Raw genomic sequence first — 72089 nt, 5'->3', positions numbered from 1 at the left:
TATATGGTTTAAGGAACATCAGCTTTATCCAGGAGGACAACAACGTTTTGCGATGGAGGGAATACCTTTTGGGACAACCCCCTTTCAATTTCTATGGATAAGGGTGCCTATACTGTGCTACAGCATTAACATGCCATGAAGCATTCACAGTGCAGGCCCTCAAAGCTCATTAAAATCACTGCCAGGAGGATTAGTGATCCTTAAAAATGGCAAGGAAACGTCACTGAATCAGAACAATTTCTGTTTTCACATAGAGACTGCATCACAGCATAGAAGCACCACAGCTGCAATCCCAAGTCGACATCATGTTCTCTTAATTAAGCTTTTCTGCTCATTAATCTGCTCTAGGGAGAATAAGAACCAAGATTGCCTTCTAACAATGTTAAAAGGGTCAGAAATGACATCCCTGTAGAGCAATGAGTGATGAGGACAGAAAGGCAAAGACAATGCATCAAACTGAGATGGAGCAGAATGCAAAATTAGCAGATAAATTAGGAAAATATTATGAATGAGACAAATGTTTTAATAACTCTCAAAACAGGTAGCCCTCTTCCTTCAAATAATATAAAGAACTGTACCTTCTCCACAATATTTTAAGGCTTGATTTTCAAAAGCATAAATGATCTTTTGAAAATCTATCAGGGAACCAGGACTGAATTGCACAGTCTGGGTAAACAAATAAGCGTGGGAGTAGCTTGCTTGTTGCGGCGGTTTCTACCCTGAACCAGTTAAGCCTGTTACTTCACTTGGAAAGCATATCCAGCACAGCTCATTGCTTCAACGGCAGGGGAAATGAAGAAAAGAGGATTTATATTCAGACAACTACCAACAAGGACTGAATTGCATAGTCAGGGTAAACAAATAAGCATGGGAGTAGCTTTCCTATTGCGGTGGTTACTACCCCTAACAAATTAAGCTTGATACTTCACTTTAATGCATATCCAGCACAGCTCACTGCTTCAATGGCAGGGGGGAATGAAGAAATAGGATTTACATCCAGACAACATCTAACAAGGCATTGATCTGAGCAGTATGAGTATAAAAACATTGGGGTAACTTTCTTGATACGACGGTCACTACCCTCAAACATTAAGCCTTATACTTCACTTTGATGCAGCTCCAAACACTGCTCTCTGCATCAATGGTGGGGGTGAAAGGAAATTTGAATAAAAAATGTTACCAATAAGGGCCCTGAACTCAATGGCGGGTATAGAAGGAAATTAGAATAAAAATGTTACCAATAAGGGCCCTGAATTCAGGGGTCGGAGTAACAGATAAGTATGAGAAAATAAGTGTAAAAGCTTGCTGGGCAGACTGGCTGGGCCTATTGGTCTCATTCTGCCATCATTTCTATTTTTCTATGAATTGTATGGATGCAAGTTCATGAGAAACCTGATTTAGCACGTAATGTTACCTGCACTCGCAAAGGACATAAAGGGAAAAGATTTACCAGTGTCAGTATATCATTTTCAGAAATACACACATACATCTACATGCACAAAGTTACACATGCTCTTGGTGACCCCAAGAAGTACACATAGCAAACAGTAGGTACTCATTCTGTTTCAATTGTACTTTGTGGAGCCATTTTCAGTCATTTCCACAGAGTTATCATGTCTGATAACTGCCTTCCCCCAGTCTGGCTAAAAGTGTACATATATATTTTTAGCCGCATTTGAAGGAGGCATTCCCAGGGGAACATTTTCGACAGGATCCGAAAATAGCGCATGTTAGTTTTGAAAGGAACCTCCGCTACATCTACTGCTGACTCCAGCTATGCGCAGTTCTCTGTGGATCTTACATGTTCAGTTACCCAGAAGGGTGGCATGCAAAGGAAGAGGATTACAAACACTATCTTGGATAAGGAGGATATCCTACAGGTGGTCAAAATATCATGGCGGTTCAGGGTAGGTGAGCTTTGCTCCTGCCCCCATGTAAAATTTCCTCACTTGTGCGTGCAAAAGTAGACATTTCCCTACAGTTCGTGTGCACGCTTACATCTAGGAGCACACATGCTCGCGCCAGGCCTATTTTATAACCTGCGCGCAGGTATAAAGTTCCAGCATATGTGGCCATGCACCCATATATATGGGTACCCATGCACTCATTTTAAAGTTACTGTCATAGCTTTAATCCTTCTTTATGATGTGCACAATGGGCTGTGCTGAGCCTGTAAGTCAGGCTCTGTCTGTAGTGTGGAAAAGTAACACAAGCATTTAACCACTGCTGACGATCAATGGAAAACTCACAGACGTGTTTGTTCACCTGTGCTGTAAATATATCAGTAGGACATTTGGTGCTCTAATATGATTCAAACATCAGATCTGCATGTGTTTTACTCTCGGCAGAGTTGTCAGGAACCAGCAGTACTGTCATGATATATTTCTTTCTCTGTTCAAAATTTTGGGAAATGTTTTGACCCATGACCTACCAAATCTTATTCATTTACGGAGCTACACTCATTAACAAATTTTCCATCCATGTGCCAATGGTGTAAAAAAAAAAAAAAGAAAAGCTTTTTGCTAATTTTTTTTTTTTTTTTTTTTTACTTTTTTTCCTATTCCATCCTGATTTGATTCAATGATGCACAAAAATACAGTGAAAAGATTAGAAGTGTAGAATTCCATCCGTAGCTCAATAAGCTGTTCAAGTTCTGATGCTCTGTCAGCGCCTGCACCTAGGTCTCCGTGGCTTGTGCTATGCTACATTAAGAAACTTACATTTAGAAAGTGACTCTTATAAAAAGCAAGTATATGATCCTTCTTAATGGTCTGATAACAGGTCTGATAACAGGTCTGATAACAGTATTAAATTTGGAAATTTTGTCCTGATTAGGAGGCAAATCAGAATTATGGGGAGACTCCAATGTACTGCCACTTTGTAGTGGGGGATACCTTATATGTCTTACAAATCAAAATTCTGTATTTTCCACATGAAACAGAACACTACTGCCTCTTCTTTGGAGAGGGGTACCTAAGTTTCCCTAGGGGAACACCACCTCTCCTCTCTCCCCTAGACCTCAGAGTGAGCATCAAAGCCTGAAACGTTCCTCTTCATCCCAAAATCAATCCTAAATAAATAGAGAGAAAATAATAGTCTATTAAATCCAACAGGTTCTTATTGAAAAGATAACAACTAATGATTGGAAGAACCATGAACAATATTTGAGACCATGCAGTGAAGACTGAGATTGTAAAGTTACCTGCCAAGTACAAACAAATCTATACAATTGATTGGCTTTGGTAATTTTTCAGTCCTAAGCAACAGCATCTTGAGCCTGAAATATAAATTAATAAGGTGAGAGAGAAAATATCAGTGAAATATTCTTTCAGAAAAGCTCATCAAAAGGGATATTAATAAACTAGTATATGTAGTTTAAATCTGGACAGTAAAAACTACTGATTCTACAGAGGGAATTAAATTTTCAAATACCCAGGAGGATAAATGCAGTTGTGAAAGGGGCTTCACCAACACGCACTCTGATGAAATATGACCTTATGCCCTCACATCATGCTATCTGACTAAATCAAAACCAGAGGAATAGTCAACGGGAATACATTGGTTCGTGTCAGGTTATTGGGACCCACCCGCAAGTAAGCCATGCCATTCCGAGATTCTGCAACTGGGCTTTATTCTAGTATGCACGTTAACAGAGAACCAGTATATCCTGACTTCCATTTGCAGGGTTAGGAATCAGATTACATGTCCCTTCTCTTCAGAGTTAACATAGTGGTTTACACAACTCAATAAGCTTTAGTTACAGTACCTACTTTCAGGTTCAAGGCAAGCAAGGGTCTCTGGTTCAAGGACAGATACAAGGCAAGCAAAGGGTTCTAGGTTCAAGGCTTCACAATATAAGGTCAACAAAGGCCTCTAGGTTCAAGGGTTCATGATGCAAGGCAAATCAAGCCTTCTCAGGTTCAAGGAAAGGCAGATCATCTTCCAAGGTTAATACAAGAAAGAACTCATGGGTCTCTACCAGATTATCATGGCTCGGCACTTGGCCCTCTGAACTGGAATTGCTGGGGACATTAGGATAGTCCCAGAGATCCCTTATAAGGTCTAATCTGAATCTTCGGTGGTGGTGGTGGTGCAAGGGTATTATAGGTCTGGGCAGGTGTAAATGCTCTCTCAGTTCACTTGACTGCAAATGAACAGGACCCATCCCTGTGGATCCAGGGCAGAGTTCACACTTTCCAAAGGGGCAGACCTGGCTTGGCTCTTTTATATTTCCCTTATAACACACAGGTTATACTAACCCCAAAATTATATTACAATGCATAATTTCAAGCAGCGCTTAACCCAGTATTGTCCCTGCTTGGGTCCTTAAGATTCCTTTAATGGTAAAGAGGCAAGATTAACTGGGACTAGGGGTAAGGATTTTCCTTGGATTGTATCCCACCTTTGGAATGCTATGCCTAAAGAAATCCAGTTATTTGACAAACATTTAATTTCTAGAAAAAACTAAATGGTATCAAGAGATTAAAAGGCTTCTTCAACAAGCCTTTTAATCTCTCATATCCTTTTTTTTTTTTTTTTACTATATTTATTGAATTTTATTCTTTGTCCTATTTGGAGCACATATTGTAATTTTTTATATTTTGATTCTTGATGTTATTTTAAGATTTTGGTTTGCAATTGTTCAAATCAATGTGGTCTTCCTCACTTTGAGCTTCCAAAGGAAAGGCAGATTATAATAAATGAAATGAAACCTTTTATCCTAAACCTATTTTGACTTAATACACATCTTTTTATTGTCTCTCGCATATATTTGTCATACCTCACACATCCACACTTTCACCTTACATGCAAACTCAGATTATCATATAAGTATTTTGCACAGATACGGGACAATCTAAGGGAAATATAAATCATTAGTATAAATTCCATTTCTGTGATGTAATAATCCTATTAAAGACTTTTGTAGGTACATTTCCCTCACAGCCACTGATAACACTAAAACACGCTAAATTGGGTATTGGCTTAAGTATGGTTTTGTAGGAATCAACGTTGGAACGGCCTACTAACAGAAGTGATGAGACCATCACTGTGGCAGATTTTAGACAAGCATGGGACAGATATAGAGAGCAGTGGTTAGAAAAGGGTGGAAAGATTGGGCAAAAGGTGGGAGAGTGGAGAGTTGGTAGTGGGCTGCATAAAGGAATTTATATGCACATCTAGCCAAATTGGACAGAATCGATGGATCATTTTGGTCTTTATCTGCCATCATTTACTGTATTACTATGTTTATCATCTATCATGAGTACTACCTACTATTACACTATAACATCACTCATGGAGTCATTTACATAGACATCATTCCGATCTCTAAAGGCCGCATTACAAAATACTTTTTTTTTAAATTCCAGTTGTTGTGCAGAGAGAGTGGAAGAAGACTCCATCATAGTGCCCCAAGTTAGAGCCAGGACTCGCACATCTGCAAGTTCTGCTGCTGTGAAAACCTTCCAACAAAGATTAGACTGGAGTTGAATTACTTCTGCTTCAGAAAAAAAAAACAAACTAAAAACAAGATTACTCCCAGCTGATTTTTCTTTGCCAGGGGCTAGTGATACTGCTTGAGAGTAGGCAAGGGGACGTGAAAAACTGATCTAGAGGGCTGCAGTGCTTCAATGGTTCCACTGTGTGTCTTATTTGACATTAACTATTGTAAGAATCCTTGCAGGTCTAAGTGGGTTTAACCACAATTATAGATGAAAAGTAACTGAAGTTATAAAAGCAGAAGATGGAATTATAATTTCAGTTGCTTTTCAATGAATTAACTCCTCATACCTGCAAGGATTCCTACATTCTTTAGTTTTCTCTTCCATTCAAGCTCAGTGAAAGGAGGGAGCTAGAGAATTCATTCGTACAAAGGCACCTTTTCTCTGCAAAATAAAGCTTGTTATATAAAAGTTCATTCATTTACTTGAAATATTAACTTTTACGATTGATTCTTTTTCTTTCAGATTCATAACTGCTGCAGCTAGTTGTAATTTTTTTCTCTTTCTGTCACAGAGATTAAAAGGAAGAAAAAAAGAATATTTTGCAAATAGCTGAAATGACTACAAATCTGTAAGAAAAATAAATTTACTGTAAAAGTTAAAATGTAAACTTTTTTATAAGAAGTTTTATTTTGCAGAGAGAAAACATGCCACCTGTGCACAGATGAATTCCCTAGCCCCTTCCTTTAACAGAATTTCAAGGAAACTGAAACTTCTTTATTCCTATGTTCTACTTTATACATGCACATGAATTAATCTGAGATGTTTTTCAGACAGTTCCTTATATATTTCATATGAAGATAGAATTTACATCAGCTATTCTGGGTTTTTTTTTGTTTTTGTGCAAAATACTTTTTATTAAAGAAGCATAATGAACTTACAATATCTGTTAACATATCTGATAAACCATCATAGGAACATATTGTTAATTTCAATAAAGCATAGCACAATAGAGAAAGCATCAAGAGAGACAAATGTTCCCAAACTTAGGGATATAGTATACTATTTTTTTTTATCATCAATATATAAATAACCCCACCCAACTCCCATTCAATCTAAATTAAAATTTATTTAGTTTTTACTGGATTTTATTATTTTTAATCTAATGGCTGATGATATTTTTAATTCTTTTTTTATTGTATGTCTATTGTCTTGTTATTTTTTAACTAGTTCAATTGTTTATTAATTAATGCTCTTAACAAAAATTTGATAAGGGAAATAAAGCACCTGAGTGTAATCCACTTTGAGGTGCCTGAAAAGCAAAATATAAATAAAATAAATGTTTCCATTTTTCAGCAAAGACAAAAGTTGTGAACAGAATAGTCATCCGAGACTTAAAAAAAACCTCAAAAACAAAAACCCTTTTGTTTTATTTTGTTATTGAGTTTGACATAACAGTAATGCATAAGAGAAATTTAATAAATATTGTAAATGCTATCTAATGGAGTTATCAACAGGAAGAAAAAAAAGATGAGTAAAGGAATGAGATAGGAGTCATGAAAGAAGATTTATGAACAGAAGTATGCAGTTCTGTTGGTAATCTGAAGTGATGTATATTTGTGAAGCCATAGAACAAAATGGAGCTGGCCTCAGGGCTGGCCAGCACCATTATACAACTGGGAGTCAGCAGAGCAGGAGAGACTGTGGATTGATTTTGCAGCTTTCTACACTGAAAACCCCATGAAAGGGGTAAATAGGAGCCAGGGAGGCACCTGGATGGGGGTTGCAGCAAAGTTCGGGGAGGCCTACTTTATTTTATTTTACTAAGAAACCAAAAATCTTTGGCTATTTTCAGCTACGTTGATTTTAGGTTTATTCCATTCGTAATGGACTGAAAATTGACTTATTCGTTATAAAATTCATTACATTTATTTGAAATGAATGCATCTCTCTAGTTTTAAGTAGGGGAATGGAACTAGAACTTGGTTTATGCAATAAGCTATCCTCCTCTCAGCTCCAAATGGACTCATAGAAACATTGAATATGACTGCAGACCATCATGTCAGCATGTTATTGGATGTTACTTTATGTCATATCATGTTTTCAATACTTGCTAATTGTATGTTGCAGGCATGGACCCTTGGACCAAGGTGGGGATGGTGCAACCTAAGAGGGAGCTATGCATGTCCCCCACTAACAGCTGGGGGACCTAGCTGTGGCAAAGATCCAACTGGAGCTTCACTTATACCAGCCATTGTTCCCTTTAGGTTGAGCCCTTGGGTGCCGGGGCCTGCAGGACTTGGGTGAGATGAAGATCCATGGAGGTAGTTGAATCACAGGCCAGTGTCCGAGGCAGGCTGAATACAGCTGGAGTCAGAGCCAGGCAGTAGTCAGGGTAGGCGGCATTCCAGACCGAGTCAGGCAGTGGTCAGTAGCAGGCAGAGTTCAATCTGAGTTGAAAAACATGTCGAAGTCAAAGCCAGAGATCTGTCCACGGGAAGACGGGACAAATAGCAGGTAAGGAACAGCACAAGTGGGCAGAAGGCACTGATGGCAGGAAGACAAAGAACTGAAGACTGACCACAGGATGAAGATGAAGACCTGACCACAGATGAAGATGAAGAACTCAGGAAAGAAGACCAGGGACTGCCAAGACAAAGACCAGGAATAAAGACCAGTAACATATTGAGGCAGTACACTCTACTGGAAGTAGTCGACCTATTGCCGAAGCAAGAAGAGGTAGCTGAAGTGGCCTTTTATAGGTCTATACCAATGGATAATACTGCAGGGGCAAGGAACAAGGCCCTTTTAAGGGCTGAAGGCAGTGAAGTCATCAAGTGGGGCCATGGGCTTTTCCCGCTTTGGTCCCTTTAAATGTCCACGTATCATAGGACTTGGCAGTGTCCTGCTGCAAGAGAACTACTGATGGCGTCTTACCACAGGTGGTGATATGGTGCATTGGGGAGGCATCATCACCCGGGGATGTGAAGCTTCAGCCTGGATCAGGTAGAGGTGAGAGCTATGGTCCATGGGACTATCCCATGGACCATAGCTCTCACATTTGGTGGTCAAATGTAACACTGTGAACACAATTTGTAACACTGTGAACACAATTTAATTTTTCAAATATTTATTTTCAGATATTTCAAGAAGATTTTCATCAATCACTTGCAGAATTCACAAGGCATCAACAATGGGTTTTCTATTCTTAAATGCTATTTTCCTTATCAGAAAATACTTTTTCAAACTGGTAAACTACTGCATATAGTAGAGAAAAATTAATGTCTCTTTTGCAGAATGGGGTTAATATTCAAAATATAGCTGGATGTTTAAGTTAGATGGATAGACTTATTTGGCTAACAAATGGGATATTCAGCTGCATAGTTATGCAGCTTAATGTCTCCGTATTTGACGCTACTTAGCCAGATAAGTCATATCCATCTAAGTTTAGACCTGCTATTGAGCATGTCTAACCTAGATGGATAACTTATGTGGCTAACTCTCAATACCACTACTTAGGCAGAAAACTTATCCAGTTAAGTAGTGCCACCTTGTTACGTCCATTGCCTGTCCACAAGTTATCTGGCTAAGTTCTCAGAACACTTTTTACAACCAAAAGTATTCTATTGCACAACTAAACTAGGCCAATTCTTCAACAGAGTTCTTTGATAGCTTTTGTTAGCTACCCCTATCTCTTGTATTTTTCAATATATACCTGCGAACTGTAATTAGGGAAATGGGAGTGAAGATATCTATCTATGCAGGTGATATCCAAATGTTTCTGACCTGGGAGCATTCATGTAAATAAAAGATCAATGTCTTTATACCTCAAAGTAGGAGGAACCTCAGGAGAAACAAAAGAGCAACACCAAAGAATCCCCTGTCTTCTGAACACTAAGGGAAGGTTCTTTCTGCTCCATCCACCTATCTACTGCCTGAAAACAAACAGTCAAAATACTCAAAGTAGTAGTAAGGCATCCTTTAGCAAGCAAAAAGAACTCATCAGCATATATATATGTCATGACACACCAAGGAAATAAAAAAGATAAAGATTAAGTAATATTGACGAAAGAGCAGATTCTTGTGGGAAACCTACAGTTATGGTCCTCCAGCTATCAGTTAATCTCTTCTGTTGGTCAGATTACTTCAAAATGACTGAAATCAACATCATACACCATCGTCTATTCCCACAGAGCAGAGATGGTTCAGCAAATGACTGTGATTTACAAAATCAAGTGCAAAGGAAAAATTGAGCACTACCCTACTTGGGTTTTGCTCCTGCAATAATGTGTCCAGTAGGAAGACTAAGAGAGTATATGTGTCATGTCCACAGTGTAAGATGCCCTGAAACGGATCTAAAACATTATCCTCATCAAGAAAACTTGTTTATTGCACCAAAACACATCTTTCAACTAATTTCCCCATAGTAGGGAGATTGGAAAGGGGATGATATTTTACAACATCTGCTAACTGTTAGATTAGATTGCTTCAGTGCAGGCAGTACAAGTGTTTGTTTTTTTAAGACAGTCTGGAATAATCCCTTCAGTCAAAGAAAAATTGACAATCTTTTTCAGACATTCCACAAAAGTATCCTTTAAACTTCATAAAACCCAGAATCAGCAAGGATCAAGTGGATAATGTAGTGATTTCAGTTGAGAGAATGCAGCTATCACCTCACTAGTTGTAACTGGCCAAATGTTAGGCCACAGCTGTGGAGTAGCATGCATGTTGGAAATGATGTTAGTAGAAAAGTCAACACTACCTACAACCTGAAGATTGGCCAGCTTACAAGGTTTCTTCAATGAATTTTTTTATCAACCTAAATAATTCAAGTGGCCAACAGAAAGAGCTTTACAAACAATAAGTAAAATTAAAAAAAAAAAACCCTTTGGCAATGGCAGAAGAACTCATAAGAACATAAGAACATAAGAAAATGCCATACTGGGTCCATCAAGCCCAGCATCCTGTTTCCAACAGTGGCCAACCCAGGCCATAAGAACCTGGCAAGTACCCAAAAACTAAGTCTATTCCATGTAACCATGTAACCATGTGAAAGCAAGATCTTCTGCCATTTCCTGTTTGCCCTCTGCGTGCTCCTTTTCAACAAAACAAGTTCATGAGAAAACCAGGGTGCTTAAGACTGGGATTTACAGATGTTTACTAATCTAAGTGAGGCCACTGTATCTAAGATCTTGGCCAATCCTAAATTGAAAGTGAAGATTTGTCAGTATTCTATAATGCATTATTGACCACTGTGCCTTAAATGAGGTTAAATCAATAGGGCTTCTACTGTATGTAGATAGCATTAATGGAGTCAAAGGAACAGTGGAAAGTGGCATTAACTCAAACTGAATAAAGAAATGAACAGACCAGAGCACAGGGTTGATAGGAAGATTCTATATGCAACCATTAATGTGCAATGATTCAGACAGAAAAACTAGGTCTAAAATATGTCCAGAGGTATGAGTGAAAATATGTACAAGTCCAAATGCTAAGAATGACGACAAATTCATCAGAGTTAGTATCAGCCAAGCCAATATGTTTTTAAGATGCTATTTAGCACAGAGATTGGACTCCATTGGTTGAAAAGCTGTTGCAGCTTATCCTGCCTGAGGATGTAGATCAACCATTGCAGAAATGAAATCTCACAGGACAGTCTTTTTAAATATTGTGTACTTCAGCCATATTGAAGATTTAGCCAAAACATCAGCCGGTACCTGGGTTTTCTTCCTATAGACTGGAAGTTCTGATTTGCATATGAAAAAAAATAGAAAAAGAAATAATACCACCAGTATCCATCTTTAAGTATTAACTATATGTTGACTGGGATAAATGATTGATATTGTTGGGTTTATAGGTGATCTCTATATCTGATATCTTTTATTCAAAAGAAGATTGAGCTTTTTTTGGACACACATGAGATGTATTTGGTCTCCTTGGTGAGACCTCACTTGGAATATTGCGTACAATTCTGGAGATCACATCTTCAAAAGAATATAAATAGGATAGAGTCGGTCAAGACAGTGGCTACTAAAATGACCAGTGGTTTTCATTCTAAAGCGTATGGGGATAGATTAAAAATCTAAAAGTATGCCCTAGAGGAAAGGGGAAATATAATAAAGACATTCAACTATCTCAAAGGTTTCCATGCACAGGTGGTGAGCCCTTTTCAATGGAAAAGAGGGTCTACAACAAGGGGTCATGAGATGAGGGTGAAAAGGGGTAGATTCAGAAGTAATCTTAGGAAATAATTCTTTATAGAGAGGGTGGTGGATGTATGAAACAGCCTCCTAGTGGAGGTGGTGGAGACAAAAACAGTATCTGAATTCAAGAAGGCATGGGATATATATATAGGAGATCTCTAAGGAAGTGATGAGAATTATGTTAAATTAATTGGATGGTTGGGCATACTGGATGGGCCATATGGTATTTTTCAGCCATTATGTTTCCATGTTTCTAGTATTGCTATATTAAAACCTACAAAAACCTATGTAACTAAGTGAAGGATCTTCATACTGTATTATCTTTATGCTGTGAAACAGTTAATATTTGTAATCATTAGTCTGATTTGCTGTAAGGAGATTATCGTGCTTTTATTACATGTGTCTTCCTATAGCTTTTTAATAAAATTTTTAACCACTTATATAATCCTTATATCACTTGCTTATTCATGGAACATCTGTGACAACTGGAAAATATATTAATGGCCTCTCCATGAAACTTCTAAAACATTTCATAAAATTAAAGAACCTCCGATGAGGAAACGGAAGGACTTAGCTTAGCAGCAGGAGCAATGTCATTCTAATAGCCACCAGATGAAAGTGGTTCAACAAATAGTCCTGGATGATAGTCACTGGATAGATATCCTGGATATAATGTTTTGATACTGTTCCATGTTTCGGTAGTTCTGCATCAGGGGGAACTTCAATTCAAATATGTCAACATGGTCCTTCAACAATGTAAAAAGATGCCATTTTAAAATTCCTTCCAATGCTATCAATCAATCAGTGTGAGATACATTTAAATTGCTCACTGGTAAAATTGAGAAATCTATCACATTAATGGCCAATACTAGCTAGCCCGTAATAATAGAAAAGAACGTGATAGGGCTTTGCCTGTCACTAGTATTATCCCTAGTAATTTTCTAGCATGAGAAGTGAGAGGTTTTTGCTTTTTGAGATCCTCCCCTGGCTTTGGCCACACATTTTTGTGGATGGCATGGTTAGGATATTAAACTCCCCCTGAGCATGCTCAGCTCTCAGAGGGAAGGAGAGACCCAAAGAGTATATAGGAGCAGGTGCAATTAAGACTGCACCAATAACCAAGTTTGAATCAACAAACTGAGAGTAAAGGCAAAGCCTAACATCCAAGAAGTTACCCATCTAGTGCTTCCAAAGTGCTTTCAAAACCCTGGTGAGAGAGACCGTTTATTTCTCTGTGCAGAGACAGAAACAAAATATCTTTGTCAATTGGAAGGGGTGATTCTACCCATCAAAAGAACACTCTCTCCAACTGGGGACCCTATATTTTCCAAGCCCTGGAAGGTAGGAATTCCCCTGGCTGGCGTTTGACCTTCCTGCACAGATTGAGAAAGAAATGGTGGCAAGAGGAATTATTATGCTGCTGTGGATTAAGATTGTGCCATTTTTCATCAAACTTCAGCAGTGAAGATTAATTTGCATGCTAACATATGACTCCAGTTGTTTCTTTGACACACCCAGCACACATTAGGACAAAAATACCATTGGTCACCCCAGGGATTAGATAAAGGACACATAGAAGCCACCCTTAGCACTCGAGGTCCTGGGAGTCACCTCCACACACCCCCCCCCCCCCTTCCAACTTGACCAAGGATCCAGACCCTGGAAGGAAGAATCAGTGCTCGCGCTAAGCCTGGGAGTGGTTCCTGTCCTGAGTACAACAAATACTTTTATGGCCTCACTGGGTAGCAACCCGCACCCGGGGATGGGGGTTACATATGGTTTGCCTGATGATTCAGTTTAATGCAGACTACATATAGTAATTACCTATGGTAAAGGTTTATTTAAAGACTCATTTTAACAAAGGAAGGTTGGAGCATTTTTCTTACCAATCAGAAGACATTCTATTTTTTGCTTTTCTTTTTCCATTTCATTAGTGATATTCTTGTCTCTCAAAAGACAGACAAAGCCATTCAATAAATGCCACTTGAGGAATATGATTAGATTGCACACAGATTTTTTTTTCGGTACAAAATAATTCAGTATCTAAGTATATTGTAATTGTGTTCTTCTCTTCCCCCCTCTCTTCTACCTAAGAGCAAATTAGGAGAGTCTGAGAAGAGCTTTTTCTTAAATCAAGAATGAGACATTAGTCCAGGGTCCAATACTCTTCTAATAGGGTATGTATTTTGGGGAACAGACACCCATTTTGTCTAATGGGTCTCCTAAAATTCAGTGATGGGGAATCCAGTCTATACACAGAAGTCGTCTGCTCAAACTGGCTGATTTGTGTGATGTACTGCAAAATAGCTGATTTTCATACCTCCACTCCTACCCCCGGTTCCCTGCTGCTGTAACTAGTTGTATTAGCTGCCATTAAAAATCTTTCACCTTTTCTTTGTATGGTAAATTTTTATCTCTAAAGTGGTTCTATTCATTTCTTTCCTGCTACCTCCGGACTATCTTTTTAAACATTTGTTTTCTGCTTTTTTTTCAGAAATACTGTGTGAGGCGGATTACATGATTACATATAAAACATCAAGATGATACAAGAAACAAAAATTATAATGCATCTAAACAATAAATCCTTATAGTAACTGTATTGCTGTAATGATACTTCATGCCCTTATTTATATGGTGTGATTATGTTTTTGTGAAAAAGTAACAGAAGTAAAGTGAGGCTGCCTTCATGAGCTCTTAAAACATTACTTATGAATTTATGAGATGATTACATAATATCTCTGTTAGTGTCAGAACACTGATGATTTAGTTAAAATACAGCCCCAAAAATGAGCTGTTTGCCAGCTACAGGGAATCAATTGAAAATTTAAATATAGTACTATGCTATGTTATTTTCTGCGTCTGGAAAGTATTATAAAGCATTACAGTCTGCAGTCTGAAAAAATAATAAATTCATGGAAATAATACCAGGATCAGGAAAAGTAATGTGGAAAAAAATTAGCCTCAAATTACACACTCATCAAGGAACAAAGTTCTACTCATTAAATGTCTGATAACCTTCATTAGCAGCTTCTGAAAAGGCATTGATTTGGGAGATAACAATGAAACAGGAGGATCATTTGTTATTAGCAGAAGTGAAACTAATGAGCGACTGTGATGGTCTCACAGCCACAAAACATTGTAGATGTGTCAGTAAAGCTAGAGGGGTCATAGTATATTTTAAAGCCATCTAGTTGGGCCAGTCCAGTAGCTCAGCCAAAGTGTCCTACAATGCATGTGAAAGACTTGCAAATGATTCCTGCAGAAACAACTGGTAACAGCTCCTGTAGGGGAGGGAGTCTCAGCCATCATTCAATGGTGACACCAACTAGCCAGGCTTAGGGTGCACATGTTTTGAATTTCAGAGGGTCCTGGGGCTTCAGTCTAAGGACTGGCACTGTAATGGCTGAGCTGGTGGGTATTATAGAATAGGGGACATACCACATGCATATGGAAATGAAGGTTCATGGTTCTGATTGAACTGGAAGCCAAAAGGAGCAGGATGAAACGTCAAGGTCACAAAAAAAAATCTAGTTACTGTAACCCAGATAAAGTGCTGGGTTACAGTATCGCCCAAAGATGATTTCTTTTACAGATTTCAGATGGCTTCCGAGATAGTTCACAACTCCAGCATATGCTACAAATGTTTCCTCGTGGCTCAGTTGTGGGATTGATCAGGCTCTTTTGCTTTTCTTCCTTCTTTCTACCTTTAAGGGTAAGAAGCATCTCCATCAAGCAGGCTGGTGCCTGATGGAGGATGTGGTGCTATTGAAGACTGTTGTTCACTTGTTCTTCCCAACTGGAAAATTTATCTCAAGAAAACAGAGGTGGAGGTTACTATAACCAGCAATAATACAAACACATTAAAATAGAAAATACATGACATAAAAATTAAGAAGTAAGAACATAAGAAATTGCCATACTCAGTCAGACCAAGGGTCCATCAAGCCCAGCATCCTGTTTCCAACAGGGGCCAATCCAGGCTACAAGTACCTGGCAAGTACCCAAAAACTAAGTACATCCCACACTACTGATTCTAGTAATACCAGTGGCTATTTTCTAAGACAACTTGATTAATAGCAGTTAATGGACATCTCCTCCATGAACTTATCCAAATCTTTTTTAAACCCAGCTACACTAACTGCACTAACCACATCCTCTGGCAACAAATTCCAGAGTTTAATTGTGCATTAATTGAAAAAGAATTTTCTCTGATTAGTTTTAAATGTGACACATGCTAACTTCATGGAGTGCCCCCTAGTCCTTCTATTATCCAAAAGAGTAAATAAAGTGAGTAAAATGCATAAGGTGAATCCCAAGGAAATAGCCACACAATTCCTACTATTTGCTATATGCTTGTTTAAGTAGTCAAACCTTTAAATCCTGTGAAACTTCAAATAATTTTCCTCATTTAAAAAAAACAAAAAAAAACAACACACACCTCTTACGTTAGAGACCTAGGCACCTTCTTGGACAACCAGCTGAACTTAAAAAGGTTTGTCAACAATTCGACAAAAGAGTGCTTTTTCAAGTTACAAGTACTTAAAAAGCTTAAACCCCTCTTGTACTTCAATGATTTCCGTTTGGTTCTGCAATTAATCATACTTACCAAAGTAGATTACTGTAACTTGTTGTTGCTTGGGCTCCCAGCTGTCACCATTAAGCCACTTCAGATGTTACAGAACTCAGCCGCCAGGATTTTAACGAATACTAATAAGAGGGATCACATCACACCTATCCTCCACAACCTCCACTGGCTTCCGATTAAATATAGAATCATCTACAAAGTGCTGACCATCATGCACAAAACCCTCCACAAACTTGCTCCAATCGATCTCACCTTCCAGATTCGCCCCAATACCTCCACAAGACCTAAGAGAAGAGCTTACCAAGGTACTCTCTTCGTCCCTCAAGTTAAAACTTCTCTAAGGAACAGGGCCTTTTCTTCCGCAGGTCCCATTCAATGGAACATTCTCCCACCAGACCTCAGACAGGACCCCTGCCCAATCTCCTTCAAGAAAAAACTAAAAACCTGGTTATTCAACCTAGCCTTTCCAGAAACAGCATCTTAGTTAACATATTCTCTCCTCTTTTTGCAGCAATTCTCTGCTCATTCCTCACCTCAAGTTTGGCTTGTTTTATTTCTGCTTTCATATTTCACTTTTCATTTTCTCTAACTCATTTCCCTTGAAGAGACCTCCAGGTACCCTTTGGTCTTATTCTGCCTTTTTCTTCCCTTTTTCCTATCACTCTACACTTCATCTCATTTTCTTTAACCTAATTGAATCTAAGCCCAATTTAATGGAATCAATCGCTTATTGTGACTTTTATTGCTATATAATTCAAATTGTTTTTCCAGGTTCTTCCAGGTTAATGTTTATGGTTCTATGTATAGCCCTACAGGCAAGTTTACGTTCTTTGTAAAACGGTTTGATTTGTATCTAATGCAAGAAGATCGGTATATAAAAACAAAAAATAAATAAATAAATAAATAAGAGTTCCACAAATAGGGAACTGCATACGAAAAGGCAGAATGATGGGTATACATATGCTCCAGCCTTATCTGGATTAACAAAGTGACAAATTTCTTGGGGTGATATTAAAGATCAAGAGGTCTTATAGGGATATAGCAAGTCAAAGACAGATTGTGGAGAGCCAATATATACTAATATCAAGATTTTAAATTTTGTACACTAATGAAAGTCAGAACAGAGTCTGCGTAATATTGGAGTCATGAAAGAAGATTCTTTTAAAACCAAACAAGAGTCTAGCAGCCCTATTGTGCACCAGATGAAAATGCTTGAATTGTCTTGTAGTGCACCCTAAATACAAGACATTATAATAATCAGCCAAGTTAAATTCAAGGAATGATCCAAGGCTTCCAAATCTTCTTTTATCTAAATAAGACCTGATCTGATGAAGAAATCTTAAGTAAAAGAAGCATGTTCTAATTACAGACAATATTTGATCTCACATTAAGGTGAATTTTAAAAGCCCGGCAAGCGCCGAAATTAGGGGATACATGAAGAAGCTGGGCTTGTGTGCCAATCATATTTTAAAAAGTGCCCATATGCATGCATAATTTCCACAGTGTGCATATTATTATTATTTATTATTATTTATTGGGTTTATATACCATCATTCGGTAGAACCATCATAACTGTTTACAATTGAGTACAGCAGTTAAAAGTTCAAAACAACAGTAATACATTTAAAACTTAGAAACAAAGCATAAATAAGTAAAATGAAATATCCTTTAAAATATATCTATTTATCAGCTAGTTTGATTCCTCAAATGCTTTGGCAAATATCCAGGTTTTCAAGCCTGATTGAAATAATTTCAGATTTGATTGTGTGCATAATGGAAGAGGTAAAGAGTTCCAGATCTTGGGTCTGCTAGAGAAATGGCTCTGGCTCGAACATCGTTGAGGTGGGCAGTTTTTATTGAAGGGATAGTTAGCCCCTTATCAGCTGATCTAAAGTTTCTTCCTGGGACATGTAGTCAAATCGTTGCATTTAGCCAATCTGTTTTCTCGCCGTAAATGATTTTATGTAATAGACATAGGACTTTAAATTCAATTTGTTGTTTTATTGGGAGCCAGTGAAGGGAAACCAATACAGGAGTGATATGATCAAATTTCTTTTTTCCTGTCCGTATTCTTGCTGCTGAATTTTGTAGTACTTGTAGGGGATGCAGTGTTGAGGTGGGAAGGCCAAGTCACAGAGTTACAGTAATCAGTGTTGGAAAAGATGAATAATTGTAGCACTGTTCTGAAATCATTCATAGTTAGTAGTGGTTTTAGACATCTCAGAGTTAATAATTTATTGTAACCATCTTTCACTTTTAATGTGATGTGTTTTTTAAGATTAAGTTTGGTGTTTGGTGTCTGGGAATACACCTAGGTCACAGGTGTAGGTTGCTAATTCAATTTCTGAGTTGATATCATCTTCTTTAAAAGAAGGGAGTTTGTTAGTGGGCATTTTTCTATCCAATAGTAAAATGTCCATCTTATTTACTTTGAGTATAAGTTTCATGTGGTTTAGAAGAGTTTTTATTACAGCTAAGTACATGGATGTTGTCTTAAATGCTTTTTCAATGGAGTCTTAGATCGGGACTAAAAATTGTATATCATCTGCATAAATCAGGCCTATGACAGCCAACAGGTAACAAATTGGTAACTTATAAATGTTAAATAATGTGGCAGACAGTGATGACCCTTGTCGCACATTTCAAAAGTTTCCAAAAAGGGACAGGGCATGGGTATTTTGGTGCCTGGCCAAGAAATGTGAGCATAAATACTTACACGTCTTGGAGCACACCGAGGTCCCCATGCTGCATAAGTTTACTTCTGCTATGGATGACGTGTAAATTATAAAATAAAAGGATTGAGCCATTTCTGAGGGGTTTAAAGGATCTGGACTTACTGGGGGGAGTGTGGGTTATCAAACCAGGGGTGGGGGGTGGTTGGGTGAACTGGTAGACGAACTGGTAAACTGGGAATGGCACTTTTAAAATCCCCGACTTGCGTGATAGAAGTGGGATTTGCGTGCCCACATAAAATTAGGCACACATGTGCACGGACAGGCTATTTTATAATATGTGTGCATATAAGTGCAAGTTATAAAATAGCAGCAACTCTGGGCGCAGGCTGAGGCACACATGCAAATGTGCATCTGCGTGCCGGTTTGAAAGTTACCATCCATGAGAATGTATCATCAATTTTCACTCACATAATTCTGATTACATTTTTAGATTGGACTTGTACTCTAGGCAGACAATCATTACGTGGGTAGTTGAATCCTGTTTTATTTGGATTTTTCAGTTTGTGCTCCCTTAGCTATTTTGACACTGCAGTTAGATATTTATGAAAGCCCAGAATTCTGATAAGCCATTTTCAGTAAAAGGCAGAAGGTGAATATCATTAGCATAAACATACTGACTAAACCCCATGATTTTGTATGAGAGCCACTATTGGAGCAAAATATATATAAAAAAGAATAGGGCCTAAAAACAGAATCTTCTGGAACTCCAAATAATAAAGGTATTGGTGATGACTCAATCTGAACACAACCTTAAAAGAATGGCTAGACAAAAGATGTAGTCCACTGTAAAACCAACATGCTGCAACCAAGATCCTGTAAATACTGTAATAAAATATTATGGCAATTCTGAATCATGCATCTTTTCCTCTAGCAATGTTAGTTCTGATTTCATTCAATGGAGACTTTGGGAATGTACGTTCATTTCTAAAAAATGTAATCAATAAGGCCATTTTCAGCTTCCTCCTACAAAAATACTCAAAGATTTTCAGGTGTTTTAATTTGTGACTTTTTTTTTTTTTTAAACTGGCAGTACTGAATGCTTCCTTTAAGACTGATGAAACTCATCCTTGCTCTAAACTGGTTTTAACTATTGAAGTTAAATATGGGACAAGTCCCAGTTCTTGTAGTTTAGTAAACCTATGAGTAAGAAGTCTAAATAAGACTGAGACGATCCCAGTAGTTGCATAACTTTATGCAGGCCAACTTGTAACATTTTCTTAAAAGAAGAAACCTTACTATTACCAGTAGAGTTACTATTATCCTGTACTGACAAGTCATAATTATTTGGGTTTATTTCTCACAAAGTTGAAATTGAGTAAAATTCTTATTGTATCTTTATTTTCTTACCACTAAAATATTGAGCAAACTTTGCCACGGGAGGATCACATACTGCTAGATCTGTTTGACTACTAATTTTGTCTTGTAACTCAGCAACAATTTTATAAAGTTGATAGAAGATGATTTTCAGCTCCTTCGGCTTACTAATATAAAAATTATGTTTAGCTTGCTTCATCTGAAACTGATAATTATTTATACTTATTTATCTATTTATTTATTTATATATATATTTATATATATATTTATATATTTATTTATTTATCTGAAACTGATAATTATTTATACCGGTTTTATTTAGCTTTTTATGTTCTACAGTTCTATGTAAAGCCCCCATCCGCTGTTGGGCAGTTCATCGTTTTATGTAAACCGGAGTGATTTGTAATTCCAACAAGAACTTCGGTATATAAAAATTAAAAATTAAAAATAAATAAATACTGTTTGCAAGCAAGAAAACTATCACGAAAAATCAGATTGATAGCTGATCAGAGCACCATGCGCACCCCCCGACATATTTGGCAATGAAAGAGGCATTATATTACTTGTAAGCATTCTCTAGAGATTACTGCCATATTGTATTTAAGCAAAACTAACAAGATAGCATTATCCCAAAGGGGTAGAGCAGCAAAGTTAATTTTAAATATTCATATGTAAAGGTATGCTTTCATTAATTTGGCTATAGGCTGAATGTAACAAGGCACAATTGCCTGCAAGTTGTTAGCCACATAATATATCTACGTGTCCCTGGGAACATACTGCCTGCTTATTTTTTTTTAAATCCCATCCTGAAGAGTTTTGTGCTTGCAGTCCTACTTTTCGGTAGGCCAAATAACCTGGGGTTCTTCAGTCATCATTTTACCATCTGCAAAGTCGGTTTCCCTGATATTTTGTCACTCCCATTCCCACCTCCAACATGTTTGTTTGTCCTCATTTGCAAGTGTTTTCTGGGATGCACTAGTCTGCTGCATTTTTAAAGTGGAATGTTTGGGCATTATGCCTTAACTTGTCACAACTGGAAGGTTTCTGCATTACAAAGCCAAATAGAAATCAGTTAAAAAGAAGCTTTTAGCACAAGACTGCCATTTGTTGCTGCCTGTGGTTCATTAGCTGGCCCTGAACTCCCACTTCTCTACTTGACGAGCTAGATTCATCTTTGTTGGCCTTTAATAAAGGAAAGTGAAGTGGCTCGTTTTTTCACTAATCAGATGATACTGGTCAAATGGGATAGTTATAATTTTCTTCCTTGTTCACGTTTGGATTGCAGATTGCATAAGTATACGTCTTTGTTCATCAGTCCTCACAAGGTTTAATTACCTTCTGTCCTAACCCAAAATCTGGAGCATTCAATGGTAAACAGAAGAAAAATGATCTGCAGATGAAAAGGCAAATAGTAGAGACAACTGCCTTAATAAGGTTGGTACTAAACACAAGAACTAAAGAATAAAAGCAAACTTACACTTAAAGGTGAATTTTCAAAATGCTACATGCATAAAATTTAGCATACATGTGTTTAAGTAGCCTCTATTTGCATATTCCATATTTTATAAAAGTCCAAAACACATGCGCATTTCCACTCTTGCACACACTTATACACGTGTGAAAAAGGGTTGTCTAGGGGCATTCCCGGGCAGAGCCAACTGTTAAGCATGAAATTTGTTATTTTACTAGACGCTTACATGTGCACATTTTCCAACTTACTCGTGTATTTTTTTACATCTGAAAATTATCTGATGTAAGTGATATTAAAAGTATTTATTGTGCAGTATTGACTGGGTGGGAGGTCTGAGTGAACTTGGGGGAGTTCAGGCTGAAGAACCAAGAGGGTCTCAATGACCTGGAGAAGGTCTGGGTGAACAGGTGAACTATTTGGAAAAACTTATAATTTCACTGACATGCGAATGTTATAAAATTCACCAATTTATGCATATTAATCAGGACTTATGTGGGTAAGTCTTATTTTACTTTCATGATAAAATATGTGCCACATTTTTTGAAATTGGTAGGTATAGGCATTCAATGCATTAATATACAGGGTTTTAATGGATTACATGTATTTGCGCGTAAGACTACATGTGTGCATATATTGTAGGGGTGTGCATTCATTTGCAACGTATCGCAAATCCGCAACTTATCTGGCCAGATTCATTGTATTTGTTGCGTCGTGAAACGTGATTTCCCACGAATACAACGAATCGCGGCTGAATCATTCGGCCGTCGAAATGGCAATTTTAAACAACCCCCCCAAGACTTGCCTAAATTCCCTGGTGGTCCAGCGGGGGTCCTGGAGTGCCTCCTGCCCTCCCTCCGTCGGCTGCCGGTGCCATCTTGTGCTCCTACCATGTGACAGGGGCCGACCAATGGCAGCGGTAGCCCCTGTGGCATAGTAAGGGCAAAGGCTATCAGTGCCATTTTGATTACTGGCAGCGAACGGCCCGAGTGCAGGAGGTTGCTCCCGGACCCCCGCTGGACTTTTGGCAAGTCTTGTGGGGGGTCAGGAGGGTCCCCCAAGACTTGCCAAAAGTCCCTGGTGGGCTACACCTGCACAAACAAAATAAACATTAAACAAAATAAAATTTGTGGGGGAAACCCTTCCAAAATTTAAACAAAAAATGAAATGAAATTTTGACTCCTAAATTTTCTGCCTACTTCCACACGTACCTGCTAATTAAGTCATGAAAATGAAAACTGCACTTGTCTTTCATCTGTAGTTCTTGCTGAGAGGAATGGGTGAACTGGTGGAGCTGTCAGGAAAATGGTGATTCCAAGTACATGCACAAGTAAGTATTTTCATAAGCAAAGCATGCAAATTCTTTATAAAATACATGCTGACATGTATAACTCAGGGCTATTATGCTGCATGGTACAATTATTATGTGCATAAAATATAAGAGCCTTTGTCATCATTATTTCCCTGTCATTTTAAAAGGACAGCACATCCCTACTGGTTATAAGCATTCAGAAATACCCAAGGAAGCCAGTGAAAGCAATAGAAAATTACAATTGATTATGTTGAACACTGTTCTCGGGAATTAAATAGAAGCACACATAGATTGCTGAGTCTGGTGAAAACCAGTTATGTTCTCACATTGGGCAAAGGCAGGAGGGAAATGAGAAGGAAGTAAGGAGGAAGGACTTGAAAGCAAGGGCAAAGGAAGATATGAAGCTAAGTGAAAGAAAATAATTAATTTGCTTACACTTAGGTATCAACCTGGCCTGTTTTCTCATTTAATATTACTTTAACTACAATAGCTATGGTGTCAAAAACTGTAACTGGACTTCTCTTAGCACAGTACAGACATTTTTGTGATTCAATATTTTTTAGGTATTATTAGCAGAGTAGAAAGGACCTTTATATATAAAGAGTTATATCGCACAACATGTCTGTAAGAGTTCAAAGTTATGATCATAGGTACATATGTAAAACTATCTTTTTCATATATTTTTTCTTTTGCATATAAAAGCAATCAATATGCCCCTTCAAATGGGGTGAATTTGGATTTGAAGACTGAGCTGCTATCTCTGCAAGTTAGCTAATTGCCCTAAGTTAAGTCAATTTTCATATTCTTAAATTGGCATTTTTTAAAAACTGTCATTTTTTGAAGATTGACGAAAGAAAGCATCAGCGAACTAGTCCTAGGTACCAATACAAAAATATCTGAATATTTTCAGGATGTTTTGTCAGAAGCTATTTTCAGTTCATTCCATTCAGAATGAACTATAAATGTTCTCATTTGTTTCATTTTACACATAAGAACATAAAATATGCCATACTGGGTCAGACCAAGGGTCCATCAAGCCCAGTATCCTGTTTCCAAAAGTGGCCAATCCAAGTCACAAGTATCTGGCAAGTACCCAAATATTAGATAAATCACCAGCTACTATATTGCTTATTAATTACCATCATAGCAGTTTATGGATTTTTCCTCTAGGAACTTATTCAAACCTTTTTTTAAACCCAGTTACATAGAAACATAGAAATGATGGCAGAAGAAGACCAAACGGCCCATCCAGTCTACCCAGCAAGCTTTGCACTTTTTTTTTCTCATACTTCTGTTACTCTTGGCTCTTAGTAACCTTTTGGTTTTATTTCCCTTCCACCCCCACCATTAATGTAGAGAGCAGTGTTGGAACTGCATCTAAGTGAATATCTAGCTTAATTAGTTAGGGGTAGTAACCGCCGCAATAAGCAAACTACACCCATGCTTATTTGTTTACCCAGACTATGTAATTCAGTCCTTGTTGGTTGTTGTCTGTATATAGATCCACGTTTCTTCATTTCCCCCTGCCGTTGAAACAGAGAGTTATGCTGGCTATGCATTGAAAGTGAAGTATCAGGCTTTCTCCCCTGCTGTTGAAGCAGAGAGTTATGCTGGATATGCATTGAAAGTGAAGTATCAGGCTTATTTGGTTTGGGGTAGTAATGAAATAAGCTACTCCCTGATTTTTTGTGATTGCAAATACTTTTTTCCACATTTCCTCTTGCTGTTGAAGCTTAGAGCAATGTTGGAGTCGCATTAACCATGTGTATGTTTATTGAATAAGGGTATTATCTCCAGGTAGTAGCCATCTTTCCTGCAAGCCACCTTCTCTTCATTCACATCCTCTAGACTTTATGGATCCACAGAGTTTATCCCACGCCCCTTTGAAGTCCTTCAAAGTTCTGGTCTTCCCCACTTCCTCCAGAAGAGCGTTCCAGGCATCCACCACCCTCTCTGTGAAGAAATACTTCCTGACATTGGTTCTGAGTCTTCTTCCCTGGAGCTTCAAATCGTGACCCCTGGGGTTCTGCTGATTTTTTCTGACAGTAAAGGTTTGTTGTTGTCTTTGGATCGTTAAAACCTTTCAAGTATCTGAAAGTGTGTATCTTATCACCTCTGCTCCTCCTTTCCTCCAGGGTGTACATATTTAGATTCTTCAATCTCTCCTCATAAGTCATTTGATAAAGACCATCCACCTTTCTGGTCATCTCCATCATGTCTCTGTCTCTGTCTCTTTGGAGATACGGTCTCCAGAACTGAACAAAAGTAAAAGAAATCCCCGCCCCCCCCCCCCCCACCCCACTGCTCAGCAGCCAATTCTGAGGGTAACCCCCCCCCCCAACTCTTGCTCAGAGACCTAAGACTCCAAGGTGAGTGGGGGGAGGGGAGGCCCGCCAGCTCTCTAGGGGACTTGAAATGTGGCCCTTCCCTTGAAAGGTTTGGGGACCCCTGCTTTAAGCAATGACCATGATTCCCGGCCCCAGCCAGGACGCAAAGGACCCGACTCCAATATGAAAGCAGGGGACTTCCGCAGCGCTGCCACATTTCACTCCGAAGCAGAAAAGCACCTGGTTTCTCTTTCCTCTACTCCTCTTTCGGCTGTTCCTTCTTGGCAAGAATGTTTTTCAGGCTCGGGGAAGGCCTCGGCTTCCCAGACCCATTTTCCGGGAATGACGGGGGCTCTCCGCAACCTTGCAAAGAAATACACTAACTCCTGCAACCACTTCCTCTGGCAATTAATTCCAGAGCTTAACTATGCGCTGAGTGAAAAAGAATGTTCTTCGATTTGTTTTAAATTAGCTACTTGCTCATTTATTTTAAATGAATGTTCATCCCTTGTAAAACCAGCATTGGCTTAGCCTGTGCATTTTCACATAGAACTATATGGCCACTTTCCTAGAAATAGCTGGTGATTTGGTTTGCCACCTGACATACATCAGCCTTGACATTGTATCTATGGACTTGTCGTAATGCCTTTCCTCGAGAAATTGGAACTGTCAGTCCATAGATGTAATAGGGAAAAACTAGAACTGAATCAGCCTATTAGGCTTGACATGGGTCAGAAGGCAACCCTACTAGAAATACGCAATAGAAAACAATCAACTTTGTAAAGTGCTATCACTTGCTGATTTTGCAGGTATAATCTCAAACAGTAACTAGAATAGTTTGCATGATTTTTTTTTTAATTTCATGAAGGTTACTGAATCAGTTCCAGTCCCCTTGAGCTTTATATGCTGTATTCTAAGGCAAGCACTATTCCAAAAAATATTTCCAAGGAAGAATTACGGAAAACTATACATTTCCATAAAAGCTTAACTCACAACATGGGGCACTTGAGTGGAATGTATATTGGAAAGAAAGATGCCCTATTGTTCACATGTGGGACCTTTTATTGAATTGTTCTTGAACTCTTTCATTTAACTGACACATTACCCAAGCTTAGCTGCTTACTGCAAACCTTGCTCTAAAATAACCCACGGGGGGAAAGCTTTTAGAATTACAAATGCACTTTTTTCTCTTTTTCTTCCTTACTTCTTATGTTCAGAGAAGGAACTGGATAAGTCACTTACACATTGTTTGTTTATGAAATCATGACAAGACATGCGGCATGTGAAAGCACTGAAGGAAAAATAATTTGCTTTCACTTTCAGCTGGAACAATTACTTGTCAAATTTTATATAGATGAGGCTAGGCAGGAGACAATCACCCTGCTGCCTACGTAGGTGTCCTCTACACAGAATGTAACCATAAGGAAAACCAAATAAAAGTAAGCTGTGTTTTTAGTGCTATGTTTTTGTGCACTATGATGACATTTCCTCTTTTATGGGACATAAAATGCATTTTATTTTCATAAAAATGATGATATTCAAGATGAAGAAATTCACTGAATCAAAGGAGTGCTGATAGGCTCATAATCTGATTTACATTTGCAATGAGAATACTCCTATTTTAAACTATTAGGGGTGCTCATTGATCGTATGTTTTACCGAATTAGTTACATACAATAAATGAGTCCATTGTTTGTTTCATTGCAAGTGAAACAAACTGAAAATTCCAAAAATTTAGTTTTTGGTTCGATAAACAGTGCACAATAGCCAATAGCGCACATGTTTATCAGTACATCCAACACCCCTCCCCCCCGCCCAAAAGTACCCAAGTGGGCATTTCCAAGATAGACAGGGGCAGGAGCAAGCCTCAATTGCTTCTGACTCACCAGTTTCATTTTACAAATGGGCCTGAGACGCATGACAATTTTAAGGTGCCAGTCAGTCAGAAACGATTAGGGCTTGCTCCTGTCCCTTTCTGTCTTAGAAACCCCCCAATGGGATAAGGGGGGCTAGGTAGGGGGCTGCAGGAGTTACAGGGGAGCCAAAGATGGTTCTTTTATTTTGCTTCTTAAATTTAATGAGTTCCATTTTCAGCCAGCAAGCAAAGTTAGCTAGATCAGCTTATCTGGCTAACTTTGCTGGAATATTACGTGGCATAGCTGCAATGCTGAATAGACCAGTTAGGTCATATAAAATGCACATCCCTATAAACCATAGGTAGAGTTTAACAATAGCCTGTCAGACTCATCTAGGTACTAGGTGGTAATATATGTTACACTATATTATTTCAATTCTAGTTTTATGAATTTAGACTATAATGTAGCATTCCTGCACTAATGCTCTGAATTATTCACACTTCTGGTTCTTGAGATAATGTTATATTTTAGAATAAGGGTGGGGAACTTCCAGTCTTTGAATACTGCAAACCGATTAGGTTATCAGGATATCGCTAATGAATATGCACGAGATAGATTTGCATGCAATCAAGGCACCGTGTATCCCAATCTGTTTCATATATATTCATTAGGGATATTCTGTAAATCCAACCATTTTGCAGCCCTTGAGGACTAGAGTTTCCTCATCCCCTGTTTTAGAAGAGAACTATTTGCTCAAATGCATTTATCCAAACTGGTTCCGAACCCTCATAAGACTGACTTGATTTGGGTAAGAGGATGGTGGATGCCTGGAATGCCCTTCTGGAGGAGGTGGTGTAGACAAAAACTGTGAAAGAATTCAAAGGGGCAGGGGATAAACACTGTGGATCCATAAAGGCCAGAGGATGGAAATGAAGAAAAGAATGCAAGGGAGTAACTTGCTGGTGTGGCGGTTACTACCCGTAACCAATAAGCCTTCATACTCTTGGTGCAACTCCATCATAGCTCTCTGCTTCAATGGCAGAGGGGAAAGGGGGAATTGGATTTGAACAGCAACCAAAGAGGGCTCCAACTTTTATGGTCTGGGGAAACAAATAAGTATTGGGGTAACTTGTTGATGCAGCAGTTACTACCCTTAACCAATAAGCCTGATACTTTGATGCAACTCCAACATTGATGTCTGCTTCACCAGCAAGGCATAACAGGGAATTGGATTCAAACAGCAATCAATGAGGGCCCTGACTTTTACAGTCTGGGAAACTGATAAGCATGGGAGTAACCTGCACAGCATAGCAGATACTACCATAAGTTTGCTGGGCAGATTGGATGGACCATTTGGTCCTTTTCAGCAATCATTTCTGCTTCTATCCAATAAGGATTTTGTCATACTTTCTCTATCTTTTGATGGCCATCAACTCCAGGTGAAATTAGATGTGGGGATAACCCTAGACTCGGAGCAAATGCATATCAATACACTTGAAAAGGGGACATTCTGGCAGCTGCAGTTAATCTGCACACTGTGTCCATACTTGTTTTGTTTTGATTAACATGCTTTCTTATAATAAATCAAAGAGGTGAGCTTTTTTATTTATTTATTTATATTCCACTTTTTGGCACTTCAAAGCAGATTGCATAAAAAAAACAAACAATATATAAAAAAATACTTCAAAGCAAATAAAATCAAGAAAAACCACCCAAACCGAACAACACTTTATCCTTAAAATTTCAAGAAATAATACTCAAACTGGGGAAATAATCAAGTAGATTAATAAATCAATTGCCTTATCGAAAAGACAGGTTTTTAAAGCTGTCCTAATTTTTTGATAATCTATGTCATGATGTATATCTTGTGATAAGGCATTCCAAAGCATTGGCTGCTAAAAATTGCAATAGTTTGGGTACTAGTTCTAGGGCATACAGATTATTGTAATGCCCTTTTAGTAGGCTTAGGAAAGAAACAACCTGTCAGGCTACAATATATTTAAAATACAGAAGCAAGAATCTTGATGGGCCTGTTTGATCACATAACACCAGCCCTAGAGCATCAGCCCTGGCTGCCCACAGGATTAATTTTATAATCCTGTCATTGGTGCACAGATTGCTCTATGGGTCAGGACTGCATTATCTGCAAGATGAAATTAAATTGCATAAACCTTCTAGAATTCTGAAGTCTTCCCAAGATTTATTTTTTACCTTATCGCCACCAGTGGAGGCTAAATATGCAAATACATGGAAGAGGGCTTTCTTTTATGTAGAACAGAATTCTCTCACAAAAGAGCTGTGATTATCTAGATTTCGGTTAATTATATAAAACCTGTTTTTTCAAGATAGTGCTTTCAGCAGTGTTAGAGGTTGGCTAAGATGATAAGCTAAAAGCTAAGCAGCATTGTATGGCAATAGATTTGATAAGAATACAGAATGTATATATTTTATCTAGAGTCTAGGGCTCTTTCTAAATTGTTATATGTTCATATTATCAGTTCTTTTAAGTTTGTTTTATTTATTTATTGGATTTATTGATTTGGCTTGCAAGCACTCAAGAGTGTTTAGAAAATCGGGCTTAGATAAATTTGAACAAATAAATAGTTATTAGTTTTGGTAGCTGTATAGATTATTGCAAAGTTTGGATGTATCAACACTATTACAATCTCACTTCATGACCACTATAGATGTGTGATAACAGATCTCATGTAATTAGAAAATTATAGAATGACCATCATAATTATAGCACAGGGACCAGCACTTGGAACACTGTTTTGTGCACCCTTATGGAAACTGTAATCCCCGATGTGCAATTGGTTATAATCATCAGTCATTCTTATTTCTTAGTGCTCATTTGTAGCTTTCTTGTGTGATCAGTAGATGAATATCAATTTCATACCACCATTTGCACTTATCTACTTATATTATAATAACTGAAATTTCCTGGTGCAAATTTCAATTATTATAGCACAAGCAAATAAGTGCACATGGGGATTATTCAACAGCCCCCCAGTTTCCATAAGCGCGCACAAAGCAGTGGTCCAAGTGCTGGTCCCCGTGCTAAAATTATCATCAACAAAAAAAAAAATCAACATTTCTAGGTGGTTTCCATAATAACATTCATAGTCAAGCTTCTGATAGCAGACAAAAACAATAAAATAATAAATACTGGTCTCAAAAACAACAAGAGCATTAAAACATAGGAACAGTAACTTTCAAACTGGAGCGCGGGTCCACTTTGGCACATGGGCGACAGCGTGTGCCCAGATACACAGCCATTTTATAACTTGCATGCGTATGTAAACATATGTAATAAAATAGCCTGACTGCACTCACATGTGCGCCCAATTTTAAGTGGATGTGCACCAGTCCTCATAAATACTGCTTCTACTGCATAAGTAAGGGAATTTTAAAAGGGGTGTGATTCCATGCCATTGCCAATTTCACCAGTTTGCCCAGTTAACAGCTAGGTCCTCCAAAACCCCTTGCACTACCCCCCCCCCCCCCCAGTTACCCCAAACCCTTTAAAAACCCCTTAGAAATGGCTCCTTTTATTTTTAAACTTACACCTCCCTTCATTGCAGAAGTAAAATTCCGCGGCAGGGAATCTGGGTGCACACCCAGGAGCCTAAGAATGTATGCACACATCTCTTGGCTACGCCCCATCCCTTTTTGAGACGTGCACACAGCGGGAGATATGCATCCATCTCATAGCTTTTCAAATTTGGTGGGTGCGTGCGAGCCGACCTGCACATATCTCCTGATTTTGGCACAGAAGACATCACATCAATAGAAGCCCAGTACCTGCTGTATATTTAAAGCAATAACAGCTGTGATGCATGCCAATATCCATAACTGTGCCCTTAATCACTACCATGATTAAAGATTAAAGGCTTCTTTGAATAGATTGGCCTTTAGCATTTCCATAAATTTGGTAAAAATTACCTCCCCTTTTAATCCTTGTGGCAACGCATTCCAAAGAAGAGGGCTTTGCACATAAAAAAGGCACTCTCACGATTCATCCAGCTGGATGACTTTAAAGGATGGAACATCAAGACGGACCCTGTGATGCCAACCTTAAGGTCCTAGTTGGTTGGTACAATTTGAGGGTTGCATTGAAGCTTGGAGGGGCAAGGTAGAGAGGTAGAGAGGTAGAGAGCAATTAACATTGGCAGCCCGCACTTCCGTGTCCGTCTCCCCCCCCCCCCCCCCCTTTACCCTGTCCCCTTCTCCCAGGCTACCCAACATATCACACGAACTCCATATTTGGTGAAAACAAGGCCGCAGCATTTATTAACATTATTAACATGGATTAACATAACTACATTACCGGTACCCGAGCCGTTGGTGCGCTCAACCATACTGTAATCCGGGCGTCAAAGCCGGCGTCCGCCGTGTTAAGCCAGTCTTCCACCATCTTACCGGCCCCCCGCCATGCCAAAGCCACGGGGCCATTCTTCCAGGATGCCCACGCCTGATTACACGCACTTTCCTTTACCGAGGACTTTCGGTCCGTCCTGACCGTGTCCTCGAGGTCCCCATCTACCTACCGACTCGGGTACCCCCGCCTAGCTGCGACAGATTATCCACTCTGGCTCTACTCTTAACATCAACTTCGCCTTAATGTTCCCTATACATCCTACCAGCCCCTCGTCTTGCTATGACATTCCCCTGCCATTCCTATGGGTGGGTGGGTGGGGAAAGGCGAGCGCTGGCCAGGTAAAAAGGCCGAGGCCAGCGCTCGTTGTGGTTTTAAAGGCCCCAGTCTCGCGAGGTCTGTGAGCCGACGTCATCGTGCTGATGACGCGCCGGCCTTGCCGTATCACGCCCCCTCCCCCGGACTGGGGGAATATCGTGTGCCGCCACGCGGGTCTCTAGTGCCAAGGTAGGTGGGGGGGGGGCCCTGTCCTTCAGCAGGCGCCATGTTAAGGGGGGGCCCTCCCCGCATGCAGCGAGTCGGCCCCGATTTACCTGGGTAAGAACAGAGTAAGTACATATACATGAAAATCTAAACAGATAAAATCAAGTTTACTTCTAATACAATGATTTTGTAAACATTTTATAGAAAAAAAATCTGGTTAACTGGAAAAATGCTAAAAGATAGGAAATCAGACTGGAAAAGCAAAGGGGAAATGGTTGAGCTAAATACTACATCTACTGTCCCCTTCCTCCACTACTGCATTCTGTCAAAAAACAAACAAAACCAAAATCTACATGATGCCGCTGTCCAGTCCCAAGATGACTGCAGTTTGAATGTTTGTGTTTGCGACATGATTTGGGATCCCGTGTGGATGAAAGACTTTGTGGCACTGCAAACTGTTATTAAGAGTACATGGCAATTTTCCGGACCTAGCACTGAAAGAAAGTCTGAAAAGATTTTTACAAGTAGGGGACATGCATGCAAGTGAGCATTTTAAAATATGTGTAGGCAGAGGAACAGATTATGTTACTGCTTCATTACCGGAGATTTTGCAAAACTGAATGTACAGCAAACAAGCTTCTGTCCATTAACTGAAAAACATCTGGCAAGTGTGCACAAAGGTGCCTTTCTGCCGAGCTTTTTCAGATCTCTTTATAAAAGGAAAATGAGACTTCAGAAGGACAACTAGTACATATTGCTGCTAGAGAATATTGACTGAAGGTAATTAGAGTTCACTCTCTATTGTTCTGGATCCATGCAGGGCAGTTAATTAAGGCTGGATGGTGATTTTTAGGCTCCTTCCATTTGCATAGACAATTTGAAACTTCTTAAAAACAATGGACCTGAATTATGGAGTAGTTTTCTGTGTTGTTATAAACACCTGCAAGAATTTAGTTGCTGGTTTCATTAGGAACAAGCAGCTCACTGCTCTCTGCTTTTTTTCCCTTGCGTTGCCGTCTGCTTCACCGAAAGCTGCATTAGCGATCATGAGAACTGGTCCTTTATGACCAGCCAGCTATTCCATTTATTACCATAAGATTTTATTCCACGAGGCTGTCCAATCGCTGGCCCTGAAGGAGGAGTTTTCATCTCATGGAGAGTTCTTCACAAGGGAACAGCTGCGGTAACAGCAGCACAACCTCATAATTAAAGCCACACATACAAACTCACACACACATACAGCTCAAAGTGCATCTGCACTTTCATCGACAAAAGGCATCAGCATCCAAGCAGCCAGGTGAGAGGCAGCTTGACTTTAGATTGCTTACCTGAGTGAACCAAATCAAAATGGAATGGACTTCTAATTTATCATGGTCTGGGCACTTAGCCATGGAAATGGCTTTGATGAAATACTTGAACAGCACAGAGGACTACTTAGCATTTTTATGTGGACCGAAGCGCAGTCACTTGTTTCTGCCCATGACTCTGGTGTATGCTTCGATTTTTGTCATTGGCGTAACAGGCAACCTCCTAGTCTGCTTGGTGATTCTGAAGCACCGCAATATGAAGACCCCAACCAATTATTACCTCTTTAGCCTGGCTGTTTCAGACCTGTTGGTGTTGATCTTTGGAATGCCACTGGAGATCTACGAGATGTGGAGCAACTACCCCTTCCTCTTCGGGGCGGTGGGCTGCTACTTTAAAACAGCTCTGTTTGAGACAGTGTGCTTTGCCTCCATCCTGAGCGTGACCACGGTCAGCATTGAGAGGTACGTGGCCATCATCTACCCCTTCAGAGCCAAGCTGGAGAGCACTAGGAAGCGTGCCTTGAGAATCCTGGTAGTCATTTGGATTTTATCCATTCTCTTCTCTATTCCCAACACTAGCACCCACGGCATCATGCTACAGTATTTTCCCAACAGAACGCTCGTCCCCAACTCCGCCACTTGTATTGTGGTCAAACCCATGTGGATTTACAACTGTATCATCCAAGTCACATCTTTCCTCTTTTATGTGCTGCCCATGGCAGTCATAAGTGTGTTGTACTACCTGATGGGACTTAAAGTAAGTTGCAACAAAACTTTATATACTCGGTTAGCATGTATATTCTTTGAAGTTATAGAAAATATATTAGATTTAATTCTGCTTTTCAATGCCTTGTTTTGCTGTTTTTATTTAGCGGCCTCCTGGCCTTTAATGTGTTTTCACTTTTAACAACTGTTACACACTATCTGTGCATTCCTTCTCTCTGCAGTTAGTGCTCATTCTGCTGCTACTGCTTGGGCAATTCTAAACAGCATCAGTTAGCTCCGTAGAGCTGTGGCTGGCTTAGGGGGTTTTATTTGGCTTCTGTTAAGACACTTCTTCAACAGGAACAAAAGAAAAAAAAAAGAAAATACCCCCAGTGCAGTAATGTTCAGAGCAACTGAGATCATGTACAATGTCTGAGCAATAACATGAGCAACATATGGGATTCGAGCGGGGGCCATAAACAGAGAAATATTTGTTAATTAATAAATATTGTTGAAGCATATTTGAAGCCAGGATGAAGGACAAAATTGAAGGGTATTTGAATAAAACATATCACAGCTAATATGCATTTATGACTGCTAAATAAATACCGAAATTATGATGTATCCATTTATTTAGTCTTGTTTCTGGGCATTATATTTATTCTTTTCCTGTGTTTTATTCATTGACTGTGACTGTTTTATTTTGCAAGCTGCTCAGGGCTGTGTATGGGCGGTATATAAGTAATTTTAAATAAATAAATAGTAGTCATTACACAATATATTTTGATAATCTGGTACGGTACTGGCATATAAAAGTATGTTTCTCATAGCAGACAGAGAGAGGTGGTGCTGTAACTGTTGCTATGCCATTTGATCTATTAGAAACCATATTTAAGGATCATCAAACATGTAGAAAAATGTGTTTCCCTTCCAAAGCTCTTAGTTTTCTGTTCTTTTTAAATCTGTATCAACCATTTAACATTCAGTCTATAGAATTAAATGCTTGAAACACTCTCTGGGTACTCTATTTTCCACTCCACCACATTTTTTTTCTCTTCCCTTCTTTGTAGATTTCGGAGGGCAAACAATTCCTGGTCTATGAAGTTGTATTGTGCCCATGTACTTTAACTTACACTGCAAGTGTATGGGATGATAACATTAGCATGGTAATTCTTCTTTAGGGTATTTATATCGAAATAATAGTAATAAAAAAAAAAAGATCCTATTCCAGCAATAAACAGATAAAATTAACACTGAGGGATTTCTATCCTGAATCACTCAGTGTATTAACTTTTCCATGCCCTGTACTGCACTTATTTTGGTGCAACACAGGAGATAAGCAATCAGGGTGCACACGTAAGGAAGACTTCTATATAGGCTACACCAGGTTTAATGAAAAGATAAAATTTACTACAGACTAACACTATATTTTCAGGCATTGGTAGACACACCATGAATCTGCATTAAATAATTCCCTCCCTTAGGTAATTACCTGTGATTTTGGCAGATAGGAATCTAGAAGAAATACCTTGAAATCAAACTGTACTGGAAAAGGAATGGGTCAGGAATGAAGTGGGCTGTAAAGGATGTTATATGGCAGGTTATTGGTTTGTACATATTTAAAAGCAAAGAGGTAACATTTTTTTTTAATTATTATTAACTCTGATCCCTAGTCACTATTGATTTGAAAACGGACACAGCCTGTTTTGCATCGTTTCCACATTATGAGTCTACAATAGATGCATGAAGACACACAAAATATAAGATTTGTAGAACAGAATATAGGATTAGTTTACATAAATAACTAAATAAATAGACAACTCAACCCTGAGACTATTAGGGGATGAATTTCCAAAGTGACTTCTGCAGGCAAGACAGTGTTTTATGCACAGAAGTGGCCTTTTATAAAATTGCTCACCCGATAAGTGAGCAATTTTATGCCATGTTCGCGGGTAAGTTTACTTAGGACCGAGCAGAGGCATTTCCTGAGTTGGAGCTGGTGACGGGGTTTGGATTTACCCACACGCTTTATAAACATCAATGCTATGGGGTGACTTTTCAAAGAGTTATGAGTGTAAAACAGCATATACACACATAAGTAGGTTGTATCCAGGTAATCCATATTTTATACACCTTGAAAGTACGTGCATACTTTAGATTTCATGTGCAGAATTAAAGGAGTGATCTGGGCCATTCTGGCATGGGGTGAACAGTTCCATGCATAAATTGCTATTTTAAAAGTGACTTACATACGTATTTTTGCCAACTTACTTTTGTAATTTTACACCTAATTATCTTGAATAAGTGATATCAAATAGAAACATGCAGCGATACTGCACTTCGGTTCGGGCTTCGTTTTCGGCCCGCCGCAGGAAATTTTTGTTTTTCCCACAGTTCGGGCTTTTTTTTTGGGGGGGGGGGGGGGGAAGAGACACCAATTTTGGGTTAGTGCACGCTAACATTTTAAAGTTGGTGTGCACTAACAGGAACGTGCACTAACCCGAAAACCACATTTTTCCAAAATTTTGGAAAAATTGCATTCGTTTTTTGGTTCTCCTGAACCAGGACGAATTAGTCAATTTCAAATTCGTTAAAAACGAATGCACATCCCTAATATCAAATGTGTTTATTGTGTAGTATTGGCTGGATAGGAAGTCTGGGTTAACTGAGAGGAGATCAGGCTGAAGAACCAGGAAGGCCTTGATGACTTAGAGAAGAAGCAGCTGATCTGGTGGAGGAATGGGAAAACTAGTCATTTCAATTACGTATGAATGTTTTAAAATATGCTGACCTAGGCTTGTAAATCAAGTTTTTCGCAAGTCTTACTTTATTTTCACACAGAAAATATATGTGCTATATTTTTTAAACTGGTAGAAAATGTACATGTGTTCAGTGCATTGATTAATGCATTGCATATATTTGTACGTAAACAGATATGTGTGTATGTTGCAGGGTAGACATATGCTTATTTTATAATATGTGCAGGTTATAAAATACTATCATAAATCTACGCGTGGCCATATACATGCATAGATGGGGCTGCACAGAGTTGTTTGAAAGTTATCCTCTATGAGGGTAATTTTCAAAGGACTTAGACACTTAAAACTTGGTTTGCAAGTAGAAATGCACTTTACACATGTAAGTAGGATTTTGAAAATTGCTACTATATGCCATTGAAGTGTCCATAGGATATTCACATGTAAGTGCACATTAAGGAAGTAATTTTCAAAGGAGTTATATGTGTAAATGTAACATACTATTGGAGCAATTTTCAAAAGCCATTCAGATACTGTAGGTATTTCCCTATCCCCAGAAAGCTTTCTGACTTGGAGGATTAACTTTCAAACAATTGCACAAGGCAGCATATATGCATATATATATCCACATGTAGTTTTATAATCGTATTTTATAACACACGTATTATAAAATATGCGTATCTCTATGCCACAACATATGCGTGTATATAGGCTTATCCGCAAATACATGCAATGCTTAGAAACAATGTATATCAAAGCACGTGCTTTTCCTACCTATTTTAAAAATATACGCACATTTTACATGCAAAATTAAAAAAGGAGTTACACGCATAAGGTCTGATACATGCACATAAGTCAGCCAATTTTAAAACATGTGCATAAATTTAATTAATCAATTTACCAATTAGTCTACCTGTTCTCCCAGTCCTTCTTCAGGTCATGAAGACTCTCCTGGTTCTTCAGTCTGAACTCCCCCCAGTCTACACAGACCTCCCACCTAGTCAATACTACACAATAAACACATTTAATATCACTTACGCCAGATAATTAGAAGGTGTAAAAATACACAAGCTGGGGGGAGAGTAAGCATAAGCTTTGCCATAGGCAGTTTTGGAGGCACCTGGTTCCAAGCCCCATGGTCTCAACTGTGATGTCATTCAAGTGAGGCAGCCCACTGCCAAAGACCTTGTGCATCAACGTGCCTGGGACTGATTGCCTCCACTAGCTTCCTCCTTGATTGCCTGTAATTGTAAGTACAGCATGGGGGAAAAGGAGGAACGGCATGGTTAAGGCACAACCAACTTGTTCACCTTCTTCTGCATCTCAGCAGACTCTTGATGTATTTAACTTTCAGAGGCAACAGCCAGGACAAAGTGAACTTGAAGTTTTTCACTCCGCTTCTTCTGATACTTCGGTCTCCTTAAGATGTGAAGGTCCTTTTCCTCCTTAGATTGAGTTACTGACCCTTACCTGGACCTGGGACTGAAGGGGGGATTAATACGTCTACCCCTTCCTCATTCCATAAAGGGGAATTTTCAGTGTTTGGTGCAAGAAGGCTATTAGCATCTAAAATGTCCGAGCTGATTAATGATTTTCCATCTACGAAGCCTGAAGTAATCACATTAGAAACACTATGGACTGCTATTTCAAATATGGAAAAAATTTTCTTCTACAATAGACCCCATGCTTGAGATTTTAGGTGGAATTTCCATTGGTATTCTCAGTTAATTAAAGATCAGGGGAGAAATTAGTTGAGATAGAAAACAAACATTCTACTTTATAGGATTCTAATATTGCCGTTATGAAAAATAATTTAATTTTACATCAGAAATTGGAGAATATGGCAAATTTTTCCAGGAGGCTAAATTTGAGGTTTATCTCCCCTTGAATTGAACAAGGAAATTCTACCAAGAACATCAAAAGAATCTACTCCTACTTTCTCAAAGGTATTTTATTTGCTTGAGCATGAGGGGGTAATAGTTTCATTTGATGAAGGATCAGATAAAATTAAGATAGCATCTGATAATATTGATCTAACTAGGGATTTTTTGGAACATTTGCAATCTGAAATATTAGACAGAGCAACTTTGCTAGCTACTGTCTCTCAAGAATCAGACAAACAATTAACATTGGGATTTTATCTTAGTATGAAAGACACAACTTCCCTGGGACAAAAGATAGCAGTTTTCCCAGACATTTTCAAAGAAACACAGCTTAAGAGAAAATTGTTTCTTTCAATGAAGCAGAGAGTTAAGGCTCTCGAGGCTAATTTCCTTTTAAAGTTCCCATGTCAGTGTGTCATTAAGTTGGATAGAACTAAATATAATTTTTTTGATCCATCACAGCTGAAGAACTTTCTTCAAAATAGGAATATAGCAGTCCTTAAAGCTATAGATTGAGGCCATTGGATTTCCTCTGAGTATTTTTGAAATTTTCTCATTGTTTTACCTCTCCTCCATTTAGTGGACTAGATAATAATGGCTATGAATGGCACTTGCTTTTCTCTTTTTTTCCTTTTTTGTTTGGTAAGCATATGTTTGTTATGTATTTATCTAATCAAGGTCTCTTGATTGTTTAATTTGAAATTGAATAAAGAGATTAATTACAAAAATATGTAAGTTGGCAAATATACACTTGCATCTTTAGAAATAGAAATGTACACACATTGGCCTCGCCCCAGAATACCCCTAGACTACCCCTTATTTAAAGGCATATATGTGCATGCAAAAGTGAAAATATGCCAGGAATTGTTATCTTTTATAAAATATGCAAATAGAGGCTACTTATGTGCATATATGCTAATTTTTAAACCCATAGGGCCGAATTTTAAAAGGATTACGAGCATAAGATACACACGCAACCCTTCTAAAATGGCCCTGCGCACGCCAAGCCTATATTGCATAGGCTTCCGGCGCGCACAAAGCCCCGGGACGCGCGTAAGTCCCGTGGCTTTCTTGGGGTGAGCGTGTCGGGGGCGTGACGCGATCGGCACGTCATCCAGGGACAGTGCCGCGGGCGTGATTTCGGCCAGGGGGCATTCCGGGGGCATGGCCGCGGCCTCCGGACCGGAACATGGCACATGGCAGCCAGCCTGGCGAGTGCAAACTTGTGAAACAGAGGTGGGGGAATTTAGATAGGGTCGGGGGGGGGGGGGGTTGGGGAGGCAGAAGGAAAGTTCCCTCCGAGGCCGCTCCGATTTCAGAATGGCCTCGGAGGGAACGGGCAGCGCGCGCTGGGCTCAGCGCGCGCAAGTTGCACAAACGTGCACCCCCTTGGGCGTGCCGACCCCGGATTCTATAAGCTATGCACGTATTTTATAAAATCCTGTGTACTTTTGTTCGCGCCTGATGCGCGAACAAAAGTATGTGCGCGCGCTGTCTATTAAAATGTACCCCATATTAAGGTCTGGATTTATCAAAATGTAATAAGTGCCAGACCTGTTGTATTTTCTGCAAAGAACCACAGAGAGAGAAAGAGAGAGAGAGACTAGCCATAATGAACTCTCCCTAGATAGGTATTTGTATCCCTATTGGAGGCCCACCTAGTAACTCGATGTGAGGTTTAGGTATCAGTGTAGGGGGTTAGAGGCCACTTTGACATTCAACATGAGATGTATGAACAGAACAGTGGTTTCTTGTGAAGATTTGATGACCTTAGGAGTGAGGAAACTCACTCCAAGATGATATTTGTGCAAGGTTCTCTCAACCTGGCTTGATGGACACTCTACCTGGGTAACATCAAGCTAGGTGGAGAGAACATTGCACAAATCTCATCTTTGGGTGAGTCTCCTCTCTCCAAAGGTCATCAAATCTTCACAAGAAACCACTGTTCTGTTCGTACATCTCACGCTGAATGTCAAAGTGGCCTCTAACCCCCTACACTAATACCTAAACCTCACCTCGAGTTACTAGGTGGGCCTCCCATAGGGATACAAATACCTATATGTAGGGAGGGGACATCATGGCTAGTCTCTCTCTCCCCTTCCCCCCCCCCCCCCCCCCAAGATGGTCAGGCTGGTGCTCCAGGAGCTTCAAACCTACTAAAACAGGCCTTTCAGGAGACATCACAAAATGCACTAACACCTTACCACCCCATAACACAAGCTATCGCACAGCTTAACGCTACTGAAAAAGGTGTAGTTAAAATCAGTGTTAAGACTGGCAAACCCAGCCCACTCCCACCCCTAAGAGGAGCTTTCTTGGATTTGCATGACACCATACAATATGGTGCTATTGCATGCATTAAAGGCATTTTCACATGCATTAAGGGCCTATCACATGCGTTAACAGGGCTTTTCGCATGCAATAAGCCCTTAACGCATGCGAAAATGCCTTAGCACATTTTGATAAATGATCCCCTAAGTTTGTACCTGAGGCAATGGAAGGTGAAGTGACTTGCCCAAGGTCACAAAGAGTGGCAGTGGGATTTGAACCCTGGCTTCCCTGGTTTGTAGCCCACTATGTTAACCACTAGACTATCCCTCCACCTTTTACTCTTAATTTTTTTTTCATGGTTTTTAGCCAGGGTTGTGCAGGCACAGTAATTTTGTTTCTGTTCCTTTGTTGTTGGGTTTGGTTTTTTTTTGGGGGGGGGGGGGGGAAGGGGTGGTTCATTTTTTGTTTATTTAATGTTTTTTTTTCAGTTTGATTCATTTCCTGAATGAAAAAAATAAACAACAAAAAATGGCATTGGCTGCACCTGAGATAGGCACTGAAGGGAAGTCAAATTGGTGCCTCCAGGCAGCCAGCACCTTTTTTTTTTTTTTTTAAGGGATTGGTGGTGGCAGAAGTGAATGGGCATCGCTTCTCCCCCGTTTTTTCCTCATTCTCCCATGGAAGGAATAAGTCAGGGTGAGAGAGCCCGGCCCCTGCAAGAAATAGAAATGGAGTCTGAGGGGCCCAGGCCCCAAGGCAAGTTTTGCCAAGCAGAAGGGGGGTTTATTAGAGGGGCCTCAGCAGACCCCAAGCTTGGCTCAGTCTGGGCGCCAAGGTTTGGCTGAGAGGCAAGAGTGGGGGGTTTGAAGGCCTCGGGTGGCCATGTTTTTAACAAAAACAGTCTCATGAAAGACTAATTTTGATTTGTTCCATTTGAAACACCCAAAATGGCCTCATTTGATTCGCTTTGCACAATCATTTCATATGAATGCACGGTTTATATAAGTTTTGGGAGGGTAAATATGTTGAAATGAATGCTAAGTGAAGTCCTGAATTCTAAAATCTGAAATAAAAGGATCTGCAAAAAAGCATTTAAACATAGACACCCAAGGAATTGTACTACATACAAGATATCACGCCTTATTAGGGATGTGAATCGTTTTTCTAACTAATTGAAATATCGTACGATATTTCTAACTTCGTTAATATATTGGATAAAAAAAAAAGAAACGATCACTTTTCCCCCCGAATTTTCGTAAAAATCGTTTTTCGGGTTAGTGCACGCTAACTCATGTTAGCGTGCACTAACCCGAAAACAGATTTTTAACAAAAAAAAAAAAAAACCGGGGATCTGAGAGAAAAATGAGATTTTCCCGCTGCCAGACGAACCTGAAAGTGGGAACGATTGGGCACCCGATTCACATCCCTACTCCTTATCCAAGTCAAATTTTTTTTGTCTCCTCTGTTTTGTTCACTGTCATTCAGAGAGATGACTATATACAGTAAGTTTCCAAATATAAACCAACATGCAGCCCCCTACCCTCATGCCTTTTACCCTGTTCTTATCACTGTCCTCCTACCTATGTATGCAAATATATCTCATGCATATTCACTGTGGAAATCCTGAAAACCAGACAAGTTTGTGGCCCTTGAGGATTGGACTCTTTTTTTTTTTTTTTTTTATTAAAGGTCTTGCATTCCACAGGCTCCAAAATACATTTGTTCAGTGTGGATTAATATATCCATATTGACAATCCAAAAACATGCATTTCCTATACGAACATCTGATGACCAAGGGTATTCACTCTCACTTGTTGAGAGCTGGACACTGGGTCTGGCTTTCAGGGTAGCCACAAAGAATATTTATCAGATGTAGGTGCACACATTAGGTCTGCGATTCAGGTTAGTTTGCATATTTTGGTTGTCACCTTTGAAGGACCGTAATGAGTCCTGACATAAATCAAATGAAATAGCTGCCATCTACTGAGCTCAAAGGGGATTCAGATACCAAATTACCTTATCCATATGACTGATGAAAAAAATGGATTTTCTGGCAGTCGCAGTCTTCAAAACGCCCCCTTTTATTTAAATGAAATAATGCAGTGTTTTGTGTGGTTGGGTTATCCCCACCTAAAATAATCAATTTCTATTACTGCAATTTTGCACGCAACTGTAAGTATAATAAATCTGGTAGACTTCATTTCTCTAGCCATTTTTTTTTTTATAACCGAGTTATTAAGATTTATGGACACGCTCAGCACTTGCTCTGGAAGGGGTAGGCAGATTCAGTCAAAGAATATAAATAGACTAGGGGCTGTGCCCCCTGCTTGCTTCAATCCTGCTTCACGTTCGTGCCTCGTAGGGAAATTCAAGGAATGGCCTGGCAAGCGACCACTGAAAGGAAGGGCGGGGGGGGGGGGGGAGGAGAGCTGTAGAATTCTCAGTCTTGCTTCTCCTTTTTTTGTTTTCCCCCCTTTGTGTGCGGGAATGATAAGGGCAGGGGCATTGTTAGCACCTGGCACACTGGGCCCATTCCCAGACTCTAAAGCTCAGTGCCCTGAGTCATCAGGCTGTGCCACACAGCTGAAGAGGGAAAAGCTGCGGTTGCCTGCACCCTGCTGTTTGATTTAGTGGGGGGGGGGGGGGGAGTGTGTGCATGAACTCTCTCCTCTCTTCCCCATTGTATTCTTCACTTTGGCCTCCTCCATATTCCACCCTCTCCTCCCCCCCCCACATGCGTGTGCGAGTGTCATGGGGAGGTGAGAGTGAATGTGTGGGTGTTGGGGGTTGTACTCTTTTCCTCTCGCACTTTCCACATTCTCCTCCTCCCTACTGTGTTTGTTTGTGGGTTCAGTGTGAATGGTGCGAGTGGTCTGTTCATGTTGAGATTGAGTGAGCTGGGTGTATATAAGTGTGTGTGCACGCTCCTCCCTTTCCGTAATAACCTCATTGGGTAGGGAGGAACCCCCTCCCTCTCACTCTCACATATGTTTGTGTAGATTTTGGCGTGTAGGAATATGTTTGTGTGTCTGTAGAGTAGGGGATGTAGGGAAAGGTGGGGTGTGTGGCAAGGGATGGCTTGGGGGAGCTAGGGGGTTGGTAGTGTGAAGTGAATGTATGTGAAGGGGGAGCATGTGAAGGGGAGGAGAGGAGAGGAGAGATGTCCAGGGCAGAAAGTGGGGGGTGTATGTGCAATGGTAGGTTTGTGACTCCTCCAGCTCACCACCCCCTCACTTTTCCCCGTTCCTGACTTCTCCCCACCACTACTAACTATTCCCTCTCCTCACTCTCACGCTCCCACTATTTCCACTACTCCCCCCCAACTCCAAATAACTCTTTCCCCTCTCTCCTCACTCTCCCCCCCCTTCCCGTCCTTATACCCCCTCCACTTACTATGGCACTTCCCACCCTCTCCTTCCCTCCCCGCCTCTCCTAGTACCATTCCACCTCAGGCTCAGAGGTAATCTTCCTTTCCTTTCCTTCCAATTATTATTTATATACCGCACATACCATACTCATATAGCCAATCAAGGCAGTTCTCAGCAATCAAATACATAAAAATGCATCATTTAAATTCAAATTTCAAACCTTCCCTTTAACAGCTCATTTATAGTACCATCACCCACAAATATAACTGCATTCCTTATATCAACCAACTATTCTTCTCTTCTTCAACTTCCTGCCACTGGTAGGTTTTGGGGAAACCCACCAGCCCTTCTGCTGCTGGCATCTCAGTTTTTTTTCTGGTGGGGCCCGGGAATCCCCACCAGCCTTTCCTTTGCTGTCATTCCTCATCTGGTAGGGTCCCTGATGCCCCACCATGTAAGGATCCCTTCCAGTCTCAGTGCCCCCACAATCTCTGGCTCCGCACTGAAGCTCCTTCCTTGCAAGCCGCAGCTCCTCCCACTGCTCTAGGTAAGGGCATTATGCCTGTGCATATGCAGATGCGAATCAAGTCTCACCCGGAGCCCCTAACATTTTTATAATATATAGAGAGAACGTCAACAGATAAAATCCACCGTAATAGCTTTGGACTATTACACAGGCAGTTTTTTTGTTGTTGCTTTTTTTATTAATATTAAGAAAAGTAACTGTTCTCCAAAAAGGTTTTCACCATCAATAAAGCAACACCAAACCAATGCTATAGTTTATATTCCAGGAACAGATGCAGGAATGCTAAATTATTCTATTCATTATGCATTCTTGATAAGTAGAGCATGATTTCCCAATACTCTAATCATTATAGAAGGATGTGATGTGAATTATTGGTAAAGTGATCAGTAAAACAAAAGCAAATTAAAACAGGAGGCTTGCACTATAAAAGTTATACATAGAAAAACTGAAGGAGCTAAAGAGGTTACTCACTAGAAGGAAGGAGGGAAAAAAGGGAAATATTAAACATTCAGATTTCTAGCAGATTTCAGTAACGAGCCAGAAAGGAATAGATGTGCACTGAATATTTTGTTTTGTTTCATTCTGATTTTTCTGTGTTGTTTTGATTTTTTCCTTCGTTTGTTGTTTATTTAGTTTGGTTTCATGAATTCAAAATGAAATAAACAGAAAAAAAGTGAAATAGGGGAAAAAAAAAGAGAAAAACCATGGTGGATCCAGGCAAAGTTAAAAACATAAAAAGCATCTCCATTCTTGGACCCCCACACCACATCTTAATACATCTGCTGCTCTTCCATAGGCAGGAGCAATGTCCAGTTGCTTCTCTGCCCCTCCTCTCCCTCCTGCCTCACAGTTCTCAAAATCAGCAGCCAGTCAACCCGAGGCCAGAATCTGCCGTACAGCATAATGGCTCCAGCCATGGACTGACTGGCATCCATTTTGAAAACAAAGAAGGGAGAGGGAGGACAGGAGTGACTGGGGATCACTCCTGCCCATGGAAGACTGGCGGGGGGGGGGGGGGGGGAGGGGGATATAATTGGCCTTGAGAGGTTTTAGAGGGATTTTGGAGGGACCAGCTTTGTATGGCAACAGTGAAGGGTTTTGTTTTTTTTTTACATGGGGGAAGGGCTGCTAGCAGAATTTTATAAGGAATATAAACAAACCTTTTTTCATCCAGTGGAAGTGGTTAAGGGCCGGGCATGCCTAGGACAGACTCACACAAAGGGGCATTAGGGACAGGGAAAGGGAGGGAGCAGAGCACAAGCCAAGGAGGATCTATGTGGCAGTCCTGTAGGCAAACAGAAATTTCACAGGGTAAACCCAATGGCCCTTATCTGCTAACATCTTGGTTTCTATGCAAAATTAATAAGGAGTTGGGATATGGTAGATACACCCATGTAAAAGAAACAGAGACTTTTCATTTAAATTTTACATTACAAAAAACTGGCAGTACAAGATAGAACACTTCCTCAAAATGGAAGGCCGACAGTAAGGATCACCCAATTTTCCAGCACACTCCCTCTGAGGGTAAAGTTAGATGGACTACAAACTGTGGAATTAGGAAGTCTCATTGTGCAAGACATAAGAACTGAAGAATTTGCCATACTGGGCCTTGAAAGAAAACAGGAAACTCCAGCCACGCAGGAAACCCAAAGACTAAATCAAGGGAGCAAGCATGTAAACATCTAAATATTCCGCAATTATTGTGGAATATAAACTAGTCTTTTTGGGCCGTATTTAGATGTTTTGCTGCTTGCGGCCTTGATTTAGACTTTGGAAAGCTTGATGATTTTTCATTAAACTCTCTATGCTGTCTTTAAAACAATTGTTATCTGCTTGGAGTATCCTGCAAATCATAAATTTGCCATGCAATACATCTCTTCTCTGGCCTCAAACACTTTTTTGCACATGGAGGACAATTTGAAAATTGCCCTCTAAATAAATAATAAAACGGCAACTTTTTTTTCCTACTAAATTGTGTACTTCATGGTAAAATCTGCCACAACTGAACAGGTTTTCCTGCAGAAAATTGCAGAGAATCTGTGCAACAGTGGATTGTGTTGAAAAATGCCCTGTACCTGAATTTTAAATAAATCTGATTCACAAATCTTACAGAAAATTTCCATATTTATTTGCCAACCAAAAAATATGGACGGTGACACGACATCAGTAAGCACTTTCACAGGGCCCCCATCTTCATGTGCAGAAAAATGCATTTGATTTAAGACACATTCCATCCTGAAGGTGAATAAATCCTTACAAAACATAAGAAGTTGCCATACTGGACCAAACCAAGGGTCCATCAAGCCCAGCATCCTGTTTCCAACAGTGGCCAAACCAGGCTTACAAGTATCTGGCAAAAACCCAAACACTAAGTAGAGTCCACGCTACTGATGCTAGTAATAGCAGTGGCTATTCTCTGTCAGTTTGATAAATAGCAGTTTATTGACTCCTTTCTCCAGGAACTTGTTCAATTTTCACTCAGTGGTTAAGATAATGCTTTCAGAGAATTTTTCAGCCAAACCTGACTGCCTAAGTTTTGGCTGAATACTTTTTCCCTAAATCTTGTGAGGGCCCGTGATGTATAGGATGTACGAAAGATCCAGATTCCAATTACTATGGCTTTTTTTTCCATTCTGTAATTATGAGAAAGAACTTAGTAAATCAAGGCCCCAGACAACAATAGAAGTAAGAAATCAGTTTGTCTGGAGTCTGGAAAGTATCTTTATTTAGTATTGATATAACATGAACTATTCTTGAAGTCATTTGTTTATTTGAAGACTTTGATTGGTACTTTTTTTTTTTGACACTGAAATCATTTGAAAGTAATTTTTAAAAAAATGAATGAATGGGGTTTCTATCTAGGGCTCTATGTGTGACAGTTGATGCCCATTGATTTATGAATAGCCCATAAAACTGTGCCTGCAAATTTCAATCACAATTTTCAGGTGGTCAATCTGAGGCATTTAATTCTCATTGCACCACTTTTTGTTAGCCTTTTACGATATGTGGTAGCTTTCGGCTATTTTTTTTTTTTTGTTTGGTGATTCTTATTGCTACATAATATTTATGCATGCCCATGATTAAAAGAAATAATAAGAGGGTCAAATTCTAAAAGGTTTCAGTGCTTAAAACTGAAAGGTAATGCATAGGTAACACTTATGCGTGTAAGCAGCATTTTGCAAATGCTGGAAGTGTGCAAGTAATAGAAGTGTCACATGTAAATGTTAAAGGTAAAAAAAAAAAAAAAAAAAAAAGGTGAGCTTTAAGCCCAGAGCGTTCTGGGGTGGAGTTTAGAAGTTTGTGAATAAGTTGCTATTTTGTAAGCAGAATATGTGCATGCTAATTGCTAATTGAATTGTGCACTTGCCTTTCACCTACAGCTTTTGGGTGGGAGGTCTAGATTAAGTGGTGGAGGGGAGGTCTACTGGTGGGAGCGTGGGTGAACTGGTGGAGGTACCAGAGAACTGGTGATTAAAATTATGTGCACAGGCAAGCATATTCATAAGTAGGGTAAACACGTACTATCTAAAACTCCTGTTTCCACGCATAACTGACAGTTATTGCACACATTTGTTATAATTGTTTCAAGCACCAAATATATTCATGCAATTTTATAAAATGGATATAGGAAGTTTTGAGGCAGAAACGTGTGATATTTTGCAATGTATGGCTTGTGCCACACAGTTTGTAAATTCCTCCTGTAACTTTAGACGCACTGATTTATATGCACACCTTACATTGTTGACTTAAACTCCTTATGTCTATGGCACTTCAACAGAAACTATGTTGCATATTTATTTTAGATTTAGCTCTCGCTTTTTCAGTGGTAGCTCAAGGCGAGTTGCATAAGATACTGTAGGTATTTCCCTGTCCCCAGAGGGCTTACATTCTATGGGCCCTCTGAATATCAGAGTTAGCTGAATAACTTATTTGACTAACCTAATGTCCCCAGAATGCCCTATGTTATCCAGCTACATTTTAGCCAAATAATGAAATATCTAGGTAAACTTTAGCAGGATAAGTGACCAAAATATTCAAAATTTGGCATTTAGCCAGGTAACTCTAAAATTATCCATCTAAATGCCTTTGAATATGAACCTCTTAGTAAATAACCCCTTAAGTTTGCACCTGAGGTAATGGAGGCTGAAATGAATTTCCTAAAGCCATAAGGAGCATCAGCAGAAGTTGAACCCTGAATTACCATCATTCTTAGTCTGGGCTACTCATCCATGTGCTAAGGGAATTAAAGGGTTTGTTTCCAGAGGGCTACTTAGCATTTCTAGTCGAATCTGCTTCACCTTAACCTCTTCTTGGAGATAGATATTGCTATACTCTTCCCCAAGTAGGTTAGGTTTAGACATCACATTCTCTCTGACTTTTTCATTCCCAGTGTGAATACTGTGTGGAGATAAAATTATTTACTACTCAATAACAAGCACAGGTTATGAAGAAAGATGATGACAGCAAGACCGATCCCATTTGTCTATATTTCTTCTTCCTGCAATGAGACTGCAGTTCCCATCGAATCTCCAACTTTTCCTACTCATCTCTTCTATTTCTCTATGCTTTCCTGAATTCTGATACAGTTTTTTTTTCCTTCACCAGTTCTACTGAAAGAGCTGTACTATATGTATGGGCCCTCCCTATGGGTTGGCCACTAGATGTTCCTAGTACCTCACAAGCCAGCTTGCAGGAATACCACATTTCAACTCTTCCACTAGAGGCTGCCTGAGTGGGTGGACCTTGCCTATAAGTAGGGACTAGAGCAATAGGAGGTGAGGCATTTGAGTTAGGATTTTGTTGAGATAGAGTCTGCTCTTTTAGAGTGAGGCCTACTCCCTCACTCAGTACATTTATGAAAGAAAATCTTTTTAGAGCAATAAATGCTTGTCAAGAAGACAGAGACTTTTATGCCGAGAATTGTTTGCCTGGAGTGTAGCCTGGTGGATCCCTTGTTCTAGAAATTACTTTCCACAGAAAAATGCATGCTTCTTCATGTATCACTGATTCATTCCTTTTTTCCTCCAGGACAGTGTTTCCCACCCTTTCAAAGTCAAAGGCAGGCCTACATGGACATAAATATTATGAGACACACCAAATTCCATTGGGCAGACAATGCAGACATGAGAGCACCCATATGGTCAAAAGAATAGCTAGAGAAGCACTGAAAGCCCCATGTCTCTCCTATTTACTAAAACTAAAGAGGACGGGGCAGAGTTCTCTCTCTATATATAAGTTAGCCTGATGTGGTAGGCCCGCTTGGTTAGTTACCTTGGCGGCTGCTAGAGCTCCTCCACTGCCGCTGTTTCCATCAATCAGAGTGAGAGCCTCACCAGCTGGGAAATACTGCGCTCAGATTATACCATAGTTTCTTCCTCAAGTCTCTCACAAGAAGTCTTACGGCATAGACTCTGCATCACAAACCTATAGAATAGGACAGCAGATAAAGGACCATAAGGCTCACCCATTCAGCCCAATGTCCTTCCCCTTGCAATATCCGAGACCTCACTTGATCTCCGATGTTCATTTCTTCAAAACTGGCATTTTGGTAGCTCTCTCTGAACTCTCTCTACTCTATTTAATCTCAATTTATGACCCACCTTTCTGGAATTTGTGCAAGATGGGGTAAACATCCAACAATAACACAACACAATTACTGTGGGCCTGATATTGAAAGTGTGTTTATCACTTGACAGTCAGTTAAGTAAGACTCAGTTACTTATCCAGCTATCTTTTAGCTGGTCAAATTGTGGGTGGATCAGGACAGTGCTACTTATCTGATTAACTTAACCAGATAAGTAGTGATATTCGCTTTTATCCAGTTAAGTTAATTGGATAAGTAGGACCAGCCATAGAGCTGGTCTAATTTAACTAGATATAACTTATCCAGCTAAGTAGCAAGACATATCCAGCTACAAGACATATCCAGCTAAGTAGCAAGACATCTTTCTCTGCCAAGTTCCAATCTCCCTGTTATATGTAACTGCATTTTCCGCACCACTGTTTTTAGTTTATGTTTTATGATGCACCCCTGTTCTATGTGAACCAGCATGATGGGACTGCGTTCCCGAATGCCGGTATATAAAAAAACCCAAAATATGCAGATATTCATCATCATAGCCGGCTAAGTTACTTAACCGGCCAGGGCTCAATATCAGGTCCAACATTTCTACATTCTGTAATCAATGATTGCTGCCAAATTAGATTCATCCTGACTAGTAAAAGGGAGTGAAGTTTAACATCTGCATCCTTTTTTTGTTTTTCAGCTTCGACAAGATAAGTCTCTGGAAACAGATGAAATGTCAATGAGCATCCAGCGACCATCCAGGAAATCTGTCACCAAGATGTTATGTAAAGTACCAAGACCTTATTTATATATGAAACACGTAAGAGTAAAAGAACAAACCAGTTCTAAAGGGTTAATATACATCTAGATTAGGAGACCTCGTGTTGTAATGGGCTCCATTGTATATGGGGGACAGGTAATTTTGATTTCTCTATTCCATTCCCTGAGAACAGCAAGACTACAAATACAGTTAATGCACGCACTGGAGTAAAACCAGGACTGGATCAGAGTACCCTAAGAGTCTAGATTCAGTTAGCAAACTTACGTACACCAGCCGTCCACATCTGGAGACCTGCCCTCAGCATAAAATATACTGAAAAAGTGTTAAATCGTCACACAAATTTAAAAAAATGTAAATAGTTTACTAGCCGTTAAACTCATGCACCCTTTCATGTTGATTTAAAATTAAACCCTGGCATTATTTTATAAAGTTTTTAGAATGTTTGTCCAATTTTTCTACTCTGTCTATAAATCTAAGCAAATTATTACTATTCTAGCTTCTGTATGAACCCCATCCTGGTGTAACACTCAGCTTATTTTGGAATTTTTTTCTCCTTTTTTTCTCTCCTTTTCATTTCATTTTATTTAAAACAACAAAAAAAATCCCCCATAAGAAATAATGGAAGACAAACTGAAAATAAAGCCAGTTCCAACTCCCCCCCCCCCCCCCCCCCCCCCCCCCCACACACACACACACACATACACACAGATTCTGCCACTCCTCTTTCCAATCCCTCACAGACCCCAGACCCTCCCTTCAGTGCCTTATCCCCATCTGTGGGGGGGGGGGGGGGGGTGTCTTCACGGAGCAGAGACGATCCCCAGTCATTCTTGTCCTGCCAGTGTACCAACACATTAGCATGAGCATGCAAAACTTCGCTTACACTTGCAAATGAAGAACCGACATATGCAAATGAGGGGTCACTCAGTTCGTGCTAATTAGCATTGTGTGCCCACTCTTCATGCCATTTAGTAAGAGCTTGCTAAGTGGATGTTATTTAATAACTGCCAGGGCCTGGTGTTACTAATGCGAGCATGTTACTTAGTGAGGGCAAGCCAAATAGCATGATCATGCTACACTGAAAATGTCAGAGCGCTCAGTTAACTGAAAAATGCACATCATGAACAGTAGATAACTCTGTACAACTGTGCCCATGGCCTTTGGGAATGAACACTGTATATTTGAGGACACTTCTCATTGCCAAAACAAAACACAGTTAACACACAATTCTTGCATATATTCTTATAAACATACACATAGTAACAAATGGTCCATGTACAGTCTGCCCAGCAAGGTGTTTAGGTTTGTAATGGCCACTCCATACAGAAAACTTACTATGGCTATCTTAGTGCTTCATTTCCATCCTCTTGCCACTAGGGATCTTCTGTATTTATTCCATGGTCCTTTTGAATCCCACCACCTCCTCTAGGAGGACATGCCAGGCATCCACCTCAAATATCTGTACCGCAAATAGATTTTCTCAAACAAAGCAGTGACAGAAACTTTTCAAGCACCGATTCTCACCTTGCAATGCAAAAGGCACAGAGGTTTCATACTGGTGTGGAAATGGACATGCTCCAAGAGATTGGCATGATTATCAGGTTCATTACTTTTATTCCTGTGGTCAGTGTGGCCACCGAAGCCTGCAGGGGGAGGGGCAGCTAGCGCCATCTCTTGGCTAGTCATAAAAGCACAGGGGCTAGTAGGTGCCCCCAGTCCTTTCTTCAGCCTTCCCTATATATATATATATATATATATATATATATATATATATATATATATATATATATAAGGTGACAGCAGAGCAGGGAGACAAGGAGGAGAGTGAGAGAATGGCAGAAGAGAGCAAAAAGGAGGTTTCAGAGGAGTTCAGGGGCACATACTGGGGCACTTTTAAACAATCCACTTTTCTTTACATCAGGCAAATGTATTTTCAAATAATGGGCTCCCAGAGGACAAAGGTCTTTGCTGTCACTGACGTTTTTGGTGGCAAAAACCGGTGTAGACATTCAGGCTTGAAACGGAAGAACAAGACTGAAGCTCAACGCCCTGTTTGAGCTGACAATTCTTTTGTTTTGAATGCAAAGCTCCTGTCTGAGCTCTGAGGCAATAACAGACACTGTGATACTTCCACTGTGGTGCCTACGTTATAGGGTGTTCATAGAAAGAAGAATAGCGAAATATTAGTACTTTTATGGATCAGGACAGCTAGGTTCTTCAGTGGATCTCCCCATGCATGATCCTTTCTGTTCCCAATCATGTCATTTGACACTGCTCTTGGAAGATCCTTACTGACACATGAGACAGATGGTTCAAACACACATTCATATTAGGTTTCTATTTTCCTGAAACTCTCCACTCAATGCCCCCCCCCCCCCCCTCACCTGGAGTGCAGTAGATCTCCTATTTCTTTCTTCTAAATGTACTAGGCTTAGTTGCATGCCCCTTGGAAGTCAGCGGAGCAAACAAAAGGAAAAGAGAACTGAGCATGTTCACTTTAACATGCTCAAGCTATTTATCATGCCCTTGGTAAGTGACATGCTCATGCTATTTAGCCATTGCATAAGAGTAGCGTGACCATACTATATCTGACATTCTTTACTGCGAGTATACTAAGATGGGGGTCCATTTATAAAGCTGTGGTATTTTTCCCCAGAGGGGAGAAATACTGAAGAAGCTTCCAAATAGGTGGTACTGCGTACCGCAGTTTTGGAAACCATGTGATATTTTCTCCTGCAGTAAAATTTTGCAGGTGAAAAATGTTGCAGGTAAATGACAAAAAAAAAGACACGCGACGGTGGTCCCGTCACCCTGGGGCCATCATCCACGTAAAAGGTCATCATGACCCAAAAGATCCTCCAACCAATGTTTTGAAACAAACACTGGGGGTCTTGTGAGACTCCTCCCACCTCCCCACCCTCAAGCAGTCCTCAGGTAAAAATGTTTTTAAACTTGCAGCGAATGCCCAGCCCCCTACCCAACATCCCCTTTTGAAGTGCCTCCTACGCCCCAGGCCCAGTGATCTTTTCCTTCATAATGGCACCAGTTGACGCAATACTAGGATTTCGTTCATTTGAGGGCCACCTCTAGAAGTGGCAGGGATGAGTGGGAGTCTTACAATCCCCTCAGGGGGTTGTTTAAACATGTTGGGTGGGTGGGGGGGGGTGTCTTTTGGGCTGTGATGGCCCTTTAAGAATAGCCCAGGAGCATCAGGATGTGCATTACCGACCCGATGCTCCCAGGGATTACTGTAGCTACCTTTCTTGAAAATAATGCAGCTTGTGTTTTTCGAGGCAAGCCATGTTATTTTATTAGCATAAAGTGTACTAGTAATGAGCTAATTTGCATGCATTTGCAAAGTATATGCATTTAAAGCAGCTCATTACCGTAGACACCCATATTATTTGGAGGAAAAACATGCCTTATTTAAAATTCTGCATGTTATTGCTGCATAAGTTGTTTAACACATGTTAAATGCATAACATGGCTTAGTAACTAGACCCCTAAATCTTTTTGCATCACACTCTTTGAATGGCTGAAAAAGCCAATTAAATTTTTTTGCAAGCCAATTGGTTTTGTATGAATTTTATTGTAGAAGCCCCAGTAGAAAGTGTAGAAACCATGATTGTTTGAAACTATCCTTAACTGGAATAAAACCAAATGAAGAAGCAAAGAGCCAAGAAATAGGTACCTTGAAATTTGGATATTCTGGTCCCCTTTCAATAAGCCGTGATTATGCAAAATGATGATGTCTGCATTTTTTCCTTTTAAGAAAAGGTTTAAACTTTAAAGATTTTTTTTTATTATTATCTAACCAGATCCATCTCTTACACACATGAAATCTGCCCATATTTAGTTATGTATATATCTTATATTCCATGATTCCACTAGTAGTTCAATGCAAATTGCAATAAAAAAAATGTATGTTAAAACTTCAGAATTGCAATGCTGGGTCAGACCAAGGTACATCGAGCCCAGCATCCTGTCTCGTACAACAGCCAATCCAGGTCACAAGTACTTGGCAGATCCCATAGATTAGATCTAATTCCTGTTACTCACTTATAGGGATAGCAACAGCTTCCTTTAGTCTACCTGACTAATAATGGACTTTTCCTCCAAGAACTTGTCCGAAGTTCTTTTAAACCCCGCTATGCTAACCGCTCTGCTCATGTCCTCTGGCAACAGATTCCATAGCCTGATAGAGCGCTGAGTGAAAAAGTACTTTCTACAATATGATTTTAATCTGCTGGTCGTTAGTTTCTTGGCATGCCCCCTCTGTTTTAGTATTATTTGAAAGGGTAAATAACAATCCTTTATTTACCTGTCCCACTCCACTCATGATCTTATAAACTTCAATCATGTCCTCTCTGAAGTCTCTTTTCCAAGATGAAGAGCCCTAGCCTGCATTGGCTTCTCATCGTAGGAGAGATATTCCATCCCCTTTATCAATGTTTGTCATCCTTCTCTGTACCTTTACTAGTTCTGCTGTACCTTTCTTAAAGTGGGGCAACCAGAACTGCACACAGTACTCAAGATGGCCATCAGCAAATACAGTACTTATTATTACGATTAACTATGTAATACTGTTTTATTCACTGGGTCTTATTCAAAAAGGGCTTTCCCCATTCTATGCCTCTGGGACAAAAAAAAAGGCTCAAAGTGTTCCATACAGGCTCATGCAGGCTCAGGTCTTCTAGTCAGTGTCTGAACCCACAAATTAATGACTCCAAGTACTATTTATTAACCACTAGCTTAAAAGCTAGAATAAATAATTCAGACGGGATACTAAATCAGCTGCCTGTTAGGTTCATGCTCTGTGCCTGCTTTCTTTTCGCAGTTGTCTTAGTGCTGGTGTTTGCCATCTGCTGGGCACCATTCCATGTGGATCGACTCTTCTTCAGCTTTGTGAGAGACTGGACCGAGCCACTTGCCAATGTATTCAACATTATCCATGTGGTGTCAGGTGCGTGAGTTACTTATGAAGGTAAAACCTTGGCATGAATACAGGACAGTGTTCATCAAAGCATGATCCCAATATTACAGTCATTGGAAACATACAATTCATACAGGTACAGTACACTGGGCTGGATAGTCTTGTCCGCTGTCTTCCAATGGAACAGAAAGAATAAGGCAAAGGCAGGACTAAAAGCCATAAATTGGTTATGTTAGTTCTTTTTATTCAGATCCTGCCAGCTACCTGTGACCTGTATTGGCCACTGCTAGAAGCTGGATGAATTTCTTATGTTCTTAGTTTTTATAACATAAAACTACCCATGTAAAAGTTACTGTACCCTATGTTTTATTTTAATTTTTTTCCATGAATACTAATTAAATTGATTTTCTACCTGCACACTGGCATATTCTTCTGTGTGCCCTAATTCCAACTTTTTCTTGTGCTGGACTGGTAGTCTTATGGAATAAATAGGAAAAGGACCATATACTACAACACATGGTCCAGAGAATCAGAGATGCACGATTGTGCCCACGGAATTTTGAGTGACCTGGGCAGGAATATAGTTTTCATACAAAACACTGCCAAAACATTTAAAATAAATACTGTATATTATCTACATTTTATAAATAAAAATTTTTCACAATACCTTCTGGGACAGGGCCAAGAGATGTGCATGCAAATACCTATGCACCAGCGCAAATGTACTTCTATGGATGAGGTGGAAGTCTTAATAAAACGACTTCCAGGCATCTCTGAAGTGTTTGAGGGGTCTGGGTAAACTGGGAGGAATGCAGATTAAAGAACCAGGGGGTTTGAAGGACTTAGCTCTAGACTGGGAAAACTGGTGAAACTGATCATGGTGTGGATGAGCGCCTGTTATAAAATTCCCTCACTTACGCGTCTCAAAATGGCTGTACGCACACACTTGTAAAATTAGGAGTACACATACGTGTGCCAAGGCTATTTTATAACATATGCCCATTTGAAAGTTACCGTCTTAACGTGGATAAATGGCTTTTGAAAATTACTCCGATAGTATTACATTTACGTACAAAACTCCTTAGAAAAGTCATCTGGGTGAGCATTTGAAATAGATTTCAAAATTCTTTCCCATGGCTGAGTCAATGAACAATTTTAGCTCACAGTTAAAAACAGGGTCTTCCAATCATATAGCTCTCCCTTTAAATGACCAAATCAACAGGTCATCATGACTTCGATAACCTAATAAAATGATATTTTCTATGCATCACATAACTGGCCATAGTTAAGCAATGTAGAAAATCCCTACCTTACTATTACTACTTGTCATTTCTATTAGGATAACCCTACATTAAGGATGTACATTAGTTTTGAAACATGAAAAAAACACAACAAAGCAGACTGTTTAGTTTCAAAACAAACTAAAAAACAAAATTCATTTTCTTTTGTTTCATTTTCTGATTTATTTGCATAATTTATAAATTGTACCTGTAAAATGCAAATAGTGTGTGCAAAATGAATGTGTGTATTTGCATTTTATGTGCACAATATGCAAATTGGGCACAAAAACAGAAAAATTTAAAAAATAAGACATAAAACAATGAAGAAATACCACAAAAAAATACTGAAACGAAATGAACCAAAATTAAAATAACTGGAGAGCACACCTCTATCCTACAGATGAATTTCAAATAACCAAAAAAGACCTGAACTTGGTGAACTATGACTTTTTTTTTTTTAATTGTTAGAAATGGTTTCAATGCCCCCCATATTCTAACAAACGTATCTACAGGGAGACTTGTCATCGTACTTGGCGCATCTGTTTCTATTCCTAAAAACACAATTCCTAAAAAAAGAAAAAAGAATCCTGTGAGAGAGATTTTGTGTTTTTCTTGCACAACAAGGCTTACAAACCTTTTGGAATCTCTCCAACATGACCATGAATAAGAAATCATCCATATATCATTCAACATTAGGTAAATGTATATTTTTCAACCATCAAAGCAAAAATGTACTCAATTTTCCAAAGTATGCACGGGATATTAATCAACCCACAGGCGTGCATTTTTTGAAATAGAAATTGTTTCCTAAATAAAAATCCATTAACCAAAAATAAGATGGGTGGACCAGCAATAGCCAAAAGGTCAATTCTGTGTTGACCTTCCAATGCATGAGCCACAGTGATCTCAGAGCCCATAGCCACACTGCTACACAGCAGCTGAAGGGGACTGCTTGGAGGTTTGGATTGAGAGAAATATCAGTCCCGGGGCTAGAAACCAAACCTTCTGGCTCACATGCTCCACCGGGCCTCAGAGAAACAGCAGCCGCATGAAACATGGGTATTTCCAACTGAAAATCAGGTGAGTTCAATGACATAAAAACTCCTTCCCCTTCTGCTTCTTTACTTTTTCGACAAAAATTCAGCAGTGCTAGAAGGCAAAATACAAGCAGGTCATCAGAGCTTCAGCGTGGTTCCTTCCTTCATGTAGCCATCTTGGATCCCTGCATGGACATTTGATTTTAATGAACCAACAGAGCACATGGGGTTATCCAACCTTGACTCTTTCCTCAGGACCTCCCAAGCAGGGTTGAGCTTTCACTTGCTTTCCTTTTCTCGATGATACACCTTCATCTTTTTCACTCCGCTTTGCTTGGTTCTTTTTCTGTTTAAGAACTTTAAAAGCCAATTGAAGGAGCTGTACAAAGTAGTCTCAGAGGTAGATAAGAAGCAAATGATCATCAGAAGAACCAGTTTCAGCTGGGCTAAACTTACCAGAATCAAGGAAAATGGCAGATAAATCATCTCTGGTTAGGATTGAATCGGACTTGCTGCTTGTTGCCACAGACACTCATCCTCCAACTTTTTCAAGGAGAATCAGCCATCAACCCTTCCCCTTGGTTTTTCTTTGTTGGAGATCCTCAATCAGGTCCTCAAAATCGTCTTTGTCCTCCTTCATACCAGGCTGTCACTTCCTCTGATACTTTTTGGAGCATCAAATGATTTTTGAGTTCCTGACACTTTCAGTATATAGTCAGAACCTCACCTAGATGGCCACTAGCTCTTGGGACCACCTTGGGAACCCTATCCTGCTGTCTGGTTTCTGGCATGCCCCAAGCTTCTCTCTTTTTTTTTTTCCTTAAATTTTTTCCCTCCTCTCAACCCAGTAGCTGATTGAGATCTATTTTAGTTTTCCTTCCCTTTAAAATAATGTATAGATAGATAGATTCTCCTGATCTACAATTACAGAGTTCCCCTGCTTTTGGCATGCCCAGCCTGCTGCAGTGCTACTTCTCTTCTTTTTTGATTTTATTAAAGCATGTCGCTCCCTTTAGGACTGCTGCAGCTTTCCTTTTGCAAGGGACTTAGGAGAGGAAGCAAAGTCAAGCCCCCAGTGACAATGACGGTAACTTTGAAACAGCCAGGCCATCCTTCATGGTGCTCAGATCTCTAGTCTGGAATCAAAAGTCATCAGTGTTACCTCTAAGGTGCATAGGGGATCATGGACACCTTTCTCCCTCCTAGTATGCTCCAGCTATCTATCAGGCTGATACAGAAAAACGCGTGGGAGAGCCAGCGAGCGCCCACTCTCCCGGTGCGCGCACAGGCCACTTCTCCTGGGCACGCGATTCAGGAGGGTGGCCTATGTAAATTAGGCCCCAAGGTAAAAAGAGGCGCTAGGGATAATAGCGCGTCCCTAGCGCCTCTTTTTCGACAGGACTGGTGACTGTTTGACAGCCGACGCTCAATTTTGCCGGCATCAGTTCTCAAACCCGCTGACAGCTACGGGTTCGGAAAATGGACGCCGGCATAATTGAGCGTCCGTCTTCTGACCCGCGGGCCACGGGCCGATTTTCAATTTATTTTTTTTCAATTTATTTTTTTAATTTTTGGGGCCTTCAACTTAATATCGCTATGATATTAAGTCGGAGGGTGTACAGAAAAGCAGTTTTTTCTGCTTTTCTGTACACTTCCCCGGCGCCGGCAGGTGTTAATTTTTGAAAGTAAAATGTGTGTGTTCACTGCACATTTTGCTTTCTGGTTCGCGTGGGAATAACTAATAGGGCCAACAACATGCATTTGCATGTTGTGGGTGCTATTAGTTTCGGGGAGGTTGGCCGCACATTTTCGATGCGCTATTACCCCTTACTGAATAAGGGGTAAAGCTAGCGCATCGAAAACGTGCGGCCAAACCCGGGCTAACAGTGCGCTGCACTGTACTGTACTGTATTAGCCCGTTTGCTGTTTAAACTGTGCAGGGTCCAATAGACTTCAGGAGCTGCTGGCCCCACAAACTTTAAACCATAAGATGGCTGGTTGACATCTTCCGCACACCTCAGAGGGAACACTAGAAATTGGGTTGCCATTTTGAAAAGCTATGGGAGGGGATCCATGCCATGAGGCCAAAAAAGAGTGCAGTAGTTTGTTTTCTATTGTTCAGGTATTATAATTATGGTTGGGAGGATATCATAGAATATTCAATCATAGATAATCTATCTTATGTCTTTTCTTTGTCCAGGTGTTTTCTTCTATCTGAGCTCTGCTGTGAACCCTCTTATTTATAACCTCTTATCCAGGCGCTTCAGGTCAGCATTTCAGAACTTTATACCTGATCATTGTAAAAGTTGGGAAGCCAAGCACCCAAACAGTGGAATCCAGCCTCAGAAGAGCATATTTATACTTGGAGCCCGTAATCTGGCAGACTCAGGGGAAGACATCAGCCCTCCCTGCACACATCGGACATCTGTTTGTAGTTCTCACCTATCTACAGTTCTATGAATTTAAAGAAGATAAACTTTAGGGATTGGCCCAATAGGTGAAAATAAAACCCCAACCAGCATACTTAATTTTAACATATGCACATGCTTTCTCTGATATGTGATGATGTATGCAATCATTATAAATGTTAGCCCATATCAGGCTTATAAATGTAACATTTCTATGTTTCTATAATGAATGGCAGACAGATGAGTTTTCATTAACCAGATAAATGTATGGACCTGGTTCCAAGATGGCGTCTGCCTAGTGGCTGTGATCACAGGCATCTGAGTCTGTGATTTTCTTTCTCCAGTTAGTTACCTTTGCAGATGGTTCAGAAAAGGAAAGGGAAGTTGGGAGTGCATCACATAACTTCGATGGACTTCTCAATTTCAGGACCAAGTGACTTGTCTGAGAGGCTGGCGTCGGACGTTTTGGGGACCGCGCACCACTGAAGAGTTTGGTGGGGGGGAATATGGGCTCCTGTCTTTTCCTGCCCCTTGTATGTTGCTGAGACTCGATGTGAGGAAGCCTCCTGGAGATACTGTGGCTGTTCGTACTGCCACAGCCTTGGGTACCTCATCACCGGTAGATGACGTTGGTGAGAGCACTGCTACCGCAGGTAGTGGAGAGCATGCAGAAACACCTTTGGTGGCTCCAAAGACCTGGAAGTCCTTCAGGCAGATATCATCTTTGGAATTGGAAGAACCCTACTGGAACTCAGGTACCCCAAAACAGGGAAGAGGGCTTGAATTTAGCCTCGAGAAGCCTGTTAGGTTCTCTCTTGAAGTGATTTGGAAAGCAGTTGAGGGCATCCGCACAGCTGTGATGGCCCAATCTGCCCTAATTATGGACAAATATCTTGTTTTAGAAAATAAAGTGGTCTCTTTGGGATCTTCTAAACAGAATATGGAAGAACTTTTGTTTAATATTGACTCAATAATACAAATAGGAAATTTTCAGAAAAAAACCTCTTAAGGACAATACTTTATTATCTGCTAAATTGGATAACCAAGAGAATGTTACACCATGTCAAAATCTGTGTTTAATTAATTTTCCACAACTCCCTCTAATGTCACCACTTGAGAAGTTTAGTAGGCATGTGAAGGAAATCCTAAGTTTAAGATAAATCTCTCCCTCAGTGGGAAAGGCTTTTTTTTTTTTTTTATCTATACTTGACCAAGAAGCAAGATGATGTGGTCTTTAGAACTTGCTCTTCTATAACTGAGGATAGTTTGGACCTAAGTAACTGTCTTTCTAGAGATATCAGATAAGGGATTAGCCAAACCTGCTACTTTGATATCAGCTCTCAAGCCTGATAGAGACTGGCCTTGAGACTATTTTTCAAACATAGAAATGAGGTTTTTCATCAATGTAAAGTCAGGGTTTTTCCAGACATAGCAAATGAAGAGGAGGGGGCAATTCTTCCCGATGAGGCCCAGAATTTTGCAACTTGGGGCCTTGGTTCTCCTTAAAATTTCCTTGCAAGTAACTTGTAAAATTCAACAATATTTCTTATATCTTTTGCAAGCCAAGTCAATTTACTTTTCTCTTGAGTGAGAAAATTTGTTTGTTAAGCGTAGTTTCATTGTCGGGTTTGAATATCTTAACTTCCATCAGTTTTTCTCTTCATCCTCACTTAATGGATTAAAGCCACTTAACCTTTTTCTTCTAATTTTCCCTTAATTTTTTATGTCAGAGGGTCCTGGCTTTTATGGTCCGGGAAACTGATAAGCATGGGGGTAATCTGAACGGTACAGCAGATACTGGCATAAGCTTGCTGGGCCGACTGGGTGGATCATTTGGTCCTTTTCTGCTGTCGTTTCTATGCTTCCTGGAGTTGTGGTACTGGAACCTCTTTTATATAGTTGAAGTTGGAGCTTGCATGATTAGATTTGTATGTAAAGATTTTGGCATGTAATTTCCTCTTACTCATCTATAGCCCCTAATTTTTCTGTTGAAGAATTTCTTGAATGTCTTTGTAAAAAAGTATAAAGGATTTAAAAAATTACAGAAATTGGTACTTCTAAAACAAAGTTTCTCAAAAGAAATTAGAGCAGGTGGACACAAAATGAGATGTGGACTTAGATCAATGTCTACAGATGAGATGCGAAACTAAGGCATGTCTATCAAAGAGACTATTCCAACAGCAAAGCTGCTGTTTATTGCATATACATTATTCCTTTTGCATATATAGAGGGGCAGATGTACTAGGCATTTTTCCTATAGAGGTACATGACTACGTGAAGGTAGATCAAAGAAGATTCCAAAAATGAAACTTATATAACATGAAGAAATCACATGTATTTCAAAAAGAATTTTGAAAAACCTTTAATAAATGGATACTAAATTTTAGTTTTAAAATAATTACTACAGATACTTAGGGCCTCATTTTCTAAAGTATTGCAGGCCTGCGATACTTTAGGTAATGAGGGGCGGGGGGCTGAAACGGGGGGTGGTCCTGCGTTACCCGGCAGCAATCGCACTGCCGTGGTGCGATCGCTGCCGGTTTCGCACCCAATAGTGCCACCATAGAAGGTGAAGATATTGGGCGCGAAATAGGACGCGAAAAGGCCCTTACCTTTTTGTCGTCCATGGCGTCTTCGCGGAGTCGGCCCCAGTGATGCCCAGACTCCTCCTCTTCCAGGGCCGACTCCGCCCCATCTTGGTATCACACGCAATAAGGGACTTTTCGCGTGCGAAACGTCCCTTATCGCGTGTGATCCGTCTGGTAAATGACCCCCAAAGTGTCATATAAAAGTACAATATCCCTTTTATAAAATGTAACATATAAATACCCTTTTTGTAACCATTTAAAATTTTCAATCAAACTGGGACCACTTTAATTGATTTTAGAGACATATTTGTTCTGTTATATAGAAGTAGGGCATTTTTTGCAAAATTATAACAACCTTTCATTCTCTAGATTAGGTTTCTTAAGCCAGACCTGTCTGCTTGGATTACATGTCACATTGTGATGTTTGTGTGTTATATTTACCTGTGCACACAGTATTGGTATCATTGTTTAGATGTAATGATACATTGTAATTCATGTTTATATTGCATACATTGTAATCACTAGTTGTATTGAATGAATGAATGAATGAAGTCCTTTAGAGGCAATAGCGAGCAAGAATTTAGTGGTATGAATGAGTGAGTTGCAAGTTTGGTAGATATTTCACCACATGCCATATGTTACAAAAAGGGTATTTATATGTTATGTTTTATAAAAGGGATATTGTACTTTTGTATGACACAGTGTTATCTGTAGTAATTATTTTAAAACTAAAATGTAATATCAAGTATCCTTATGGTATTTGCCATCACCTTATCTATCCATTTGTCTATCTTAAGATCATTAGATATGATCACCCCCAGATTCTACTCTTGATTTGTGCACAGAACTATTTCACCCCCGTATACTGTACTGCTCCCTTGGGATTTTCCAGTCCAAATGCATGACAATTTTTAACATTAAATTTTAATCTTGTAGGCTTCTTAAGCTTCATTGGATCCCTTCTCATATTTTCCACACTTTCCAGGGTTACCTACTCTGTTGCAGATTTTGGTATCATCCTTAACATGACAAATCTTTCCCAATAGCACAGAATAATGCTTATGAAAATGTTGAACAGAACAATCCTAAAGACCAATCCCTGTGGCACACCACCTGTAACCCCTCTTTCCTCAGAGTGAAATCCATTTCCCTCCACCCTTTGTCACTGACCACTGTCACATGCAGTTCTTCTAAAGGCATTGTGCTCTCTGACTTTCTTTTTTTCTTTTTGTCAATTATGATTTTATTGCTGAGACAGAAAACATTATACAATAAAAGCAAAATAGCAAAATACAAGCCAGTGAAGTATTCACCCTGACTTTCTTTTTCATGGATAATTACATCCTATTCAATACAGCTGATACTTCCTCAGGTAAGTTAATAATGCGGTAGCTAAGATGGAAAAAATAACAACTGAACTGCTACAAGGTATAGTTCTTACTTATCAATATTACAAAGCTGCCAGTCCCTCAGTGCATTCCTTATCCTCTAGTTCCACCTAGAAAGGAATTCTATTTCCATGATTTTCTGCTCATCCATCCAGTCCCCTTCAGTTTTCTGCTCTGTAACAGATTCTCCTTCTCCTCTACCAAAAGCCAGCTCTCCTCCAACTTCAGATGCTTATCAGCCTTATTACATGCACCTGGTGGCTGTGCCTCCTTGCCTGCCTATCCCGTCAGGTGATCAACCACCCCCTCCCTAGTCCTTTCTACCATGTTCTAATAGCCTAGGTATATCCTTAAATAGCCACTTTCTTTGTAGACAGCTTTTCTGATTTTTCCTCCCTTCTCTAGTAAAGAAGTGTAATGAGGACGCTGGCTCCTCAACATACCACTCAACCAGTTTCTAACCCAGTGATTGACCTTAGGACTCAAACCTAGGGTAGTCAGTTTGTTTATGTCACTGTGTCAAACCATGTCAAAGCCTTGCTGAAATCCATGTATGTACTACATCTAGTCCTCTCCCCTGATCTATCTCTCTAGTCACTTAATCAAATAATTTGATTAGGTTCATCTGACAAGGCCTCCCTGGTAAAATCATGCTGTCTCAGACCTTGTAATCGATTGTTTTTGCAGTGATTCCATTACTTTACTCACCACCAAGCTCTAGGGATGTGCAATTGTTTTTTGACGATTAGGAAGTTCATACAATATTTCCTAAATCGTCATGGATCGGGAAACCAATAAAACAATTGCATTTTCCCTGAATTTTTGTAAAAAATTGTTTTTCGGGTTAGTGCGCACTAACAAAAAACATTAGTTTTTGTTAGTGCGTGCTAACAGGAGTTAGCGCGCACTAAGCCGAAAAATGATTTTTTCATGAAAAAAAGCCAATCCACGGGAATACGAGATTTTCCCGTGGCCACATGAACCTGAAAACAGAAATGATTGGGCACCCAATGCACATCTCTACCAAGCTCAGACTAGCCAGATTATAGTTCTCAAATGCCTCCTTACTTCCACTTTGGTGAAGAGGAACCACATCTGACTGTCCCCAATCCTTTGGCAAAACTCCCAACTGTACAGAAGCATTGAAAAGGTCAGTCAGCCAAACTGCCAGAACTTTTGTAGGTTCCTGTGATACCCTCAAATTTTTCCCATCCAGCCTCATTGCTTTATCTACTTTTAGCTTTGCTAGCTCCTGAGGAACAAAGTGTTTTGGAAATTGAGGTCCTACCTCCTTTTGCTTTCAATTTGTGCTCATTTTCTGTGATTTATTCCAAGCCCTTCCTCAGTTAACACTGAAGAGAAATATTTGTTATTGTCAAACAATTCCACTTTCTCCTCGCATTTCTCAGAATAAAATATTGGACTGCAACATAAATGGTATTTTTTCTTAACCCTCTGCTTTTTATAATTTGCCTCCATGAGTTAATAAGTGTTCTCACTGAGCTGCTTATCTTATAAGATCATCTTGAACAACTCAGACAAAGAATCAGAAGGAAAACTGAGCAGTCGTCAGTTCAAAATTGAAAATAGTAATGCTCCTAAACTGTAAGGAACATCTTGCAATGCGCATTAAAGAAAATTTAGTTTAGTTTTGATTAACATCTTCTCTTATATTAAAACAAAGTGGTGAACAAAGCATACTCAATAAGATTAAAGCATAAATACATAAAACAATACATTATCTACATTCAAAACAAATAAAATGAAGCAGAAAACCCCAAACTAATCTATCAGCATTTTATCCCCTTGGCAAGCATTTCTTGGCAAATCAGTTGCCAGTGAAAATACTATTATTTCCATTAGGATTTATAGCAAGAGGGATGAGCTGACAAGAGAGAAAAAAACAATTATACTGATGAGAAAAAATAAAGGACTCACTTTATTAATAATAGCATGTCGTCATAAGACCAAAAAGCTATTTTATCTAAAAGAAGTATAAATCTCAAAAGCACACACACCGGGGAGGATATAACTTTCAAACAACGTTGCACAGCGGCATATGCATGTGTTTGTGGCCGCACTCATATTTGCTGTAGTATGTTATAAGCATATTTGATGTGTGCATGTTTTATAAATTGTGTGTATTTCTACATGCAACATATGTACATATACGTAGGTTTATGCGCAAATATATGCAATTTGTTGAAACTATGTATATCGATGGATTGATCATGCGTACTTTACCCATCTATTTTATATCTATATATGCGTATATTTTAGATGTGAAAGTATACTAGGACTTACTTGCATAAGCCCCAATTTACATGTGTAAGTAAGCCAATTTTGAAACATGCGCACATCGGTGAAATTAGCAATTAGTCCACCAGTTCACCCAGCCCTTCTCCAGGTCATCAAGACCCTCCTAGTTCTTCAGCCTGAACTGCCTCCCCCCACCCCCCATTCATCCAGACCCTCATCTTGTTAGTACTACACAAAAAACAAATGTAATATCACTTCTATCAAATAATTAGCAGGTTTAAAAATATGCGAGTTGGAAAATGTACGCATGCAAGAATGCCCCATTTTCACATGTATCTATGCACATGAAAGTGAAGATATGCACATATTTTTTACTTTTATGAAATACGTAATAAGCAAATAGAGGCTTACGCGTGCTTATGCTATATTTTACGTGCACATTTTGATAATTCACCTTTAAATGAGTTATTCTGAAAATCCAAGTTGTGTGAAGTACAATTATTACATATAAGCATGTACTGTAATTTAAATTGCAAACTCTTATCAAAATTAGGTCCAACATGTTAGCAAAAAAAGAATAAGGTATCAATTCCCATGTCTACCTCTTTTCTACATTCTCTCTCGAGTACAAATAACCCAACATCATGCATTAAACATTGAAAACAAGCAAAGTTCTTCCCTATGCTCAGTATGCCAAGGTCAGAGGTGTGACTGCACAGTTAAGTGTTGCTTAAAGCCTGAAGGATAGATTTGGTCCTTCATTCATGGTAACAGTTTATCATCTTTGCAGGACTTCACAAATGTGCCAACGATCTCTGCCTTTAGAATGCTTAATTAAACATAGAACACAACAGCAAATAAGGACCATATTGGCCCCATCCAGCCTACCCATCCACATCTCCTGCTCAGCTTTATTGTCCCTTCCTATCCCTCAGAGAGTTCTTGAATTCTGGTCAAAACATTACTTAATTATACAATCTACACTTCAAAAAGAGAGAAAAAAAAAAGAACCCCACAAACACAATAAGACCTTATTAGAGTTTTAAATCAGATGGTATATATAGCACCTGGGAGGAATAGTTAGAAATAAAAGCTGACAGGGGCCTCCTTGATGACTCATTCTCTCGTTTTCCAATTTGGGTATACACTTTTTAAATTCCCTGTTGTGGAATTCAGCAGGCTTCCTATTAGTAAAGATGGGAAGGTGCCACAGGATTGGAAAAACATGGCTGTTCTAGCACTGTGCAAAAATTGCACACACAGGGATCCTAGTTGCTAGAGACCTCTTACTTTGTCATTAGTGCCAAGCAAAACCTGAGAGCCAATAATTAAGAAAAACACAACTGCTGAATTAATAGACGGATAGTCTTTCTAGCAAGCGGCATAAGCTGATACAAACTGTTTCAGAAAAACAAATTTAAAAAATGTTTGGCTTATAGTCAGTTAAACACAAGTAGGAAAGTGAATGTGAGTGGCATTTGAAGTGATTTCAGAATTGTTCAATGTTTCTCCATGCAAAATTAATTAGTATGATGGACACATTCCAATATACTGGAGCCTGTTGAGGTTTTTTGGTCATTACATTACTTAAAAATACAATTAAAATGGAAATGGTATATCATCATGCAAAATGAATCTCTGGGCCAGAAGTATGAGAACGTATTGGCAAGAATGTGGACTGTTTTCAATGGAGATGCATTAATATTTTATACCTTGCTCTCCTTCCTCTCAAATCAACCATCTAAGTGACAGTCCAGGGTCAGGAGCCACTGGTAAGCATGAGACAGGCCACTAGGTGTCGCCTTTGTGCTATGGTGAAGGCTCCTTCCCTCAGAAACTGTGAATGCTGCCTTTGCAACAGCCTCACCCCCAGAAGAATTCATGATTGGAAATCAAACTCCAATCTCCCACATGAGCTGTTGCATCAGTACTGCTGTGATATGTGATTCCAAAACCGTACAAGATTTATATAGCAAACAGATGATCTCTGTACATTAAGCAACTATGTGAAAACTAATGAATATAACTGAATAAAGGGAAAAGTAAATAAATCTTGAGAAAGATATTACTTACACAAGAAATAATACGCCAAGAGAATCCATGCAGGATTCATGCAGGATTCCATGCAGGATTCAAGGTTCAAGTGTTTTTGTTATCTCCCAGAAAAGCAAATTCTGGCTGTCTCTCTTCCCTAGCAGAGCTGCTCCCTGTTTGATGTTCTTTATTGAAGAACTGATCTTGGTTTAGATTTGTACCCTAGAAGACAACATGCTTTAAGATTTTCCCTTCAACAGAAGGGGAGTTTCCACTAGGGATGTGAATCGTTTTTTGACGATTTAAAACAATCGTCAGATATATTTTAAATCATCAAAAATCGTTAGAGCCGCGATACAATAACAATTCCACCGATTTATTGTCAAAAAATCGTAAATCGGGGGAGGGCGGGAAAACCGGCACACCAAAAAAACACTAAAACCCACCTCGAACCTTTAAAACAAATCCCCCCACCCTCCTGAACCCCCCAAAATGTTTTAAATTACCTGGGGTCCAGGGGGGGGTCCCGGCGCAATCTCCCGCTCTCTGGCCATGGCTGCGTTAAGAGAAATGGCGCCAGTGGCCCTTTGCCCTTATCATGTGACAGGGCAAAGGTAGCACCGGCGCCATTTTGGTTCCTGGCTCCCGAAGTCACACGTGCAGGAGATCGCCCCCAGACCCCCGCTGGACCCCCAGGGACTTTTGGCCAGCTTGGGGGGGGCCTCCTGACCCCCACAAGACTTGCCAAACGTCCAGTGGGGGTCCGGGAGCGACCTCCTGCACGCGGGCCGTATTGCCAATATTCAAAATGGCGCCGGCGCTACCTTTGCCCTCACTATGTCATACAGGCGACCGTCGCCTTCAAATTTGGAAACAAACAAATTGGCAACATTACATTACAGGTACTGTAGGTATTTCCCTATCCCCAGAAGGCTTACAATCTAAATAATTTACTTTGAAGCACTGAAAAATGCAAAAAGCAGAATATAAATCTAAATAAATAAAATAAAAAAATAAATCTCATATAGCCAAGGTGGACAATGTGCAAGTGGATTTTCTCAGCAGGCAAACGTTGGTCCGTGGAGAATGGGAGTTGTCTAAGGAAGCATTGCTCCTGATTTGGGCCGGGGGGGGGGGGGGTTGGGAATGCCCCACATGGACTTGCTTTTACAGTAGCAGGCAATAACAAGGAGCAGAATTAATCAATGCTCTGGTGCTGCTGTGGCCACTGGGGATCTTTCTTTATGTCTTGCCCCCATGGCCATTGGTGGGCAAGGTGTTACAGTGCACAGAGACACCTGGGCGAAGTGGCTCTTGCAATTTTGGAGTGGTCACATAGGCTGTGGTTGGCAGATCTAGTAAACTTAGCTTTGTTAAGATTCGGTCACCTTCCAAGACTGTTGCACCACAGTCCCATATTTTCAGATCAGGTGGCTTGCTTGTCTCACAGCTTGGCTTTTGAGAGGAGACCCATGAGATAGAAGGGGTATTCCAAAGATGTCATTGCCACTTTACTGAAGGCCAGACAGTTGTCCACTTCCTTGGCTTATGTTAGGGTGTGTTGAACAGGGCATGTAACTTATTCAGGCTTCAATTTCTCATTTCTTGACCTTTCTGCAACAAGGTCTATTTATTTATTTATAGGTTTTTATATACCGATGTTTGGCAATGGCCTTCACAGGTGTAACAACAATACATGTAACAGTATAGCATCAATAAACATAAGGATTTCAGGTATATTATAATAATACAAATAATGGCTTGCAATTTGAGGTCAAGAACTTTGGTCTATAATTAATGGTATATTAAAGGGTCTAGCCTATAATCCCCTTCAGGTACAGGTGGTGGCTTTAAGTTATCTTAAGGGTAAGATGCAGGGAGTGTCCCTGGCCTCACATCCAATCATGCTTCATTTTCTTCAAGGGGCAAAACACAAGGCCCCCCCCCCCCCCCCCCCCAGTGTGGAAGGTGTGTCTCTTGTAGAATCTTAATTTGGTGCTGAGGGTTTTGTGTGAGACTCCATTCAAGCCACTGTGAAGGATGACCAAAGGATTTAACCCTGAAAGTGTTTGGGTTTTTTTGGTGGTGGTGATTTGTTTGGCCAGAATTTCAGAGCTTCAGGTGTTATCTTGTAGAGATCCCTTTCTACAATTTACTTTCTATATTAAGTAGATGAACAGTAGATTAAGTAGATGAACCAGAGAACAGTGGAGAAGACTTTTACATCCAGGCGGCAACATAGTGAGGAGGACACTGAGACCAAACATGGGGAAAAGATAATTAAGCTGAAAATGAAACTATGGAACATACTGAATATAAGACATTATATGTTGCTGAATTAAAAGTAGATAAATAGATAGAAGTGGCTTTGCAGGGGTCTGGTGAGCTCAGTCTGAATATATGAGAACCTGATACCATCAAGAAGCATTAAATTATATATCTTTTCTTAAATCTGAAGTTTGTAAGAGCTTTTAATTTTCAAAGTTACTCAACATTGCTTAGATACCATACCACAGTACCATGAATTAGAAGAAAACTGAGCATTTTCTGAGGGAATTTAAAAATTGCCACAAGATGCCACTGTTGTGCTAAAGATGGGTTTTTTGTCTCATTGAAAATAATGAATGTTTTGCACACAAGTACTGTTCTCCTGGTATGAACCTGCTTATTTTAAAGGGCTGTCCTGGTTTCAAACCTGGTTTTTCATCTCCCAGTTGCTGCTTCTATGCTGGCCTAATTATTTGGTGATATCCCTTTTTCAACACTTATTTCCAACATAAATACATAATGTGAAAATCTAACTGTAACTTGCATGACCTTGACAGCTTGGTAATGAATGATTCTGAAATTATAAAGCAGCAAATAATAGCAAGCATTAGAGACAGTGTCATTTGAAT

At 39.7% G+C, this 72089-nt stretch overlaps 1 protein-coding gene across 1 annotated transcript; it reads left to right on the top strand.

Annotated features, from left to right (window-relative positions):
* Positions 1–33491: 33491 nt before the first annotated feature.
* On the top strand, positions 33492–60975 carry NMUR2 (neuromedin U receptor 2). The gene is made up of 4 exons (XM_029583445.1): positions 33492–34166; positions 51185–51269; positions 56103–56228; positions 60716–60975. Exons 1-4 carry the CDS (start codon positions 33492–33494, stop codon positions 60973–60975), a joined length of 1146 nt encoding a protein of 381 aa, XP_029439305.1.
* Positions 60976–72089: the final 11114 nt, after the last annotated feature.

Source organism: Rhinatrema bivittatum, chromosome 18 (assembly GCF_901001135.1).
Source record: "Rhinatrema bivittatum chromosome 18, aRhiBiv1.1, whole genome shotgun sequence".
NCBI lineage: Eukaryota > Metazoa > Chordata > Amphibia > Gymnophiona > Rhinatrematidae > Rhinatrema > Rhinatrema bivittatum.
This window is presented reverse-complemented; position numbering and strand designations above follow the sequence as displayed.

Bases quoted from the DNA above. Each gene is read 5' to 3' on its own strand.
- NMUR2 (XM_029583445.1), top strand. From the start codon at position 33,492: ATGGAAATGGCTTTGATGAAATACTTGAACAGCACAGAGGACTACTTA. The intron at 34,167-51,184 runs GTAAGTTGCAAC...TTTGTTTTTCAG, and splicing joins ACTACCTGATGGGACTTAAA to CTTCGACAAGATAAGTCTCT. The intron at 56,229-60,715 runs GTGCGTGAGTTA...TTCTTTGTCCAG, and splicing joins CATTATCCATGTGGTGTCAG to GTGTTTTCTTCTATCTGAGC.